Source organism: Salvelinus alpinus, chromosome 18 (assembly GCF_045679555.1).
Source record: "Salvelinus alpinus chromosome 18, SLU_Salpinus.1, whole genome shotgun sequence".
NCBI lineage: Eukaryota > Metazoa > Chordata > Actinopteri > Salmoniformes > Salmonidae > Salvelinus > Salvelinus alpinus.
The window spans coordinates 1,741,939-1,814,027 of record NC_092103.1 but is presented as its reverse complement, the minus strand read 5'-3'; the positions used below and the strand labels follow the sequence as shown (position 1 = coordinate 1,814,027).

The 72,089-nt window shown below is 44.5% G+C and overlaps 2 protein-coding genes and 2 non-coding genes across 7 annotated transcripts; 3 read left to right on the top strand and 1 right to left on the bottom strand.

Moving 5' to 3' along the window:
- Positions 1-13,646: 13,646 nt before the first annotated feature.
- Positions 13,647-51,073, bottom strand: LOC139543490 (TOG array regulator of axonemal microtubules protein 2-like). 4 transcript variants are annotated; one of them, XR_011668723.1, is made up of 8 exons: positions 50,941-51,073; positions 49,490-50,632; positions 47,749-49,249; positions 46,252-47,650; positions 24,167-24,718; positions 23,455-23,716; positions 21,026-21,131; positions 20,740-20,874 (listed from the first exon to the last, which is right to left on the bottom strand). XR_011668723.1 is itself a non-coding variant. In XM_071349597.1 (6 exons), exons 2-6 carry the CDS (start codon positions 21,092-21,094, stop codon positions 18,107-18,109), a joined length of 606 nt encoding a protein of 201 aa, XP_071205698.1. In that variant the 5' UTR covers positions 21,095-21,131; positions 23,455-23,585; the 3' UTR covers positions 13,647-18,106. The 4 variants fall into 4 exon arrangements, 2 of the variants coding, with proteins under 2 accessions (XP_071205698.1, XP_071205699.1); XM_071349597.1 differs by lacking the exons at positions 24,167-24,718; positions 46,252-47,650; positions 47,749-49,249; positions 49,490-50,632; positions 50,941-51,073 and adding exons at positions 13,647-18,116; positions 18,350-18,481; positions 19,544-19,702 and having other exon boundaries at positions 20,639-20,874; positions 23,455-23,585; XM_071349598.1 differs by lacking the exons at positions 24,167-24,718; positions 46,252-47,650; positions 47,749-49,249; positions 49,490-50,632; positions 50,941-51,073 and adding exons at positions 13,647-18,116; positions 19,544-19,702 and having other exon boundaries at positions 20,639-20,874; positions 23,455-23,585.
- On the top strand, positions 36,407-36,476 carry trnag-gcc (transfer RNA glycine (anticodon GCC)). The gene has a single exon. It is a non-coding gene; the product is annotated as a tRNA-Gly (tRNA).
- On the top strand, positions 37,027-37,098 carry trnad-guc (transfer RNA aspartic acid (anticodon GUC)). The gene has a single exon. It is a non-coding gene; the product is annotated as a tRNA-Asp (tRNA).
- A 7,516-nt stretch (positions 51,074-58,589) lies between the features above and the next one.
- LOC139544608 (uncharacterized) lies at positions 58,590-60,953 on the top strand. The gene is made up of 3 exons (XM_071351936.1): positions 58,590-59,062; positions 59,171-60,133; positions 60,266-60,953. The coding sequence occupies exons 1-3, from the start codon at positions 58,765-58,767 to the stop codon at positions 60,427-60,429; spliced, it is 1,425 nt and encodes a 474-aa protein (XP_071208037.1). The 5' UTR covers positions 58,590-58,764; the 3' UTR covers positions 60,430-60,953.
- The last annotated feature ends 11,136 nt before the right edge of the window (positions 60,954-72,089 follow it).

The window sequence follows — 72,089 nt, the reverse complement described above, 5'->3', positions numbered from 1 at the left end:
ATAACACAGAAGGATTACCACACGTTACATTGTTTTTCCTGGGGGAGGGAACTTAATTTAATAAGTATTGCTTTTATTAGATGGTTTACATTGCAAACAGATTGTTGGGCTTAGATTCCATACAGATTGAGTCTGCCTTGATGTCAGCATTGCACATTCTTCTCTCACATCCTTATCTATGTAGTTATTTAGTTGGGATTGTTAGTTTAACCTCAACACTCTCTGCAGATACAGCTGTAACCTGGTAGAGTTAATACAGAGATGTTCAAGTACTGTATTGTAGTTAACCTTTATTTAATGTAGTCATTCATAATGTCATCGATTTTCCAAAGGTGCCAAAGGAACAACCAGGTTTTGGTCGACAATAGAGGTGGATACAGTTGAAGATTCCTTGATGAAGATTTATCCGACTGGGAAAAACGCCTGGAAAACAAGACTGTGAGAAATGCAATGCTGCTTCTCCCCAAGCACCAGCAAACAGGGACTGGAGAGCAGGACAGGTCTATGTAGACAACAGAATAGGACAGTTCTATGTACACAACGGAATAGTACAGGTCTATGTAGACAACAGAATAGTACAGGCCTATGTAGACAACATAATAGGACAGGTCTATGTAGACAACAGAATAGGCCAGTTCTATGTACACAACGGAATAGTACAGGTCTATGTACACAACAGAATAGTACAGGTCTATGTAGACAACAGAATAGTACAGGTCTATGTACACAACAGAATAGTACAGGTCTATGTACACAACAGAATAGTACAGGTCTATGTACACAACAGAATAGTACAGGTCTATGTACACAACAGAATAGTACAGGTCTATGTACACAACAGAATAGTACAGGTCTATGTACACAACGGAATAGTACAGGTCTATGTAGACAACGGAATAGTACAGGTCTATAAACACAACAGAATAGTACAGGTCTATGTACACAACAGAATAGTACAGGTCTATGTAGACAACAGAATAGTACAGGTCTATAAACACAACAGAATAGTACAGGTCTATGTACACAACAGAATAGTACAGGTCTATGTACACAACAGAATAGTACAGGTCTATGTACACAACAGAATAGTACAGGTCTATGTAGACAACAGAATAGTACAGGTCTATGTAGACAACAGAATAGTACAGGTCTATGTAGACAACAGAATAGTACAGGTCTATGTACACAACAGAATAGTACAGGCCTATGTAGACAACATAATAGGACAGGTCTATGTAGACAACAGAATAGGACAGTTCTATGTACACAACGGAATAGTACAGGTCTATGTACACAACATAATAGGACAGGTCTATGTAGACAACAGAATAGTACAGGTCTATGTACACAACAGAATAGTACAGGTCTATGTACACAACAGAATAGTACAGGTCTATGTAGACAACAGAATAGTACAGGTCTATGTAGACAACAGAATAGTACAGGTCTATAAACACAACAGAATAGTACAGGTCTATGTAGACAACAGAATAGTACAGGTCTATGTAGACAACATAATAGGACAGGTCTATGTAGACAACAGAATAGGACAGTTCTATGTACACAACGGAATAGTACAGGTCTATGTAGACAACAGAATAGTACAGGTCTATAAACACAACAGAATAGTACAGGTCTATGTAGACAACAGAATAGTACAGGTCTATGTACACAACAGAATAGTACAGGTCTATGTAGACAACAGAATAGTACAGGTCTATGTAGACAACAGAATAGTACAGGTCTATAAACACAACAGAATAGTACAGGTCTATGTACACAACAGAATAGTACAGGTCTATGTACACAACAGAATAGTACAGGTCTATAAACACAACAGAATAGTACAGGTCTATGTACACAACAGAATAGTACAGGTCTATGTACACAACAGAATAGTACAGGTCTATGTACACAACAGAATAGTACAGGTCTATAAACACAACAGAATAGTACAGGTCTATGTACACAACAGAATAGTACAGGTCTATAAACACAACAGAATAGTACAGGTCTATGTACACAACAGAATAGTACAGTTCTATGTAGACACCAGAATAGTACAGGTCCATGTAGACAACAGAATAGTACAGGTCTATGTACACAACAGAATAGTACAGGTCTATGTAGACAACAGAATAGTACAGGTCTATGTACACAACAGAATAGTACAGGTCTATGTAGACAACAGAATAGTACAGTTCTATGTAGACACCAGAATAGTACAGGTCTATGTAGACAACATAATAGTTGCAGATCAGAGATAATAAGTGTATGAGATGCTTCTATCTTGGTGTACCTCTGAGGACTTAATGGGACACACTTCACTTAAGCTCATAGACAGATGATGAATGTCCTCCATCTCATTCTGTTCGGGGGAAGTTTTTCCAGGTGGTTCACTTTTGGAGTGACTAAGGTCTCAAGAATACATAGCCTGCTGACTTTGAATGTTACAGAAAAATAAAAAAACATTTGTCTAAACTATTCATCTGTTACTTGGATATATTGAATCCATTACTGAAATGGTTGTTCCAGTTTAAATACTTTACAGAAGAACTACACTACAGTAGACCTACACTACAGTAGAACTACACTACAGTAGAACTACACTACAGAACTGCACTACAGAAGAACTACACTACAGTATAACTACACTACAGTATAACTACACTACAGTAGAACTACACTACAGTAGAACTACACTACAGAAGACCTACACTACAGTAGAACTACACTACAGAAGAACTACACTACAGAAGAACTACACTGCAGAAGAACCACACTGCAGAAGAACTACACTACAGAAGAACTACACCACAGAAGAACTACACTACAGAACTACACTACAGTAGAACTACACTACAGTAGAACTACACTACAGTAGAACTACACTACAGTAGAACTACACTACAGAAGAACTACACTACAGAATAACTACACTACAGTAGAACTACACTACAGAATAACTACACTACAGTATAACTACACTACAGTAGAACTACACTACAGAATAACTACACTACAGAACTACACTACAGTAGACCTACACTACAGTAGAACTACGCTACAGAATAACTACACTACAGTAGAACTACACTACAGTAGAACTACACTACAGAACTACACTACAGTAGAACTACACTACAGTAGAACTACACTACAGTAGAACTACGCTACAGAATAACTACACTACAGTAGAACTACACTACAGTAGAACTACACTACAGTAGAACTACACTACAGTAGAACTACACTACAGAACTACACTACAGTAGAACTACACTACAGTAGAACTACACTACAGTAGAACTACACTACAGCAGAACTACAGTACAGAAGAACTACACTACAGTAGAACTACACTACAGTAGAACTACACTACAGTAGAACTACAGTACAGAAGAACTACACTACAGTATAACTACACTACAGTAGAACTACACTACAGTAGAACTACACTACAGTAGAACTACACTACAGAACTGCACTACAGAACTACACTACAGTAGAACTACACTACAGAAGAACTACACTACAGAAGAACTACACTACAGAAGAACTACACTACAGTAGAACTACATTACAGTAGAACTACACTACAGTATACCTACGCTACAGAATAACTACACTACAGTAGAACTGCACTACAGTAGAACTACACTACAGTAGAACTACACTACAGAAGAACTACACTACAGAAGAACTACACTACAGTATAACTACACTACAGAACTGCACTACAGAACTACACTACAGTAGAACTACATTACAGTAGAACTACACTACAGTAGAACTACACTACAGTAGAACTACAGTACAGAACTACACTACAGAAGAACTACACTACAGTAGAACTACACTACAGTAGAACTACAGTACAGAAGAACTACACTACAGTAGAACTACACTACAGTATAACTACACTACAGTATAACTACACTACAGTATAACTACACTACAGAACTACACTACAGTAGAACTACACTACAGTAGAACTACACTACAGAAGAACTACACTACAGAAGAACTACACTACAGAAGAACTACACTACAGTAGAACTACATTACAGTAGAACTACACTACAGTATACCTACGCTACAGAATAACTACACTACAGTAGAACTACACTACAGTAGAACTACACTACAGTATACCTACCTTGCCGATAAAAATGATGGAAATCGCTACATGCTAACGTTTATAGATATTTTCTCTAAAATAGCATTTGTAAGGGTCTTAAAAAATAAGAGCGGGGCAGAGGTGACCCGGGCCTTTGACTCTATCTTGAAGGAAGGAGGAGCCCCCAAGAAAGTGCAGACTGATGGCGGAAAATAATTTTTTAATAATACTTTTCAGAAGCTCATGAAGAAGCATAATATAGTACATTTTGCTACAGGCTCGGATTTGAAAGCTTCAGTTGTTGAACGCTTTAACAGAACTCTGAAGGAGCGAATGTGGAGATATTTTACAGCTCACAACACGCACAGATATATCGATATAGTTCAGGATTTAGTAAAGGGGTACAACAACAGCTACGTATGAAGCCCTCGGAGGTCTCTTCTGAAAACTCTTTTCAAGTCTTTAAAAATCTGTATGGTTTGTTCCCCCTTCGCCGTAAGAAAAAAATTACTTTTAAATTCCTAGTGGGTGACTTGGTGCGTATATCGAAGTTGAGGGGGGTTTTCGACAAAAAATATGAGCAAGGTTACAGCGATGAGTTGTTCACCGTTACCGAGTGTCTACCGCGCATACCCCCGGTCTACAAGTTAAAAGATTATGACGGGGAGCTTATAGAGGGCTCTTTTTATGAGAAGGAATTACAGAAGGTCCAGTTGGGTAAAGACAAAGTCTTTCACATGGAGGAGATTCTAGATCAGAAGAGAGAAAATGGTAAAAAATGGTTGCTGGTCCGCTGGAAAAACTGGCCCCAAAAGTTCAACAGTTGGGTATTGGAGCACGATGTGGTGGAGGCAACGGGGGTTAACTTAAACCCTCATGCATGATAACTAGCGCATCATTCGCGTGTACACAGGAGTGCATCATGGAACACAGCGGCTTCTACCTGACTCTCCCCAGTAATGCGTCTGCACATATATATCGTAATAATCAGAGTTCGAATTATACAACCAATTTTCCAAAGCCTATAGAGTTATCAGAGGCCTGGGAAGTAGGTCTCAGCGAGATTACATACCCCCATAGTTGGTATAATATCAAAGATAAGGACCGTGATTTTTATTGCAAAAAGTTATCGGAACCTGCGAAACGTATTAAGCTTAAAAAAGGGTTCTATAGAACCGTCGACAGGATCGTCTCAGAGTTGAATGAACTCCTAACCCTGAACAATATGGAAATATTCCTATTCTACAACCCTATCCATAAAAGGATACAAATCTCAGGGGATGCTAACGGCGGTATAAAGACCAGCGGTAATTTAGCCTACATGTTGGGGATGGGTCCCAATAAATGGACGTATGTGAAAGATAAATTATTCCCATTCCCTGCGGATCTACATGCAGGATTTTACAACATATTTGTGTATACCGACATCATAACCTATCAAAGGGTCGGAGACACCTGTGTGCCCCTCCTGAGAACAGTTCATATAGACGGAAAGGATGGGGACATCGTCACTGTCAATTATGCCAAGCCACACTACGTACATGTCAGCAAGAAATATATTGAAAACATTCTGGTTGAGCTTAAAACGGATCAGAACGAAAACATTGAATTTACTTATGGTAAAACGATTGTAAAACTCCACTTTAGACCCACCAAAACCTCTCTACAAATATAATATATGTATTATATTTATAAACATAATACAAATAAAGGGTTATGGAGCACCAACATCTCGACCCTAACCGTTATGTCTCATACTATGTGGATCAAGTTGGTAATGGACTACCCGGCTATTATGGATCACCGACCATGTACGGTTCGGGGATAGGAGGTATATTTCGTAACCTCTTTAGGATGGTTTTACCGTTTATGAAGAGAGGCTTCAGCATAGCCAAACCACATTTAAAATCAGCGGCTAAAAATATAGTAAGTGAGGTTGTAGCCAATGCTATGACCCGAAGGGCGTCACCAGATGCCGAGCATCAAGAAGGCTCGGGGCTTATGATGTTGTCTCAAAGACCAAAAAAGAGACCCCCGGGTATAAGGCGCGGAGGTTAACGGTTAAAAGAACCTCGGAGGTTAACGGTTAAAAGAACCTCAGTAAGTCAAAGACGGGGTAAAGTGAGGAGGTCTGGACCAAAAACGGCAAAAAGAATACTCGGAAGTATTTTCTAAAAGAAAAAGTAACATGGCTCTTTTACACCGCATGTCCTCTGAAGCTATAAAGACAGAACTCGATCTTTTCACGGCCCCGTTAACGCAGCATTCAATAGATAGGTCCAGTTATGTGGAGATAGCCCCCCTCTCGGCTATTACCGATAACGGGCCTATCGAATTTTTCATACCAGGCCACGGTGACAACTATCTGGACCTCAACAACACCTTGGTGCATTTGCGTCTAAAAGTGACCAAAAGAGATGGTACTAATATTGCAGGCGATGCCAAAGTGAGTCTCATTAATTACCCCTTGGCCACCATCTTCTCCCAAGTGGACGTGACTTTGGGTGAACGCCTAATCAGTCAAAGCAGCGCCACATACCCTTATAGGGCCATCATGGAGTGTTTACTCAACTACTCCGAAGACACTCTCAAGACACAATTCAGCGCCGGGCTGTTTAGCAAGGATACTGCAGGAGTCTCTATGGAATCGACAGAGCCTTCCACCGGTGCAAACAAAGGACTGGCGGCACGCGCTCGCTACTGCGCCGAATCTCGAGAGTTTCATTTGCTAGGCCCTATACACTCTGACATTTTCTTTCAAGAACGTTTACTCTTAAATTCGGTTGATTTAAGAGTAAAATTAACCAGGGCCAAGGATGAGTTTTGCCTGACGTCTTCCCAAGACGGGGACTTAAGTTTGAAAGTGTTGGGGGCCACACTTTTTATTAAAAAAGTGTCTGTATCTCCGGCAGTACGTCTGGGTCACTCACATGCTTTGATGAAAGGAAATGCCCTTTACCCTCTCCAAAGAATTACCATGAAAACCTTTAGCATACCTGTGGGCAGTAGAATCTGCAGTCAAGAAAACCTATTTCTAGGCCCTTTACCACGCTACGTGGTTATAGGTCTGGTTGATCACGCCTCTAATACGGGCAGCTTAGATAAAAAAAACTTTAATTTTCAACACTTCAATGCAGAGTATGTAGCTCTCTGTCAGGACGGACGTCAGGTCCCTGCTAAGGCTTTCCAACCACAATTTAATAACAACATATCTGTGCGAGAATTTTACAATCTATTCCTGGCTACAGGTCGACATCTAAAAGATCTCTCTTTACCTATTGACAGAAATGATTTTGCAGAGGGTTACACATTGTATGCTTTCAATTTATCACCTGATGATGACACCTCAGGAAATCTGTCTGTGTTGTCCCAAGGTAACCTCAGGCTGGAAATGCGTTTCCGTACACCTTTAGCCTGTACAGTTAGCATGATTGTTTACGCATGCTCTGATTCAATCTTGGAAGTGAATGCCCGAAGACAGGTCTTAGTGGATTATTATTAAGGACCTTTGAGCAAAGACATGATTGGAAAACAATTTTGTGGAGTGTTGGCTTGTGATGAATTACCTATTGAGAAATGGCCTGAGCGGCCTGCCATGTTTATTGTCAATACCCATCCTAAACACATGCCTGGTGAACATTGGCTAGCTATGACATTAGAAGAGGAAGGTGGAAGAAAGATCTCAACTTTTTTTGATTCCTACGGCTTTCCCCCCGGTTTTTCACATTTCCCTAAATCTATTAAAGATTTTTTGACCAAAAACGGTTCAAAGATCTACTACAGCATCAAACAAGTGCAAGATAACCTTTCCACTACATGCGGTCACCACTGTGTATTTTACCTGTGCCAAAGAGCCCGGGGAGTTTCTTTTGAAGATGTTATGTCTCTTTATAAGGATGATTTAAGAAGTAATGATACCCTTGTATCTTCTTTTGTTAGAAAATATCAAAAGTGTTCAAATGTGTGTCCTTTAAGACCGTGTAATCAAGGCGTATGCTCACGTCAAAGGTTTCAAGAATGCCACAAATGTTAAATTGCTTATTTTTCAAATAAAAAATGTATTGAATTTAATCATAGTCATTCAAAAGTCATTTTCAAAAGTCTAACCACCCCGAGAGATCGGGATTAGGAAAAGGTCCTGAGACGTTCAGGGGCGTAAATGAGTTATCAGCATCCCTTTCATAGGGGGGCGGGGTCGTTGGGGCATCTTTAGGGGTGCTGTATCTCGTTGAAGGTTTTTGTTTTAAAGCTTGAATCTGTTGACGAAGCTTATGGTTGGGTACACCCGAGAGGGGAATGTTGAGGATTGCCAGGGCCTTAAGAAACTGACGCCAGCCGGGAGGCCTTCTGTCATCAGCAACCTTGTGGGCAGCCGTGGTACTTTTAAGCAAGTCAAGCATATGTGAACCCCTGACAACAGAGCCCTGAAGGATAAACTCTCCGTAGTCGTTCCAAGCAACTAGCCCCTTTGAGTCTTTTATCTTGTTCATAATGTATTTAACATTCTTCCTATTACGTAACGGAACATGTGTCAGCAGGTCATGCATAACTTTATCTTCAACAGGCATTTGAGCTTCAACAGACATATGATCTTCAATAGGTAAGATCGCAGGTACAGGCCTTACAGGGGCAGGGCTCTCGCTAGGTTCGACATCTTTTAAAGGGTCCGGTAGGGATAGTGTTAAATGGTTAGTCTCTCTCTCCCCTTGTTTTACCAGAGTCAAATACCTTTGCATTAGGTTTGTATATTTTTGGATCTTATCATAGGGGTTCAATCTTTTTCGGTTCAAAATAGCCTTCATGGCCGTATCCAAATCATTTTCCGCTGTTTGTCGGATATTTTCAGGACCCTGCATTTGTTTTTTAAGTCTATCCAACTCTTGTTGAGGCACCAAGTACATTTTATTGGCCATCACACCCTGTGTTCAACCCCCACGTCTGGCAGCAATAAGGCTGGTGATGAAGGGCACGGCTATACTTAGTAAAGGCAGAAGAAAACCCCCAGACTGTTGTATGGTATGGTATGTCTTTTCTTTTGAAGACTGGCCCTTTTATTGGCAAAGAGTTTGATCGCGGTCTTTTGTCTCTTTAATTTTTTCAATTGGGTCAGGGTGAGTGGAATGCGTCCTTTGAGAAGATTCAAAGCAATCTCACATAGGGCTAATATGAGATCTGAAGAACAGCGACCCAAGATGGCCTTCCGTTCTTTAGCTGTAGACCCAACTAGCCTTCTCAAGAGGGGCAGGTTTCTTTTTAAACGCAGAGACATAGCGTTTACTTTTTAGGAATGTATGCAGCAGGCCACTCCCATGGAAACAGACCTGTTCGTAGCCTCAGGTGTTCTGGAGTATTTGCTTTTAAATCCACGATTAAATAAGAAAATGGCTCTTTGGTAGCGACCTCAATAGCTCTCCATAAAGTAGGATTTCCTTCCCGGGTACATCTGCTGAGCTAGAGTGCTAATTTGCAGTTTGTCTCTAGGATTTTTGAACAAAATCATGTAGTTGGCGTTCAAGCTAATGGTACGGCTATTTTTACCCTGGTGAAACACATTCTGGACCAAGTAAAGCACGGACAGGTTTCTATGATGAGTATATTGGGTAAAAGCTCGTGCAATTTCGGGGAGTTCGCTACCCGCAAATAGCATATCGTCCAAAACCAGCAGATTGTTTTTATGTGGTGGGAGAAGTTCATCATCAGACAGAGATTCTGGTATTCCTTCAACAAACCTGATTTTTATTGTCTTCAATAATTCATCATACAGAGGTTGGTAACAGGAATAACACCATACAATATTGTCAGGCTTTTGAGATAACACATGTTCAGAATTCTCTAAAATACTTTTTACAAAAAAAGTTACCACTGTTTGATGGGCCTGCAATTAAGGCCGAAAAAGGCAGTTGTAAACGTGGGTCAAAATCCTTGACAGCAGTCATTATATCTTAAGCTTTAAGACACACTGGGGTTGGGGGGCTTGTAGCATAAGTCAGTAGCCAAAGGGCAATGTGGTACCGTCAGGCAATAGCTGTCTCTTGTCATAGACTACCCTGAATCTTTTAGTGAGTGGGGCGTTTCTTAGATGGAACCCCTTTTTATCCCGCACTATTTTTTTGTAGGAGCTCAAAATCTCCAAGTCACTATTCCTGTCATTTATGAACCCCTCGACCAAGCGCGTGATTGATTCCAAGTTTACGCGCGGGGCATTTTCGTAGTTTTGAGTCACGCCCTTGGCTTTCAACACCACGTGATTGTCTTTAGTCCTAAAAGCATAGCTTTTGGGGCCACATGAGGACCATTCTGTAATATGGTCACCCTCTTCGAGTTCACTCGTTAAACCCCCAAGATAGTTGCTAAGTGGGGGGTTCCAATCCCCCTGTTTGCTTACATAGACCACAGAGTCTGTGTCGTGGTAAAGAACCCGCCTCTGAAGCTGTTCCATGAGGGTGTACAGTTCAAGTCGGCCATAGGCCGTGGTAAATGCTGCAAGAAACACATTTACATTACCAGGGGGTAGAACCCACTTTTTGTGGCGCCGCCATTGCACCAATGCAATGTCTTGACTCAAGAATGAAAAATGTGAAATTTCGTATTGGTCCGAAAAAACAAATTCCAAAAATTCTTCCGGGTCTTTAATGATCGACGTTGTTAGCATATTGCATCTCTGCGATAATTTCCCCCAAAGGGAGTTCAAGTACAATTTCGACACATTTCTTTTGGTTTTGTTGACCTCTATTCTGTCAGGGTCAAGAAGTATGCCTTCTCTGTCATGGTAGTCTTGAATGTACTTGTCTTTACTCTCTTGATCTGTGACCAATGCAGGATAGCCTGAAGCCATCTGCTTGCATCTCAAGAAGGTCTTGATGTACTCTTTAAAAAGTGTGTCTGATTTCCTGGAAAAGTTCCACACTTCAAAGATTTTGGCCACACGATACCCCTTCTCTAAAGCCTTAGAGAATTCAACGGTGACCCATACACCGGTCAGGGCTCTTTCTTGATCTGAGTGATCACAATGGTTTTCCTGGTTGTTGTTTTCACTGCATGTGCGACAAAGGGGAAAGAAAAGTTTTCCTTTAGGTCCCTTGTAAGGCAACACAGGTATAAACAGGCCCCTAGGCGGGTAGACAGTAGCTTTGATTAAACCAAAATAGTTTTGGCGTAAGTCAAAGTCGCGGTGAATAATTTCCGGATGCCCCATAGGATAGCATGAGGAACTCATTACATGAGGATAAAGGGATGTAAAATCTACATATCCTATTGTCTCGTCGGGTTGAGCTACATACCGCAATGTCAAAGCATTGGTACGGCCTCCATACAAGGCCTGTCGCGGTTCCAGGGGCTCTGGAGGGCCATAGTTGGTAAGGAAGGCCTGAACATGAGGATCAGACTTTTTGAGGGCTGTCCATTCGTGCTCCCACAAAACCACAACTTTTAACCCGTAAGTAGCCTGTAAAGAATTCAATTTGTCTTGAAACTCTTGGTACATTTCCACAAAAGTCTTTTGGGTTAGGACACACATGGCCTGGGGCACAAAGCATGATTTATAACCGTGGAAGAAACAACCGTTGTACTCATACACTGTCTCAACCCCGTCAATCTGTGTGTATCCATCTACAAGGTAAGAGCCAAACGCCTTCTCCCCCCGATTCAAAGCATGTTGGATAAAAATATCTTTATCCTGGGCCAAGTACTCCAACCATTGAATGGAACCACTAGAGTATGCCTTGAATTGGCGTCGGTAGTTGTCTGGCGATGGGATAGCTATAGATGCTGGAGTTAGATAGTGTGTACGATAGGTTTTCATGCACGCGGATGCAATAGTTGTACAGCTCCAGAGGTCAGTGCCCGCATCTTTGATTACCTCTTCTCTGAATCTGAGGCATCCTTCACGAAGTATAACCACGTCATTGTCACAGTATGATTCCATCTCTTTATGGAAATCAAAAGTGCCATGTCTTACTGTCTCGTACCACGTCATGAATCTCTCACGCTCTTTGGGAGATATTTGATCACACCCGTACATTTCGGGGCAGGCATAAGATTCTATATAATGTAGATTCTCCTCAGATGTGAAGAAGTGGGGGAAATATCCTTTCACAGAGTTTTCAAAACCCAAGGCCTCTGGCATTTGAGCCAATCTCATGGGTAAGAAGCTTAAGCTGTCAATGTATCTCTGTTTGAAGGCGGGGTCTACAAAACATAAGATTTTACTACCTTGAGCTATAACGCTGGGTGCAACGCCTTGCTGTATCAAGGGGTTCAGAAGAAGGTAGGAGTCATAGGCTCTAGCATTGTGCGCTATAAACGTGAAGTTTCTGTACTGGGGTTTTCTAAAGTGTTTTAGAAAGAGCAGTGCACAATTGGGTCCCTCGGCCGACCACTTTTCACCCTTGAAAGTCATTGTAGATACAAAAATAGGCAAGTGAACCCCTGATTGCTGATTTGTCTCAAAATCATAAAACACATATTTCTCTGTATGTTCATCTTCAGGCACGGGCTGAATGTAACACTCGTGTGGTACTTCTTGAACCACTTCAACGTCTCGGCTTTTCAAAAGCCCTTTACAGATTGGGCAATGTAGGAATCCACACACATGCGGTTTAGGGCTATCTATTTTAAGGTTGTAATTGCAATGGCATTTTGGACATTTCTTGTTAATGTCACAACTGCTTACAGATTTACAGGCCTTGGGGTGCCATGTTTCAGTTTTGTGTTTTTCGTAACAGTAAGCCGATCGACAGGTCCTATGACAATTTTTATCCAGACATACTGAACAGTTATAACGGCACGAGTGCCCCCCCATGCGGGTGTAGCCGGTATGACATGATGGACACACGTATGGTGCGCCTAAAAAAAGCGTTACGATTTGGAGGTGGAGGGTCCGTCATGGTCTGGGGCGGTGTGTCACAGCATCATCGGACTGAGCTTGTTGTCATTGCAGGCAGTCTCAACGCTGTGTATTACAGGGAAGACATTCTCCTCCCTCATATGGTACACTTCCTGCAGGCTCATCCTGACATGACCCTACAGCATGACAATGCCACCAGCCATACTGCTCGTTCTGTGGATGATTTCCTGCAAGACAGGAATATCGGTGTTCTGCCATGGTCAGCGAAGTGTCCGGATCTCAATCCCATTGAGCATGTCTGGGACCTGTTGGATCGGAGGGTGAGAGCTAGCGCCATTCCCCCCAGAAATGTCCGGGAACTTGCAGGTGCCTTGGTGGAAGAGTGGGGTAACATCTCACAGCAAGAACCGGCAAATCTGGTGCAGTCCATGAGGAGGAGATGCACTGCAGTACTTAATGCAGTTGGTGGCCACACCAGATACTGACTGTTACTTTTGATTTTGACCCCCCCTTTGTTCAGGGACACATTATTCCATTTCTGTTAGTCACATTTCTGTGGAACTGGTTCAGTTTATGTCTCAGTTGTTAAATCTGGCTATGTTCATACAAATATTTACACATGTTAAGTTTGCTGAAAATAAACGCAGTTGACAATGAGAGGACGTTTCTTTTTTTGCTGAGTTTATATATATATACACACCGTATACAGTTGAAGTCGGAAGTTTACATACACCTTAGCCAAATACATTTAAACTCAGTTTTTCACAATTCCTGAAATTTAATCCTAGTAAAAATCCCCTGTCTTAGGTCAGTTAGGATCACCACTTTATTTTAAGAATGTGAAATGTCAGAATAATAGTAGAGAGACTGATTTATTTCAGCTTGTATTTCTTTCATCACATTCCCAGTGGGTCAGAAGTTTACATACACTCAATTAGTATTTGGTAGCATTGCCTTTACATTGTTTAACTTGGGTCAAACGTTTCGGGTAGCCTTCCACAAGCTTCCCACAATAAGTTGGGTGAATTTTGGCCCATTCCTCCTGACAGAGCTGGCGTAACTGAGTCAGGTTTGTAGGCCTCGTTGCTCGCACACGCTTTTTCAGTTCTGCCCACAAATGTTCTATAGGATTGAGGTCAGGGCTTTGTGATGGCCACTCCAACACCTTGACTTTGTTGTCCTTAAGCCATTTTGTGTGTGTGTTTTGGAGTGTCAGTGTAGTATGTGTAAGTGTATGGTTAGAGTCCAGTGAGTGTATATCGAGACTGTGCAAGAGAGTCAGTGCAGAAAATAATAACAAATATGAATAAAATAAGGGGGTCAATGCAAATAGTCCGGGTAACCATTTGATTAACTGTTCAGCAGTGCTATGGCTTAGGGGTGGAAGCCGTTAAGGAGCCTTTTGGCTCTCTGGGACCGCTTGCTGTGCAGTAGCAGAGAGAACAGTCTGTGACTTGGGTGGCTGGAGCCTTCAACAATTTTTAGGGCCTTCCTCTGACACTGCCTGGTATAGAGCTTGAAGAATATTGAAAAGAATAATGGGCAAATGTTGCACAATCCAGGTGTGGAAAGCTCTTAGAGACTTACCCAGAAAGACTCACAGCTGTAATCGCTGCCAAAGGTGCTTGTACAAAGTATTGGCTCAAGGGTGTGAATACTTATGTAAATTAGATATTTCTGTATTAAATGTTCAATACATTTGCAAATATTTCTTAATAATTTCTTTTTCATTATGGTGTACTGTGTGTAGCTGGGTGAGAGAAAAACATATATTTAATCCATTTTGAATTTAGGCTGTAACACAACGAAATGTGGGATAAGTCAAGGTGTATGAATACTTTCTGAAGGCACTGTAGACAAGGATGGGGGCTTGGGGATTTGATGGGAAAGGTCTAGACTTTACAGGGAACGACCATGGTTAGCAGGGTTGGCCTTCATTCCATTTCAACTCAATTAACGCTGAAAATGAAGTCAAATGCAGTTCACTCAGTTCAGGAAACAACAATATCATTGAATTTTCTACATTTTCAAATGTCCAATTACTAAATTGGCTGAGCTGAGCCAGACTGGAATGGAATCAGAGTTTTGCAGGCAGATCACCCGTGATACAAGTCAGTATTCGACATCCATGGCTGAGGATGTCAGGATATGACGTGGAAACCGGCCACTAGGGGCAACAGTGAGCGCTGTTACCTTTAAGTAAGTTTTGGTTTTTCTAGGACATTGTGGATGTGGATAAGCATCTGCCTCTGATTCCAAAGGTTTCATGGTTGAATCCAGCGATAACATTAACCTTAACCCTAACCTTAAAATCCGGATTTAATCCCTAAATTTAACCTTAAACAATTTGAGATTTTACGTTTGGAACAACTTTGAAATTTGAGAAACATGGATAAACGTCTAATTCTAATGTGAGACAGACCTTGCAGGAATTTTGACACTTGCTGATAGATTTGTGGATGCAGGATCACATGTTGGGATGTGGCTCCCTCTAGTGGTGCTTGTCCATATAGACTTACCCACACTCCAGGGTTTCGCTAGTGTTTTATGTTAATGTCAGCTCGGAAGACTTATGGCGAGGGCATCAACAATCTCCGCATCATTCAAGTCTGTTGCTTTGTGAGAAGGTGTTAAAGTTCACAGTTAGCCATTGTTATGTAAAAGACAGCTGAAAAGAAAACGAGCATTGCCTTGGCCCCACTTGAATGAGAGCAGGTCTACCAGATCCATGGGTAAAATACTGGGGTAAATCCTGTATGTTAATGCTCCATTAGAAGCTGTATGTAGAAACCAATGGTTTAAACTCTGGGTGGTCGAGTTTGTGAGGCACCATCTTTTACTTGAGCATTATTTAGGTCACTGTAAACAAGGGCAACAAAGCCCAAATCCAGTGATAATCAAACAGAACAGAAAATACAACCACTGTTGTAATGTGTGGTGGAAAGAAGCAAACATTCTTTTTGTCCCCACCAGTGACTACGCTTCTCCACTTGTGCTCTAACCAGCTATCCCCCTTTCCCTTTCTTTACATTTTCTCATGAATGGATTTCACATGAATTCTTGGTTAGTCCCATCTATGCAAATGGTATGTCCGGCATCTAGTGGTGTTTTGCAGTATGACATGACTGGAGTACTGTCTATCTCTGTAACATGCTGACCAGACCAGACATGTCGCGTGCGCGAGCGTTACAAAATAGATGTACACATATGTTATTCAATCATTGCACCCACACTGAGCATCTGCTTAGCCAGGTGCTAATATAGAACTTGGTTCTATTTGTGACACTGGACATGCTGCAAGTCCTGCATCTCCTCATTGGTTTTAAGGAGCATATATCAAATTTCAAATCAAATTTATTTATATAGCCCTTCTTACATCAGCTGATATCTCAAAGTGCTGTACAGAAACCCAGCCTAAAACCCCAAACAGCAAGCAATGCAGGTGGAGAAGCACGGTGGCTGGGAAAAACTCCCTAGAAAGGCCAAAACCTAGTTAGAAACCTAGAGAGGAACCAGGCTATGAGGGGTGGCCAGTCCTCTTCTGGCTGTGCTGGGTGGAGATTATAACAGAACATGGCCAAGATGTTCAAATGTTCATAAATGACCAGCATGGTCAAATAATAATACAGTAGTTGTCGAGGGTGCAGCATGTCAGCACCTCAGGAGTAAATGTCAGTTGGCTTTTCATAGCCGATCATTAAGAGTATCTCTACCGCTCCTGCTGTCTCTAGAGTTGAAAACAGCAGGTCTGGGACAGGTAGCACGTCCGTTGAACAGGTCAGGGTTCCATAGCCGCAGGCAGAACAGTTGAAACTGGAGCAGGAGCACGGCCAAGTGGACTGGGGACAGCAAGGAGTCATCATGCCAGGTAGTCCTGAGGCATGGTCCTACGGCTCAGGTCCTCAGAGAGGGAGAAAGAAAGAGAGAAAGAGAGAATTAGAGAGAGCATACTTAAATTCACACAGGACACCGGATAAGACAGAAGAAGTACTCCAGATATAACAAACGGACCCTAGCCCCCCGACACATAAACTACTGCAGCATAAATACTGGAGGCTGAGACAGGAGGGGTCATTAGACACTGTGGCCTCATCCGACAATACCCCCGGACAGGGCCAAACAGGCAGGATATAACCCTAACCACTTTGCCAAAGCACAGCCCCCACACCACTAGAGGGATACCTTCAACCACCAACTTACCATCCTGAGACAAGGCCAAGTATAGCCCACAAAGATCGCCGCCACTGCACAACCCAAGGGGGGGCGCCAACCCAGACAGGAAGATCACGTCAGTGACTCAACCCACTCAAGTGACGCACCCCTCCTAGGGACGGCATGGAAGAGCACCAGTAAGAAAATTGATATAAAACATCCCCACTACATTTTTTAAAATGCTCTCGAATTTCTACAAAATGAGCACAAATTTATATTAAACATGGCTACAAATTATGAAACGAGCTCGCGAATTGTAAAATGTCCACGTACTGTAATATACATCCACTATACTTTTAGTTTTGGATGTTATGATGATATTCCCTGGAGGTCGGGACCCACAGGGCAGGTGCCCTGCGTGCCCATTCGGTAATCTGGCCCTGATCATCAAGTTAAACCACAGGTATTGTTGTTACACATCCTCACACTGTCTTGTAAGATAAAACTGAGACTGGAGCCAGCTTCCATTTTACCAAATTTTATTGTCCAAAGAATGTTCTCATAGTCCAGAAGTATTGGATGAAAATCCACAATGTTGGTGCCATACAGGAGCACTGACCAATCTGCCTCCAAAAGAGGACTGCTGCTTTTGAGGATGGTGTGGAGGTCAGTTGTTGATGATCTGAGCACCCCCTGAGATGGTGAGTATGGTTTCAGTAGACCACTATTGAGCTGGTAGATCAGATAGGAGCTTCGAGGAAAGGTAATTTAGTGCTTTGCATGTGGTTCATATTGTCTTATAGTGGATTCAGGACTTGGACAAGGAGTCAATGCAGTTTAAAGATGCATTTACATGGGGGTTTGGATGATAGTGTCAAATTTCTTAGAATGAGCAAAAATATTGGAGTTTGGGGACTGGAGGGGATAATAGTCAAGTTGGGAAATGTGCAAATATTTAGATACAAATATATAGTCAAGTTGGGGATTATTCAGATATTCCTGTTGAAAAAGAGAAAAGACAAAGATATAATCTTACAGTGATGACGGTGAATCAACGTGGAAAACACAATTGGATTTTTTTCACCCAACTTTTAACCAACATTTTTGGTTTATTTCCCAAATTTAAAACAAAACTAGACATTGAACTGATGTCTGTGCCCAGTGGGATTGGATTTCTGTAATCATATCAGCTCATTTGTCACACTTCTTCTAATCATCCAGAGAGAATGTACCTTTCTTTGAGGTTAACCTTTGAGATGACCTCCCTCAAGGATTCTCGCTCTTTCCTCGGAGCGAATTTGTCCCACATTTTAGCAAAGTCGCCATTGGTGGCCACGTTTCTCAAGATATTGCGAGCATGATGCCTGTGGACAAAGATATTAATATCATCTTAAACTTGCAACATATCAAATAATTTCTGCTGTCTGTGATTAAAAACAGTACTCAATTGATGGCAACCTGAGAAAACATATCCCATCAAAATAAGACATACATTAGGTAGAATTTGCAAGAGGGTCGGTTTGAGTAATGCACCACATTACCTGATCTACAAATCATCTCAACTATCTAACAACTGGGTATTAACCGTTCGTTATTATGAAAATCTTATTGAATCTGCACAGCGCTTGGCTCAGGCCGACCGTTGTGATCAACTAGGATTGTCTTCATTAGGCACCAAACAGAAGGAAGGAAACTGAATCAGTTACTGACTATTTGGACTCATTTACATTTTTACCCCAATTTCGTGGTATCCAATTGGTAGTTACAATCTTGTCCCATCGCTGCAACTCCCGTAAGGACTCTGGAGAGGCGAAGGTCGAGAGCCGTGCGTCCTCCGAAACACAACCCAGCCAAGTCGCACTGCTTCTTGACACAATGCCCGCTTCACCTGGAAGCCAGCTGCACAAATGTGTCGGAGGAAACACCATACACCTGGCGACCGTGTCAGCGTGCACTGCACCCCGCCCACCACAGGAGGTCGCTCGTTGGCGATGGGAGAAGAACATCCCTGCCGGCCTTTGGATTTGGCTTCGGCTAAGCTTTTGGCTTTTTAACTTTCAAACCCACATGAGTGCCTGGACTTGGATTTTCCTATGCCACGTAGCACTTATTTGTGTTTATAATTTTTCCTTTTTGTTTTCAATTACTATTCCCCTCCAAGAGAACCTGTGGTTGTTTTGGAATACCTAAAATCCGCAATTCAATCCATGTCACCCTTTAGCATAGATGCTGTAGACAGCCGACAATGTGGCTTTTAAAGGCAATTTCAATTTGTATTCGTAGTAAACGCTGCAGATGTTGACTCAAGAGTAAATTACCTTTAAAAGCTGCATTGTCGGCGATCTAGTGCTATAGCGAGCCATGGATTGAATCCCGGCCTTAACTGTTATGTTGAAGCAAGCTACTTTACAGGAGGAACTTCCCACCTGGCTTCCTGTGCAGGGTCCACAGCCAGTTTACTGACGGCAATCAAGAAGCGGTCAGTAAGGTCTTTCTTCCCCGACAGGAGACGAGCCATCCCCATGACCTCAGCCAGTCTCTCCAGGTGCTGAGCAGTGCAGCTCCTCACCGCAGCGTTACGGTGGCTGAGGAAGGAAAAACAGAGCACATCAGTTACATGTCATAGAGATACATGAGTTAGGAGACAAATGATAATGGATTGTATTGATGAAGTCTCATCGATGGATCAAAATGTTCGGTAAGGCTTTATATTAAGGTCCCTTAATATACAATTTATAAACTGTTGTAAAGAGTTTACTTACCATTTATTAATCATTATTCCTACATTTGTAAATGTCAATAAGAAATCTATAAATAGTTATTTACACATTTATAAACGCTATTTTAAATGATTTGTTCATGATTTATCAGATAATGAATAAGGTGTTTGATCATAGTATGTTCACAATTTGTAAATGATTAATAATGTACTACTAATATACTATAAACCAGTTATAAAGGAGTTATTGTCAAGGCATTTGTTAATGGTTGATTAATGGTTTAACTCACCATTTATATACATATTTTTTAAATGTATTTATAAATGTCACGAATGGTGTATTTATTAATCAGTGCATTTATGAATGTGAGTACATGCACTTACTAATAACTCAGTGCCTCACTAATAGCCCCTAATCTAAAGTGTTCACTATATATACTTTATAAATGTTTATAAATTACTTGTTACTCCTCAAAGACTAGCACACATCAGTAGACAGTACCTCTCCACCAATGGCTAAAAATAATCTAAATAACGCAATGGTAAAATAAGAAGTACACAACACAAGGAGGTATAAGACATAACAAAAAAATGTGATTCCATTCAAATGTGGCGTCTAACGTTGGGGTGAGTTGCTGCCGGAAGTGTTGTGGAATAACCTAGCATGCTGATGAAAAAGGCAGTTAATTAAAAACTAGCAGTATTTCAATCTTCTCGATTTCGAAGCTTGGATAATGGGATAATTTGTGTAAGTCCGGATCTACCCCTTAGTGAGTGTTAATTGACCCCTCTCCCTCTTTACCTCAGCCCACCGACCAGCAGGGCATTCATGACACGGGTAGGGGTGCAGCTCTGCACCATGTGACCCAGGGCAAAGTTGGCGCCCTGCCGGATGAAGGTGTTGGCCTCGCTGGCTTTGTGCAGCAGCACGCGTGCCGTCCCCTCCACCTCACTGTCCATGGCCCTCTGGAAGTGGATGTACATGTCACCCAGTGTGGCCATGGCAGCACAGGACACTGCAGAGCGCAGGTTCTTCACCTGAATCATAATAACACGCACAGGACCAGCTATTAATGTTGAGCAGTACAACCCACGAACATCAAAAACATGACACAATAATTTGACTTGTTCTCCAAATGTAGCAGATTTGTGCAGATGAATGAATAGGGCAGTGAATGAATACAGCTACCTCATTTATAATGGCAAGGCAGATATCATGGAGTTTAGGCATCAGTATGTCCATGTGGTTCTGAGCCATCACACGGAGAGAGGTCAAGCCCTCGATCTTCTTCTCCCTGCAATTCAGTCAAAGAAACGTAATAATTTCTACAACATTTTCCAAAAACATTATAATGATGTTCATCAATTAGGACTCTGGTTCATTCATTTCAGAAGTTTCTACGCTCTGTAGCTCAAATCTACATTTCCAAGGACACTACACTGTGCTTCCTTTAGCCTAGCTCCATTTGTCTTGTCTACAGTGAATGCTCACCAGTCATCAGAGGCAGAGTGGAGCAGCTTGAAGGTCTTACATTTACATTTTACATTTTAGTCATTTAGCAGACGCTCTTATCCAGAGCGACTTACAGTAGAGTGCATACATTTTATTACATTTTTACATACTGAGACAAGGACGGTTTGTTGTTTGTTTCCTTTTGTTTTGTAAGTTTCACACAAATAAAGATGTGGAACTCAGAGCACGCTGCGCCTTGGTCCGTCTCTCCACACAGCCGTGACAGTAGCCAAGGGCTTGTCAACACACTAAAAAGCATCTCAGTTTCTTAGTTAATTAAGCCGTCGTAATCCAATGTGTGACCTCGTCGCCAAAACCAATTTCCACCTTGTCAAACCACTGTGGTGGTGTGTGTGTTCAGTAACATATGCTGAAATGTAGGCTAGAACGCAGGTGGTTGGTTCATCCTCTTCTTATGGCAGTGGGGGTCATTATATCAAGTTTGGGAGAAGTAGAATGATGAGAACGATGAGAATACAGCCGACAGCTAGTAGATAAGAGACGCTTTCTTTCCGTCACTGGCTCTCTGGGGTTTGGATTAAACAGATTGCTAATTGTGCTTAACCTAAATACTGTAGAGGGAGGGGGAGTGCCACTGCTGCTCAGGACTAGAGAGAGAGCCTGATAGCCCTGGCGTTTATGGGTGTGGCTTGTCATTGCTCTGCCATAGTAATCCAATTAGGACAGTTTGTTCAGAGACAGAGATGATCCAGACGGAAGGAGGCTGAACAGTTCACACTTAATATACTGTAGAAGGCCTCATAGACTTGATGATGTTATTGTGGGGGAACAGAGAGAGTAGTTTCTCAAAGAAAGAGTGTGAGATAGTCTCTCACAGAAATTATTATTCTTTAAAAATGGAGGGATTCTGCGCTAGACAAAACTCAGCACAAATCCCTGAGCTGGAGGAGATCAAGGCTCCTGTTTCTGGGGACTGCATTTAGAGTTTTTTTAGGGAGAAAATGCCTGAGTCAGTCTCAGCTTGGGCTGTTGCAGTGACCACACCGGCGGTCATGAGTCATGAAGGCAGTCAAATTCCACATGATCGTTCCACATGACCGCTCTGATGCTGCTGTTGGTCATTACTAGCCTACCAAACTTGCTAACTGCCTGGTACTCAGCACTCCATTGTCCATCTAATCACACTGACATCAATGCAAAAGTGATCAAAAATCTAATCAAATACTTCATGAGAGCCCATGAGCTCATGCTGCGCAACATGTCTTTAGGCTATGCGGGAGAAAACGGAGTGATGGCTGCTAATAAAAAGAGGAGGATCCCATAGGCTAAGCCTACTATATTTATTAAATTCCCTAATATTAAGCACATTAGTTATATTTACAACAAGAGTATATCCTACCTAGCTGGCATGAAAATAAACCACGGGGAAAAGCCTCCTCTATTCGCTATTTAAGAGCATAGATGTAATTTCTTCCCGCTGCCCCTGTTTCGATACAGTTGCATGAAAATGGTCCATTCTAAATCGAAACAAATGTCACACATATTATTTAGTATATGTAAAGACAAGACTAAATCAAGAATAGTCTGATGGGTGACAACATTAGCCTCTCACTTGTGAATGATATATTATCAATTGTGAATGAAAATAAATAATGAAGTCTTAGTCAGGGCCTGCTCTGGGTTGGACAGGGGCTGCAATCTGGCCTGGTCCTGACTCGTCTTCATTTGGCCCTTTGGCTCACTGGCTGCCTTCTTGTCTATGGGTTGACAGCAGACATCTCTGTGAACTGTATGTATTTATTTATGTATTTACTAATTTCCATATCTGTTTGTAGCTTTTAACACTAGAACATCTTAGTTCACTATGATATCATATCATTTTAAATTTAGCACACATTTTTTTGGTGCTCACCCTGCTCAGAAGCAGGGTCCAATTAACCTTGAGTAAAGGTTCTCACTGTGAAACAGGCCAGTGTGGAAAAATGTCTTAGCCCTGGGCTAAAGCCATTTGTGTCCCTTCCCTTCCTACTGTCTTTCTATCACTCTACCTAGCTTCATCTCCCTGTCTAATTTGGGGCAGGGAGATGATTTGGGGCAGTGGGCTGTCTAATTTACATTAGTGTGAGTACATGAGAGGGACTGACCTGAGCCGGTGACAGCCTTTGGCAGGCTAAGGAACCTTATGGGCCGAGGCAGTTTGCTCCTGGGCTTGGTAGGAGGGGGAGCAGGCCTGGGTGGGCTGTCACGCGAGTTGACCGGGGTCCCAACATCCAAGTAGTCACGGAGCTCCGCAGGGGTGTTCATATTCATTGAGCTCAGGCTTCCCAGAGAGCTGGTGGCTATTTCCCCCATGGACATGGCCGAGCCCAAACTTCTCCTGCCCATGGCCTTCATCTCATGTACCACCTTTGGCGTAGACCAGAAAAGAATGCTCCCATCATAGAAATACATATAGAACTTGTATATACATAAACTAATACACAGAGAGATCCTGTATTCTAGGATCTATTCTATCATGCTGTCAAAGAGAGTATCCTTTCTAACCTGTACCCCCGCACACTGACTCGGTACTGATACCCCCTGTATATAGCCTCGTTATTGTTATGTCATTGTGTTACTTTAAATATTATTATTTTTTACTTTAGTTTATTTGGTCAATAATTTCTTAACTCTACTTGAACTGCACTGTTGGTTTCACGGTAAGGTCTACACTTGTTGTGTTCGGCGTACGTGACAAATAAAGTTTGATTTGATTTTAAGACATGGAACCACTATCTGTTTTGGCAATTTATCAGTCCAAGTATAATTCTGAACTGCACATTTTTACATTTACTATAAATTCGAAGTCCATCCTACCTTCCAGGCCTCCTCCTTCAGGTGAGTCTCGATGTCCCTCACCTCCTCAATCAGGTCAATGGGTCTGTTGTTGTCAGCACAGCCCTGGTCCGACTGGACTTTCAGGGCTTTGACTCCCCGCCTGCCCTTCTTCTTCTTGCCCCTCTTGGCGGGAGCTCCAGTGGGAGGGACGGGAACAGGCCACACGCTACTGCTGCTGAATGACTTATTTACCTGGATGGACTCCAGAGAGTGAGATCCGGGTCGAACTTGGGCTCCGTCCACCCCCACCACGTTCTTCAGCGGGGCCAGAGCTATGTGTTCAAGCCTTCGTGGCAAAGGCCTTGGTGGAGCTTTCGGCCGTGGAATGCACTGAATAGAGGGGACGAAGTGGTGCGCGAAGGTGCTGCCAACCCCGATGAGAGCAGTCCGGACATAATTCTCATGGATAGCACTTATCTTTCTTTGCTTTACTTCCATGGCCTCTCTCTCAGCTCTCTGCATCTGCAGAAGTCTGGCATCACTGATGAAGCCACGATGGCCCTCTGGGATTGGGTAGCTCTCCTGATAGCCCTGGATCACAATGGGACAGTATGAAATGAATAGCAGAAGTGAAGTAGGCAAAATAGTTTCTACAGTGTCATAAAAAGCTTTTATGCTAAAGATTTTATGGATGTAGGCCTACTGTATGTCTATGAAACCACATAATAAACACAGTGATATTTTTGAAAAACATTTGAAAATCTGATGAGCCTTACAAAACTTGAAAACTTGTCCTGGTCATCCTGTTGGTTTAAAGCCATGTTTTGCTTCCTCAAGTTTTCGATGACATTTACATTTACATTTACATTTAAGTCATTTAGCAGACGCTCTTATCCAGAGCGACTTACAAATTGGTGCATTCACCTTATGATATCCAGTGGAACAACCACTTTACAATAGTGCATCTAACTCTTTTAAGGGGGGGGGGGTTAGAAGGATTACTTTATCCTATCCTAGGTATTCCTTAAAGAGGTGGGGTTTCAGGTGTCTCCGGAAGGTGGTGATTGACTCCGCTGACCTGGCGTTGTGAGGGAGTTTGTTCCACCATTGGGATGCCAGAGCAGCGAACAGTTTTGACTGGGCTGAGCGGGAACTGTACTTCCTCAGAGGTAGGGAGGCGAGCAGGCCAGAGGTGGATGAACGCAGTGCCCTTGTTTGGGTGTAGGGCCTGATCAGAGCCTGAAGGTACGGAGGTGCCGTTCCCCTCACAGCTCCGTAGGCAAGCACCATGGTCTTGTAGCGGATGCGAGCTTCAACTGGAAGCCAGTGGAGAGAGCGGAGGAGCGGGGTGACGTGAGAGAACTTGGGAAAGTTGAACACCAGACGGGCTGCGGCGTTCTGGATGAGTTGTAGGGGTTTAATGGCACAGGCAGGGAGCCCAGCCAACAGCGAGTTGCAGTAATCCAGACGGGAGATGACAAGTGCCTGGATTAGGACCTGCGCCGCTTCCTGCGTGAGGCAGGGTCGTACTCTGCGAATGTTGTAGAGCATGAACCTACAGGAACGGGTCACCGCCTTGATGTTAGTTGAGAACGACAGGGTGTTGTCCAGGATCACGCCAAGGTTCTTAGCACTCTGGGAGGAGGACACAATGGAGTTGTCAACCGCGATGGCGAGATCATGGAACGGGCAGTCCTTCCCCGGGAGGAAGAGCAGCTCCGTCTTGCCGAGGTTCAGCTTGAGGTGGTGATCCGTCATCCACACTGATATGTCTGCCAGACATGCAGAGATGCGATTCACCACCTGGTTATCAGAGGGGGGAAAGGAGAAGATTAATTGTGTGTCGTCTGCATAGCAATGATAGGAGAGACCATGTGAGGATATGACAGAGCCAAGTGACTTGGTGTATAGCGAGAATAGGAGAGGGCCTAGAACAGAGCCCTGGGGGACACCAGTGGTGAGAGCACGTGGTGCGGAGACAGATTCTCGCCACGCCACCTGGTAGGAGCGACCTGTCAGGTAGGACGCAATCCAAGCGTGGGCCGCGCCGGAGATGCCCAGCTCGGAGAGGGTGGAGAGGAGGATCTGATGGTTCACAGTATCAAAGGCAGCCGATAGGTCTAGAAGGATGAGAGCAGAGGAGAGAGAGTTAGCTTTAGCAGTGCGGAGCGCCTCCGTGACACAGAGAAGAGCAGTCTCAGTTGAATGACTAGTCTTGAAACCTGACTGATTTGGATCAAGAAGGTCATTCTGAGAGAGATAGCAGGAGAGCTGGCCAAGGACGGCACGTTCAAGAGTTTTGGAGAGAAAAGAAAGAAGGGATACTGGTCTGTAGTTGTTGACATCGGAGGGATCGAGTGTAGGTTTTTTCAGAAGGGGTGCAACTCTCGCTCTCTTGAAGACGGAAGGGACGTAGCCAGCGGTCAAGGATGAGTTGATGAGCGAGGTGAGGTAAGGGAGAAGGTCTCCGGAAATGGTCTGGAGAAGAGAGGAGGGGATAGGGTCAAGCGGGCAGGTTGTTGGGCGGCCGGCCGTCACAAGACGCGAGATTTCATCTGGAGAGAGAGGGGAGAAAGAGGTCAAAGCACAGGGTAGGGCAGTGTGAGCAGAACCAGCGGTGTCGTTTGACTTAGCAAACGAGGATCGGATGTCGTCGACCTTCTTTTCAAAATGGTTGACGAAGTCATCAGCAGAGAGGGAGGAGGGGGGAGGAGGATTCAGGAGGGAGGAGAAGGTGGCAAAGAGCTTCCTAGGGTTAGAGGCAGATGCTTGGAATTTAGAGTGGTAGAAATTGGCTTTAGCAGCAGAGACAGAAGAGGAGAATGTAGAGAGGAGGGAGTGAAAGGATGCCAGGTCCGCAGGGAGGCGAGTTTTCCTCCATTTCCGCTCGGCTGCCCGGAGCCCTGTTCTGTGAGCTCGCAATGAGTCGTCGAGCCACGGAGCAGGAGGGGAGGACCGAGCCGGCCTGGAGGATAGGGGACATAGAGAGTCAAAGGATGCAGAAAGGGAGGAGAGGAGGGTTGAGGAGGCAGAATCAGGAGATAGGTTGGAGAAGGTTTGAGCAGAGGGAAGAGATGATAGGATGGAAGAGGAGAGAGTAGCGGGGGAGAGAGAGCGAAGGTTGGGACGGCGCGATACCATCCGAGTAGGGGCAGTGTGGGAAGTGTTGGATGAGAGCGAGAGGGAAAAGGATACAAGGTAGTGGTCGGAGACTTGGAGGGGAGTTGCAATGAGATTAGTGGAAGAACAGCATCTAGTAAAGATGAGGTCAAGCGTATTGCCTGCCTTGTGAGTAGGGGGGGAAGGTGAGAGGGTGAGGTCAAAAGAGGAGAGGAGTGGAAAGAAGGAGGCAGAGAGGAATGAGTCAAAGGTAGACGTGGGGAGGTTAAAGTCACCCAGAACTGTGAGAGGTGAGCCATCCTCAGGAAAGGAACTTATCAGGGCGTCAAGCTCATTGATGAACTCTCCAAGGGAACCTGGAGGGCGATAAATGATAAGGATGTTAAGCTTGAAAGGGCTGGTAACTGTGACAGCATGGAATTCAAAGGAGGCGATAGACAGATGGGTCAGGGGAGAAAGAGAGAATGTCCACTTCAATGATGACGCTCTTCATCTGAGAATTCTCCTTCTGGAGTTTGTCAAACTCACTTGATTTTCTTCCTCGATAAGCCATTGATGATAAATATGAACACTATCAAAATAAGAACTTAACCTATCTCTGTGAGAGATCTATCATGAAATGAGTGGAAATGAAATGTTGCTTGTCAGATGGAACCAGCAATGATATCATGGCAAGGCTTCCGTTACATTGTGATGTCATAATGGGGTCTGTTGACAGTGCTCAGCACATGGTGAACATTCATGAAAGCTTTTTGATTCCCATATAAAATCATAAATTATATATATATATATATATATATAAACTCAGCAAAAAAAGAAACGTCCCTTTTTAGGGACCCGGTCTTTCAAAGAGAATTCAAGTAACTTCACAGATCTTCATTGTAAAGGGTTTAAACACTGTTTCCCATGTTTCCCACACACAATCCCTCCATCAGTGCTCAGACTGTCCGCAATAGGCTGAGAGAGGCTGGACTGAGGGCTTGTAGGCCTGTTGTAAGGCAGGTCCTCACCAGACATCACCGGCAACAGCGGGCACAAACCCACCGTCGCTGGACCAGACAGGACTGCCAAAAAGTGCTCTTCACTGACAATTCGCGGTTTTGTCTCACCGGGGGTGATGATCGGATTTACGTTTATCGTCGAAGGAATGAGCGTTACACCGAGGCCTGTACTCTGGAGCGGGATCGATTTGGAGGTGGAGGGTCCGTCATGGTCTGGGGCGGTGTGTCACAGCATCATCGGACTGAGCTTGTTGTCATTGCAGGCAGTCTCAACGCTGTGTATTACAGGGAAGACATCCTCCTCCCTCATATGGTACACTTCCTGCAGGCTCATCCTGACAGGACCCTCCAGCATGACAATGCCGCCAGCCATAATGCTCGTTCTGTGCATGATTTCCTGCAAGACAGGAATATCAGTGTTCTGCCATGGTCAGCAAAGAGCCCGTATCTCAATCCCATTGAGCACATCTGGGACCTGTTGGATCGGAGGGTGAGAGCTAGGGCCATTCCCCCCAGAAATGTCCGGGAACTTGCAGGTGCCTTGGTGGAAAAGTGGGGTAACATCTCACAGCAAGAACTGGCAAATCTGGTGCAGTCCATGAGGAGATGCACTGCAGTACTTAATGCAGTTGGTGGCCACACCAGATACTGACTGTTACTTTTGATTTTCACCCCCCCCCTTTGTTCAGGGACACATTATTCCATTTATGTGGAACTGGTTCAATTTATGTCTCAGTTGTTTAATCTTGCTATGTTCATACAAATATTTACACATGTTAAGTTTGCTGAAAATGAACGCAGTTGACAATGAGGACGTTTCTTTTTTTGCTGAATTTATATATATATACACCGTATACAGTTGAAGTCGGAAGTTTACATACACCATAGCCAAATACATTTAAACTCAGTTTTTCACAATTCCTAAAATGTAATCCTAGTAAAAATCCCCTGTCTTAGGTCAGTTAGGATCACCACTTTATTTTAAGAATAACCTCATGCTAATCACATTGGCCTACGTTAGCTCAACCGTCCCGCGGGGGGGACACTGATTCCGTAGATGTTATCTTCTCTGGTACCGTCCCACCTGGCCAACATCCAGTGAAAATGCAGAGCACCAAATTCAAATAAATTCATGCTTTACCTTTGACGAGCTTCTTCTGTTGGCACTCCAATATGTCCCATAAACATCACAAATGGTCCTTTTGTTCGATTAATTCCGTCGATATATATCCACAATGTCCATTTATTTGGCGCGTTTGATCCAGAAGAACACAGGTTCCAACTCGCGCAACATGACTACAAATTATCTCATAAGTTACCTGTAATCTTTGTCCAAACATTTCAAACAACTTTCCTAATACAACTTTAGGTATTTTTTTACGTAAATAATCAATAAAATTTAAGACGGGATAAACTGTGTTCAATACCGGAGGAAAACAAAGTGTAGCGAGCTTTCAGGTCATGCGCCTCTAACAAAGAGTACACTTCCCTCGAGCCTCATTCTGAACAGTGCTACTTCTTCATTTCTCAAAGGAAAAACCTCAATCAATTTCTAAAGACTGTTGACATCCAGTGGAAGCGATAGGAACTGCAAGCAAGTCCCTTAGAAATCTGGATTCCCAATGAAATCCCATTGAAAAGAGAGTGACCTCAAAAAAAAAGAATCTGAATGGTTTGTCCTCGGGGTTTCGCCTGCCAAATAAGTTCTGTTATACTCACAGACATGATTCAAACAGTTTTTGAAACGTCAGAGTGTTTTCTATCCAAATCTACTAATAGTATGCATATCTTAGCTTCTGGGCCTGAGTAGCAGGCAGTTTACTTTGGACATGCTTTTTATCCGGACGTGAAAATACTGACACCTATCCCGAAGAAGATAAACGTCTTCATTTTAATTAGGGATATGTGTTGGAGCCTATTTCTTCCTATTTAAGAAATAAGAGGTAGGCCTACCCATTAGACAGATGAAAAGAGGCTTTAGGTTGCTATATCCATAGATATGTTAGTCAATTCCTCCACCCGCCATGCACTCTTTAAATAGCCCACCTCTGTGTAAATACACAACAATTGTTGGGATATGAAAACCAGGTGTGTAGGAAAACTAGACAAAACAAATGGAAAATTAAAAGTGGATCGACGATGGCTAGAAGACCGGTGATGCCGACCACCGAACGCTGCCCGAACAAGGAGAGGAATCAACTTCGGTGGAAGTCGTGACAGTAACCCCCCTTGACGAGCGGCTCCAGCAGCGCGCCGACACCGGCCTCGGGGACGACCCGGAGGGCGAGGTGCAGGGCAATCCGGACAGAGACCTTGGAACTCCTGCAGCAGTGACGGGTCCAAAACGTCCTCCACCGGAACCCAGCATCTCTCCTCCGGACCGTACCCCTCCCACTCCACGAGGTACTGAAGGCCCCTCGCCCGACGCCTCGAATCCAGTATGGAGTGAATGGAATACGCCGGGGCCCCCTCGATGTCCAGAGGGGCGGAGGAACCTCCCGCACCTCAGACTCCTGGAGCGGGCCAGCCACCACCGGACTGAGGAGAGACACATGGAACGAGGGGTTAACTTCACTAGGGTAGGGTGCAGCATTCGGAATTTTGGATGAAAAGCGTGCCCAAATTAAACTGCCTGCTACTAAGGCCCAGAAGATAGAATATACATATAATTAGTAGATTTGAATAGAAAACACTCTAAAGTTTCCAAAACGGTTAAAATAATGTCTGTGAGTATAACAGAACTGATATGGCAGGTGAAAACACGAGGAAAATCCAACCAGGAAGTACTATTATTTTGAAAGGCTGTTTTTCCATTGTAAGCCTATCCACCATACAAAGACTTAGGACCCAGTTCATGAGCTCTGTGTCTTCCTCTACATGTGGCCAGTCTTTAGGCATTGTTTCAGGCTTTTACTCTGAAAAATGAGGGAGATACAGCACTTTCAATCAGTGGCCAGTGGAAATGTCCATTCATCAGCCATGCGCCCTGATCGGGAATGCGCCTTTCTTGTTTCTCCTTTCCTATTGACGAAGCTTTTGTCTGGTTGAAATATTATTGATTATTTATGACTGGATTACTGGACAAAACCCGTGTACAAAAAGGAGGAATTTGGTTATAAAGAGGGACATTATCGAACAAAACTAACATTTATTGTCTAACATGGAGACCTGGGAGTGCCACCAGATGAAGATCCATCAAAGGTAAGTGATTCATTTTAATGCTATTTCTGACTTTTGTGACACTCTCCTTGGCTGGAAAATGGCTGTATGTGTTTCTGTGGCTAGGTGCAGACCTAACATAATCGCAAAGTGTGCTTTCGCCGTAAAGCATTTTTGAAATCTGACACAGCGGTTGCATTAAGGAGAAGTTTATCTTTATTTCCATGACTAACACTTGTATCGTTTATCAATGTTTATGATGAGTATTTCTGTAATTTGATGTGGCTCTCTGCACTTTCACCGGATGTTTGTTTGAGACAATGCATTTCTGACCATAACGCGCCAATGTAGACTGAGTTTTGGATATAAATATGAACTTTATCGAACAAAACATACATGTATTGTGTAACATGATGTCCTATGAGTGCCATCTGATGAAGATCATCAAAGGTTAGTGATTCATTTTATCTCTATTTCTGCTTTTTGTGACTCCTCTCTTTGGCTGGAAAAATGGCTGTATGGTTCTGTGACTAGGTGCTGACCTAACATAATCGCATGGTGTGCTTTCGCATTTTAATTATGGGATTTCTGTTGTTTTGAATTTGGCGCCCTGCAATTTCACTGGCTGTTGTCGAGGTGGGATGCTACCGTCCCACTTGTACCAGAGAGGTTAATACGGTAATCGGGGGGAAGCTGTAACCTGTAACTCACCTCGTTCAGTCTCCTGAGGACTTTAAATGGCCCCACAAACCGCGGCTCCAGGTTCCGGCAGGGCAGGCGGAGGGGCAGGTTTCGGGTCGAGAGCCAGACCCGGTCCCCCTGTGCGAACACCGGGGCCTCACTGCGGTGACGGTCTGCGCTGGAGTTCTGGCGCAGCACAGCCCGGTGAAGCTGAACATGGGCGGCGTCCCATGTCTCCTCCGCGCGCCTGAACCAGTCGTCCACCGCAGGAGCCTCGATCTGACTTTGATGCCAAGGCGCTAGAACCGGCTGGTACCCCAATATGCACTGGAAGGGGGAGAGTTTAGTGGAGGAGTGGCGAAGCGAGTTCTGAGCCATCTCGGCCCAGGGCACCAACGCCGCCCACTCCCCCAGCCGGTCCTGGCAATAAGACCGCAGAAACCTACCCACATCCTGGTTCACTCTCTCCACCTGCCCATTACTCTCGGGGTGAAAACCCGAGTTAAGGCTGATCGAGACCCCCAGACGTTCCATGAATGCCCTCCAGACCCTCGACGTGGACTGGGGACCCCGATCAGACACTATATCCTCAGGCACCCCGTAGTGCCGGAAGACGTGTGTAAACAAGGCCTCCGCAGTCTGTAGGGCCGTAGGGAGACCGGGCAGAGGAAGGAGACGGCAGGACATATAAAAACGATCCACAGCGACCAGGATCATACTGTTCCCCTGTGAGGGAGGGAGAATGGTAAGAAAAGGGGGTGTAGCTTACCTCTGGGCAGGTGCTTAGGTGCCTTACACTGGGCGCACACCGAGGAGGAGGAAACATAAACCCTCACGTCCTTAGCCAAGGTGGGCCACCAGTACTTCCCACTCAGACAGCGCACCGTCCGACCGGTGCCTGGAAGGCCAGAGGAGGGTGATGTGTGGGCCCAATAGATCAGCCGGTCACGGACAGCAGACGGAACGTACAGACACCCAGCGGGACACTGGAGGGGAGCGGGCTCTGCACGTAACGCCTGCTCAATGTCCGCGTCCAGCTCCCATATTACAGGCGCCACCAGGCAGGAGGCTGGGAGTATGGAGGTAGTATCCATGGGCCGCTCCTCTGTGTCATACAGCCGGGACAGTGCGTCTGCCTTCACATTCTGGGAACCTGGTCTGTAAGAAAGGGTGAAAACAAAACGTGTGAAAAACATGGCCCACCTTGCCTGACGAGGATTCAGTCTCCTCGCTGCCCGGATGTACTCCAGGTTGCGGTGGTCAGTCCAGATGAGAAAAGGGTGTTTAGCCCCCTCAAGCCACTGCCTCCAAGCCTTCAACACCCTGACAACAGCCAACAACTCCCGGTCCCCCACATCATAGTTTCGCTCCGCCTGGCTGAGCTTCCTCGAGAAGAAGACACAGGGACGGAGCTTTGGTGGCATGCCCGAGCGCTGAGAGAGCACGGCTCCTATCCCAGCCTCGTACGCGTCCACCTCCACTGTGAACGCCAAAGAGGGATCCGGGTGGGCCAGCACGGGAGCCGAGGTAAACAGAGCCCTTAGGTGACCAAAAGCCCTGTCTGCCTCAGCCGACCACTGCAAACGTACCGGGCCCCCCTTCAGCAGTGAGGTAATGGGAGGCGCTACCTGACCAAAACCCCGGATAACCTTCGGTAGTAATTGGCAAACCCTAGAAACCACTGCACCTCCTTTACCATGATGGGAGTCGGCCAATTACGCACGGCTGAAATGAGGTCACTCTCCATCTCCACCCGAGGTGGAAATGCTGTACCCTAGGAAGGTGACGGGCTGCTGGAAGAACAGGCATTTCTCAGCCTTGACGTACAGGTCATGCTCCAACAGTCGACCAAGCACCCTGCGCACCAGGGACACATGCTCGGCGCGTGCAGCGGAGTATATCAGAATGTCATCAATATACACCACTACACCCTGCCTGTGCAGGTCCCTGAAAATCTTGTCGACAAAGGCTTGGGATACTGATGGAGCATTCATCAACCCGTACGGCATGATGAGGTACTCATAATGCCCTGAGGTAGTACTGAACGCCGTCTTCCACTCTTCTCCCTCCCTGATACACACCAGGTTGTAAGCGCTCCTGAGATCTAGTTTGGTGAAGAAGCGCGCCCCGTGCATTGACTCAATCGCTGTGGCTATGAGAGGTAGCGGGTAACTGTACTACACAGTGATCTGGTTTAGGGCTCGATAGACAATACACGGGCACAGACCTCCCTCCTTCTTCTTCACAAAAAATAAACTCGAGGAGGCGGGTGAAGTGGAGGACCCGAATGTACACCTGACGCAGGGTTTCGGAGCTATGTTCCCATAGCCGCCGTCTCCGCCTGTGACAGGGGATACACGTGACTCCTGGGAAGTGCGGCTTCTACCTGGAGGTTTATCGGACAATCCCCCCGACGATGAGGTGGTAATTGAGTTGCCCGCTTCTTAGAGAAGGTGAGAGCTAAATCGGAATATTCGGGAGGAATGTGCACGGTGGAGACATGGTCTGGACTTTCCACCGTAGAAGCACCAACGGAAACCCCTAAACACCTCCCCGAGCACTCTCGCGACCACCTCGTGAGAGCCCTCTGTTGCCATGAAATAGTGGGGTCATGACAAGCTAACCAGGGAAGGCCCAGCACCACGGGAAACGCAGGAGAGTCAATGAGGAAGAGACTGATTCTCTCCTCGTGACCCCCCCTGCGTCACCATGCCCAGGTGAGTAGTGGCCTCCCTAATCAACCCGGACCCTAATGGTCAACTGTCCAGAGCGTGAACTAGGAAGGGCCTAACCACTGGAACAATAGGGATCCCTAAACTATGGGCGAATGCTCTGTCAATAAAGATCCCTGCCACGCCTGAATCGACGAGTGCCTTATGCTGGGAATGTGGGGAAAACTCAGGAATGTTAACATGCAAGAACAGGTGTGCAACAGAAGGCTCTGGATGAGAATGGTGCAGGCTCACCTGGGGTGACGCCAGAGTGCCCTGCCTGCTGCCTCGACCCACAGAGGAACCAACCCGACACCGACCGGCAGTGTGACCTCTGCGGCCACAGTGCACGTGAAGGCCCCTCTGGCCCCCCTGAGCGCAGCACCTCCCAGCTCCATAGGTGGTGCTGGAAGAGAGAACCGACAGAGCCCTCTCTGAATGTCCGCGGGTGGCCAGCAGGTTATCCAGCCGAATGGACAGGTCCATCAGCTGGTCAAAGGTGAGGGTGGTATCCCTGCAGGCCAACTCTCGGCGGAAATCCTCGCACAGGCTGCAGCGATAGTGGTCGATAAGGGCCCTGTCGTTCAATCCCGCTCCGGCGGCCAGGGTTCGAAAGTCCAGGGCAAATTCCTGTGCGTTCCTTGTCCCCTGCCTCAGGTGGCAGAGATGTTCACCCGCCGCTCTACCCTCGGGCGGGTGGTCGAAAGACTGCCCGGAAGCGGCGGGTGAACTCTTTGAAGTGGTCCAGCGCCGCATCTCCTTCTACCCACATGGCGTTAGCCCACTCCAGGGCTTTCCCCGAGGAGGCACGAGACGAGGGCGGACACCCTCTCACGTCCCGAAGGAGCCGGTACAGGTCCAGCTGCAGCAGGAAACCCTGGCAGCGTGCCGCCGTCCCATCATAGTCCCCGGGAAGGGCGAGACGAATCCCATTGGGACCAGGGACTGGAGGGCCGAGTAGTGGCGACCCCTGTTGTGCTGGTGGAGGCGCTGGAGGGACTCCCTGTCTCTCCCAGCGGTCCATCGTCTGAACGACGCGGTCCATAACGGCGCCGAGATGGTGGAGCATCGCCGTGTGCTCTCGGACGCGCTCCTCGACCCCTACAACAGGGGTATCTGCTCCTGCTGACTCCATAAGGCAGGGTGTGGTATTCTGTCAGTGTGCGCACAACTGGTCGAAGGAAGTCAGGTGCAGGAGAGCAGAGATGAGTGAACAGGCACGCTTTATTAGGCAGAGGAAAACAGCCGGACGCAACTGTGTAACAACACTCCGGCCCAAGGAAAAAGCGAGCGCACAAATACACAAAATAGTGCAAAATACAAAAATCACGGGTTAACATAATACCCGGCGCAAAACCAGCCTGTAGCGTCACACACGAAACGAACTAACAATACCACACAAAGACACGAGGGGAACAGAGGATAATATACACGTAGTGTAATGAGGGGATGTAAACCAGGTGTGTGGAAAAACAAGACAAAACAAATGGAAAATGAAAGGTGGAGCGGCGATGGCTAGAAGACCGATGACGTCGACCGCCGCCCGAACAAGAAGAGGGACCGACTTCGGCAGGAGTCGTGACACCATGGGAAATAAAGAAATATAGGCATTGGTTGTTCAGTGGTAGAATTCTCGCCTGCCACGCGGGAGGCCGGGTTCGATTCCCGGCCAATGCAGGAAATTTTGAACATGTAATTTCGACAAGTATGCAAACCCCTGAGGAAGAAATCTCTGTTAGATTGCCAGGCTAACAGAAATCTCTGGTCATGGTAGAATTCTCAACTGACTCTTGAAAAATCTGATTTTGCTTTCATTTACAGTTTGGACATTTACTCATTCTCAGTAGACTTTGGTGAATCCATTGTAGATTTCCAGTGTGTGAGGTGATTTACTTTGTGCAAGGCTTTAGTTGTTAAATGGGAAACAAATATCCAACTAGTCAGTGACAACTGTCTTGAGTTTGGCATTTGTGACAATGTCCTGGGATTTCCCACAAACGCCTCACCTTCTAACTACTATTGTGTGGCTTGTGAGCAGTATAGAGCAAAATCGATTACATGTACGTGTTCGTGAGAGTCTCAGCCTTCCAAAGACGGGTCATACTAGTTTCTAGCTCTAACTATTCAGTCTCTACAGATGTTTTTGATAGAAGGATTAACGCCCAACACTCCACATTTAGGGTTAGTACCAATGCTCCACTTTTTTTCAAAAGGCCAACCCTCCTGCTCCTCGTTAGTATAGTGGTGAGTATCCCCGCCTGTCACGCGGGAGACCGGGGTTCAATTCCCCGACGGGGAGGAAGGACTGCTTTTTTTTAGGGTGTACAATGTCGCTGAGCCCACAAAGCAGAAAATATGCTTGGAATTAAAGCTTTATGATACGATTTCCAGCCTTTGGGGTGGAAAGAGTAAGAATGAAAAACTAAAGAAAGACTGTAAACAGCTGTTACCTGTGCTGACATGATTAAAAGTGGAGTAAACCGTACTTTTCGCATTGTAGTTTATATGATAAGCTCATTGGAAGGGTAACAAATTTGGAGGCACCGCTGAGATTTATTTTAATGTGAGCACCAGCCCATATTCCTGGAACGGACAACGAGTGAGAGACATTGGGAGAGTAGCTAGCTAGCTAACGTTAGCAGGCTAACCACCTAACGGAGTGTCGCTATCTTGCCATTGCCTGCATTGTCGTTGTTGCCACGTGAGTAGGACAATATGAGTCGAGAGAGGGAAACGTTGTTGGATGAAATCGAACAGAGTTTATGGACTTTAACTGAGGACAATTTACGACACTTGTGTGTACGTTGTGGAATAGGAGGTGTATATGACTGAAGTAAAAGGAAAGAGCCATCGCGCTTTTGATGGAAATGGATGGAAGATTACGGTGAGAAGGAGGATTTAATGGAATCAGAGGATGAGGGAATGTCTTGGCTGCTTCAACTGAAAGACGAAATCAAAGGAATATCGGACTCTGAGGATACTGTGAAAAGTCTTCCTACAAGTCCCAGCCAGTCGGCGCCAACGAGGCAAGTGGACAGTGAACCCAGCGGAGAGACGGGAGCTGCGGCAGAACGAAAAGAAGAGGAAGGGGCTCCTCAGCCCAGCAGAGAAGTGGTCTCAGCTCCAGAAAGGCACCCCCCACAGAGAGAGAATGGAGTGAGTATGTCCAGTTATAAAGACTTTAAAATTCATGGACAGATCGGAGATCAGAATCAAAAAGATAAGCTCAGCTTCAGCAGCCTAGAACATCAGATTGAAAATGGACAGAGAAAAGGGTACCATGAATTAGAAATCATAGAAGCAGTAATCAGAGCTGTGAGCCCAGGGCTTAAGATGAGGAGTTATCTGGAGGGAAAAACAGACGTGACACTCTGCACACTAAGGCAAATCTTGAAGACACATTATGCAGAGAAGGATGCTACTGAACTCTATCACAAGTTGACTAAAGCAACACAAGAGCCGGGAGAGTCTGCCTTGGACTTCCTAGTCCGAGTCTTTGACCTGACACAGAAAGTGTTATCAGCCTCAGCTCGTGCCGATCAGGACTGAAATATGGCACAGTTAGTCAAGAGTCAAGGCCTGCAGGCCATTGTTACAGGATTAACAAATGATAATGTCAGGAAAAAAAAAAATGCAAAGGCCAGGATTTCCCATAAGTTCACACCCACACGAGTGAACGCAGTACAGAGTGAGGATAACGGGGATAACGGAGAGGAATGTGCACAGGCAGAGCCCTCACAGACCACAGTCCGAAAACAAGAGAAATGTAATCCTCTCCTGAGTAAAATTGATGCGAGCAATGAAGCAATCAAAGAACTGACCTGTCAGGTTGCCTCATTAGTACAGTCAGTGCAGGGCCAGGGTGACAGTTCAGTTAGGAATCGCTCCAACAGAAAACCAAGTCCAACCAACAGGGAGAAGAAAATGCAAGAGTTGTTATGAGACTGGTCAACAGACTTGCCATCATTGCTACAAATGTGGCAGTGATAGCCATTGGGCAGTAGGATGTAGGATCAGGGGCAACGCACATCCATCAGGAAACGCCTGGGGGTCACAACCATGGAATGGGGAGTGACCTCAGATACATCTAGTTACATCCAGTGTTGCAGTGGCTGCAGTGCAAAGGTAGAGAGAATCTCAGAGTTGAAGTTGTGTTCATTGTGTCATAAAGCTGTCTATTGTTCCAAAGTGTGCCAACAGGATCATTGGAAACAGCACCAACCAACATGTAAGACTGCTCGCAAGACTGACCACAACTCCCCTTGTCCCATGACACAGAGAGAGTGGGGGCCAACTACCCCAACTATCACAGGACATTGTAATATAGCACAGCTCATTGGTAAAAAATGTCAAGTGTGGTGTTATATGGAGGGTGTAAAGACACAGGGGCTCAGGTATCCATCATAAGTCAGGAATGGAGAAAACTTAAATTATTTGAACCGGATGTGAGAGTGATCTGGGGCCTGGGCCGACAAAGTCAGGTCGTGAAAGAATCAAAACGGCCATCAAAACGGCCAACTTTTCTCAAAAAGTTGACATTGCAGTAGTGAATACTACCAAACATGACATTACCTTACCAAGACAAACAGCGATAGGGACATTACAGAGAGTAGTAGCGTGTCACCTGGTTCTTGTGCCCAGTGGAGAAAAGGTTACTGTAGCACAGGTTCAGGACAGATCCCCACCGGAGCCTGGCCCTGACAACGGTCAAATAGAGTGGTGGGACCCACCTGTAGAGGTTCAGCACTTGAGCCAAGAACAACAAGAATTAGTCAAACGGATGCTCAGAGAGGAATCAGCTGTTTTCGCCAAAGATGACATGGACATAGGGTGTATTGAAAATCTCAGAATGGAGATAACATTGACTGATAACATACCAGTGGCAAAGAGATACAACGGTGTGCCACGCCCCTTGTATGCTGAGGTGAAAAGCCACCTTCAGGGGCTCCTGAACAAAAACTTCATCAGGAAGTCACCTTCATCATACGCATCACCTTTAGTCTGCGTACGGAAAAAGAATGGGAGTTTAAGACTTTGTGTTGATTACAGGGGATTGAACAAGAAGACTGTTCTGGACAGGCATCCCATTCCCCGTATACAGGAAATACTTGATGGTTTGGGAGGAAATTCATGGTTTACAGTTTTAGATCAAGGAAAGGCATACCACCAAGGCTTTGTGGGAGAGGAGTCCAGAAAATACACTGCCTTCAGCACCCCTTGGGCCTTATATGAATGGAATATAATTCCCTTTGGCCTATCAAACAGTCCCTCTGCCTTCCAACGAAGCATGGAGGAAAGTTTAGAGGGGATAAGAGATAGAATCTGTATACCATATTTGGATGACGTTCTTATTTTTAGTCAGTCATTTGAACAACATGTGGAAGATGTCCGTCAGGTACTCAGGCAGCAAAATAATGTTCAGACAACAACAGAATGACTGTGTAACGTGGATATCCATGGTCACACTAAGGTCATCAGTGCAAGATGAGCTGTCATGGTGGGGGGGAACAGTTACAAACCGACTGTCTCCACACGATATCATGCAGGCTCATTTAAAGGATGCGGCTGTATCGACAATCTTGGAACTGAAAAGTCAAAGGACTAAGCCTAAACCAACAGAATGTCAACAAGAGTCATACAAAGTCAAACAGTTACTGCAAGAGTGGAACAGGCTCCATGTCTCACCAGATGGATTATTACAAAGGAAAACAACAAAAAGGACACAAGTTGTGGTACCAAGTCAGTATAGAACACTGATTTACAAGTACTTACACACTGAAATGGCCCATCTCGGAACAGAAAGAGTGTTGAACTTAGCACGAGAACACTTTTATTGGCCGCGCATGCAACATGACATTGAACACTTTATCACCAAAGTGTGTAAGTGTATCAAACAAAAGAAACCCAGTGTAATAACTAGGGCCCCAATGCAACATGTACGAGCTACAGCTCCATTCCAGATGATTTCAATTGACTATGTGCATTTGGAGAAAAGCAGAGGGGGCTACGAGTACATTTGAGTTATTTCAGATAACTTTACAAAACTTGCACAAGCCTACCCCACCAGAAATAAGTCAGGGAAAACTGCAGCAAAAAAGCTTTTTGATGATTTTTTCCGCAAAGTTTGGCTTTGTGTCAAAAATCCACCATGATCAGGGAAGAGAGTTTGAAAATCAGTTATTCAGAGCCTTGCAGAACTGTACGGGAATAGCCTATTCCAGAACCTCTCCATATCATCCACAGGGGAATCCGAGATTTAACCATACACTGTTGTCAATGTTGCGCACACTAGATGAAGAGAAAAAGGCTAACTGGGGTGATTATCTGAACAAGGTCATTCATGCATATAATTGTACCACCAGTGATGCTATTGGGTTCTCACCGTATTTCCTGCTATTTGGAAGGGCTCCACTGCTACCTGTTGACCTTGTCTTTGGGTTACAGATAAAGGAACAGGAGAAATCATACCAGGATTATGCTAAGAAGTGGCAGCAACAGATGGCTGAAGCCTATGACATCGCCAGTAGAAACATGGAGAAATCAACAGCAAAGGGAAAAGCCTACTACGATCGGAAGAAAATGAGTTCGGTTCTGGTCTCAGGGGATCGTGAACTGGTGAGGAACATGTCAGAACGTGGGGGGCCGGGAAAGATAAGATCACACTGGGAGGACCAAATACATGTGGTGGTAACCAGGAAAGGTGATGACAGCCTTGTCTATGAGGTCAAACCCGAGAGGGGTACAGGCAGGGCCCGGGTTCTGCATCGCAATATGCTCATGTCATGTAATTCCCTACCATTTGAGGAACTTGTTGAAACACCCAGTAGAGGTCTGTGGAGAAGGGAACCACCCCAGCAAAAACAGCAAAATGGGGAGAGAGCTGAGTCAGAGCTCAGATGATGATTCTTATCCAGTATTCATCAATAGGCCATGTAGGGATGAAGAGAGCAGACAGAGTAGCACACAACTAGTATCAGATAATAGTGAGGAACGGGGTCAGACTGATAGAAACTTCACTGTGAAGGACTGCCAGCCAGTCCTCAGAGAGAGCCCGGAGAGGACAGGGGTAAATATGGAAAAGGCTGAGGGCTCAGAGACTCAATCATCTCATGATGAAGTGGACACTGATTCATTGGGGTCACCCATGACCTTGCCCCCAGTTCAGCCCGGCAGAGGAGGCCCAGAGACATTCTAACCTATAACACTTTAGGGCTGCCAAGCTCTTATCAGGATACCAACTAGAGATGTTCTGATGTGTATATATTTTCTCGTTTACCTTTACTAATCACAGTGTGATAATGTTTAGTGGGGGTTGCGTCGTTGCCCATAAAGGCAGACTGGACATGTCTAGATAGTTATATGGCTGTTAGGCCAGTTTTTTCCATTGTTCTCATGACTAGTACATAAATCTTCTGTTTGTTTTGAGGCCAGTGAAATGTTTGGGGGTGTTGTAAGGGGCTTAATACACGTGTAATCCAGCCACTAGGGGGTACTTTGGTGAAGCCCATGGGAAATAAAGAAATATAGTTTAAGTGAATTGGGAAGAGTAAGAATGAAAAACTAAAGAAAGACTGTAAATGGCTGTTACCTGTGCTGACATGATTAAAAGTGAAGTAAACCGTACTTTTCGCGTTGTAGTTTATATGATAAGCTCATTGGAAGGGTCGAAAACTATAAACTTTGTGAGACAACCCAAAAATTGTTCCTCAGCTAGAAATGTTACACCCTCTCATGTCGCCATCTTGACCATGTCACTGATTTCATGGAGCTCTCCTGCGCATCATTTACTTCACAAAATCGCGCAAATGTGAAAGCGCCAGAAATAAAAATCGCGAGATTGTAAATATGTGTGAGAGTCAGAGATTTGAAAGCAGACGCTTTCATGCAAAACGATGTACAGTAATGCGTACATACATTTTAGGGTGGCCCAGGGAAATTAGACTTTTTCGAAGCAATTTTTAAATATTTTTCTTTGTAATACTGTATGTATTCAATCATTTCGAATTGATCACTTCCCAACGGGTACATACATCAATTCAACTTTTATTCCACGTTGGTTCAACGTATTTTCATTGAAATGAAATGAAACAACATTGATGCCCAGTGCGTTTATTGTGTCACAGTGAATTTTATAATCTGCAGTCAATTTCATTATGTTTTCATGTGCCATGATTCTGACATTTCACATATGATCCTCATAGGATTAGGCTACATAATTACAGTGGTGCAGTAAATGTAATCTCAATTCAATACGATGTGCATATACTGTACATATAGCCAATATAGCTATTAAACCCATGTTCAGTGACTGTAATCTGTGACGCAAGTGGCCTAATATGTTTGTGACGTTCCATGGAACCCACGGTATTGTTTAAAACTAGATTCTGATTGGCTTGCAGGTCATTCTACAGTGTAAATTATAAATGAAAACGTGCTTTTATATCAGTGTTACAGATTCACATTACCGAGCGTGTCTCAACCCGTACCGCGCTTTTATCTGCCTAAAGGTATCTTCACGCACGACTGGATAGGCCTGTTGGATACGCTTGTCCAAGGTAAGGATATGCGTCAAGCTATAGCCTACTTTTAATGTTTTAGGTCCGAACTCAAGTTACTCCAGTCAAGTGATTAATCGTAAAAGTTAGTTGTTTTGACTGAGCAGTCCTATGGCCAATGCTGTTTTTGGACTATGAGACCCTCTGCTATATACTATGATGAGCCAATAACATGCGTAGATTATGCATTAGGCATTGCACAAGTCAGTGTCTAGGTCAGAATATAAATCTGCTATTTCCGTCAACTCAAGTTACTCAAGTCAAGTGATTAATCGTGAGAGTTAGTTGTTTTGACTGTCAAAACAAATAACTTTGATGGAATATTCCAAATTACAATGGCAATTATGCATCACAAATTCACAATATTACTTGTATTTCAATGATTCATCCAGGCCCAAGACAGAAATTTGCCTGAAAGCTGTGTAGCAATCATTCCATTGCTGACCCATAGGATGGTAATCACATACATGATTGGCTTAATCTAGAATCATGGATACCTTTCATGTGAGTACTCCCAAACCAGATTTTTTTTTACATACCTCAGAAGGAAGATACCTCAATACCTGGAAGCACTGTCTCATGTACAATTGTTAATGCTATCTCTGAAATGTCTAACAAAATGTTGACCTGATGATTTCATCAAGACCTTCTCATCACAAGTTGGAACTAGTGGTCAACATTGGGACAATGCAGCCCAAAAAAACAGGGGCCAATATTTTCATGGAGGTAAGCACTACACTTCTGATGGGTTTAAAGATTGTATTACATTATATAAAAGTGAGAAAGTAAACCCCAGCTGTTGTTATTCTTTTCACAGGGAAGGACAATCCCCATTATGCCATGAATGTTTCATTGCTGAACAACCATAGATATTTTTCCTCTAATTTGGCTCCCGTTCCTCCAACAGTGAGCAAGACCTGGAGCAGGGAGACACTGGAGCAGGGAGACATCCCGTCATAATTTTGGCGCCTGACAAAGTACACCTTTTTTCTTCTAAATAACACTATAGTAACATCTTCTGCACAAAATTACATTCCTAATACGATTGGTGTTAAGTGAGAAAGAATCCTAAAGATGGTCCAATGGGCATGGTCTGAAGCCTCTGTAACAGTATAACTCTAAACCGTCCCCTCGCCCCGACACGGGCGTGAACCAAGGACCCTCTGCACACATCAACAACGGTCACCCACGAAGCGTCGTTACCCATCGCTCCACAAAGGCCGCGGCCCTTGCAGAGCAAGGGGCAACACTACTTCTAGGTTTCAGAGCAAGTGACGTAACTGATTGAAACGCTATTAGCGCGTACCCGCTAACTAGCTAGCCATTTCACATCCGTTACACTTCTCGTCATCTCAGTATGTTGAACCACCTGATTTCTTGCAGGCTTGAGATTCAGATCCTGCTGAACGATGTTAAGCAGTCGATTAACCACATGCAGGGGACACTGAACAGCATGCAGGGGCAGTGTATTGAGTTGCAGACTGCCATATCTAAGGTAGTGTCAGATGAGTCTCAGATACAGAAGAATCAGTCTATGATGGTATGGTGATAATGATTGAGATGGTGATTATAATGATGATGACTAGCGGTACCCCACCCTACGGGCGGTAAATCATTGGATCTGATTAATTCAGTTCAATGCAATTCAATCTTTGAGGACTGCAACCATAGAAATACAATGTATTTACACTAATAATAAGCTATAGTCAACTTCCCGTCTATGCTTATCTTGCTCATTGCTCACTGTCAATTGCTCACTGTTACCCTATGTGTGCAATTCTGTGATTTCTCACAGAAAAATAATTTGGTTGCAAATGTAACTGGGGCCATGTAAATAATTGTTAGGCTACTCATTTTGAATCCACCGGCGGCAACTTGTGTGACCATAAAAGTCTATGTGCGACTGGGCACAGTAAAATTATTTGGTTACTGACCTGCCCTACATCATAGAAGGCCCTTCAAGTCGGAACTAGGAAATTCTGACATTTCTGACTCGCTAACTCGTTATGGGATGATGATTTCAAGTTTCCCACTTGTGAAGTATCAGAATCAACCAGAAGGATGCTCTACACTAATAATTTACATTCAACTTACATTCATTTTAACTCTGAGGTTCCAAGTTTCCGATGGCATGTGAATGCGTCAATAATTGCCATGGTAATTTTGAATGTTCAGTCAGTGAGCATTATGGGTAATTGTCCTACATACTTACATCAAATGCTGTAGTAACAGTGCCATTCCAAACACAATAAATGTGAAATTTAACAAAGATACAAAATATTGCTAAAGTGAAGAAAATCAGCTCAAAATTGTAGGAGGAAATGCCCCTGCAGCAGGGAGGCTTACGGAATTATAATATATTGTAGATAACATAAATATAATTTGTATTTACAGTATCAGTACACATACAAATGAAAGTATATGCTAGGGATTGATCTACACTGAGTGAATAAAACATTAAGAACACCTTCCTATTGAGTTGCCCCCCTTGGTGGTGAACCATTGTTGATACTCAGGGAAAACTGTTGAGCGTGAAAAACCCAACAGCATGGCAGTTCTTGACACAAACTGGTACGCCTAGCACCTACTACCATACTCTGTTCAAAGGGACTTAAATCTTTGGTCTTGCTCATTCACCCTCTGAATGACACACATACACAATCCATGTCTCAATTGTCTAAAATTCTATCTTTAACCTGTCTCCTCCCCTTCATCTACACTGAGAAGAAGATTTAACAATTAACATCAATAAGGGATTATAGCTTTCACCTGATTAGTCTATGTCACGGAAAGAGAAGGTGTTCTTAATATTTAACACACTCAGTGTATGTGTCAATGATGTTACAGATTCCAAGTGGTTGATTTTTTAGGGAATGACTATATGCTCTATATTATACCTGCAGATCATCACAGCAGCCGAAGTTGCTTTGCAGAGGGAGGAGATCGTCCGAGCATCAGGCCTCATCCCGTCACAGAGGGAGGGTATCCTCCAAAAAGCCAGTGTCCCTGCACAGACGGAGGGGATCCTCCAAATATCCAGTGTCCCTGCACAGAGGGAGGGGATCCTCCAAACAGCCAGTGTCGCTGTACAGAGGGAGGGGATCCTCCGAGCATCAGGCCTCATCCCTGCACAGAGGGAGGGGGTTCTCCAAACAGCCAATGTCCCTGCACAGAGGGAGGGGATTCTCCCAGCAGCTAGCATCACTGCACAGAAGAAGGAGATGCTCCGAGCATCAGGCCTCATCCCTGCGCAGAGGGAGGAGATCCTCCAAGCATCAGGCCTCATCCCATCACAGAGGGAGGCGATTCTTCCAGTATCTTCTATCACTGCGCAGAAGAAGAAGATCCTCAGAGCATCAGGCCTCATCCCTGCACAAAAGGAGTTGATCCTCCTGATGGCCAGTGTCCCTGCACAGAGGGAGGGGATCCTCCAAACAGCCAGTGTCCCTGTACAGAGGAAGGGGGTTCTCCCAGCAGCTAGAATCATTGCGCAGAAGAAGGAGATCCTCTGAGCATCAGGCCTCATCCCTGCACAGAAGGAGGGGATCCTCCGAGCATCAAGGCCTCATCCCGTCGCAGAGGGAGGGGATCCTCCGAGCATCAGGCCTCATCCCGTCACAGAGGGAGGGGATTCTTCCAGCATCTTCTATCACTGCGCAGAAGAAGAAGATCCTCCGAGCATCAGGCCTCATCCCTGCACAGAGGGAGGGGGTCCTCCGAGCATCAGGCCTAATCCCGTCACAGAGGGAGGGGATTCTCTCAGCAGCTAGCATCACTGCGCAGAGGAAGGAGATCCTCCGAGCATCAGGCCTCATCCCGTCACAGAGGGAGGGGATTCTCTCAGCAGCTAGCATCACTGCGCAGAGGAAGGAGATCCTCCGAGCATCAGGCCTCATCCCTGCACAGAGGGAGGGGATCCTCCAAACAGCCAGTGTCCCTGCACAGAGGGAGGGGATTCTCCCAGCAGCAAGCATCAATGCGCAGACGGAGGAGATCCTCCGAGCATCAGGCCTCATCCCTGAAGAGAGGGAGGACATCCTCCTCACAGCCAGTGTCCCTGCACAGAGTGAGGGGATTCTTCCAGCAGCTACTGTCACTGTGCGAAAGGAGATCCTCCGAGCATCAGGCCTCATCCCTGCACAGAGGGAGTTGATCCTCCTGATGGACGAGGCCAACCCTCAGTTCCAGACTGGCAGCCGGCCGGTGGCGGAGCCCGAGACCCCTGCTGTTCACAATAACAGTGGAGGCTGGCTCAGCTGGGTCTTTGGGAGTGGAAGAGTTAATAAGGAGGTTCATCTACCTGAGGACAAAGACAGATCTGTAAGGAACTGGTTATTAACACTATATTCTATGTAGAGACAATTGAGTGGATTAAAAATAATAATAATTGTGACTTGCTTGACATTGCTAATATCTTCTTCCTCAAATTGTCTGGGATCCAACTCTGCACAGATGGGTTAACAAAACTGAGCCCAAGGCTGAGGTACACACTTACATTCAATGAAATTAAAAACAGTGAACAACCATTGTATTTCAACTGTGATAATATTACTAACAATTTGGGAAATGTGTTGATGTGTTTTACAGAACAAGTGTGTACCACCACCTCCACCGATGGGGACATATGGATATGGTGTGTTGAGGGGTTCAGTGGTTTTGGAGGGAGTCTGAAGTTCTATCTGGGCTGTCCCTTGGTGGTGTCCCCCTCCCTCCTAAGGAGGAGCCACTGAGACATGTGATGAGGCCAAGCAAGATCACTCTGCAAGGACGGGATAGGACACATCACAACACTGCTGCTCATTCATATTCAAACACACCTCAGAGTACGGACACAAACATGGATGCCAACCGCCCCACACACACAATGAACTTACCTGTACATATCAGAATCATACATTCGACAGCCACCTCTTCCCCCACATGTATTGATCCCCCACCTCAAACATGTTGAGTCAATTCCAGATGCTGGAATGGTGCTGGAGTGCAGGTGCAGTAGGGCCTAGTATGTAATGATGTGATACCATGTGTACCCCATATCCTGTGTTTGTGTTGATGTTTTTTAAATTTTATTTAACTTTTATTTAAACAAGGGGTCACATTGAGATTAAACATCTATTTTACAAGTCATATTGAACAACTACCAGAGAAACTTCTCTACATAGAAATTGCATACCATATTTTTTTCCATACATCAAAATAATACTTTGTCAATCAGCAATTACTTACTTAGATAAGGCCTCAACAAGGCCCCAGTTAATGGTTGAAAATAACTTATTTCAGTGCCAATGAGTTACACTGAGTGTATAAAATATTAAGAACACCTGCTCTTTCCATGACACGCTGACCAGGTGAATCCAGATTAACGCTATAATCCCTTATGGATGTCACTAGTTAAATCCACTTAAATCAGTGTAGATAAAGAGGAGGAGACAGGGTTTTTTTAAGGCTTGAGACAATTGAGAATGTGTATGAGTATGTGTGCCATATAGAGGGTGAATGGGCAAGACAAAATATTTACGTGCCTTTCAACGAGGCATGGTAGTAGGTGCCAGGGGTACCAGTTTGTGTCAAGAACTGCAACGCCGCTGTTTTTTTTTACACTCAACAGTTTCCCGTGTGTATCAAGAATGGTCCACCACTCAAAAGACATACAGCCAAATTTACACAACTGTGGGAAGCATTGGAGTCAACATGGGCCAGCATCCCTGTGAATGTGTTGTACACTCAGTACATTAATAGTATTGGTACCGTGTTCTTGCCGTAACCTGTAAAGCTGGAGCAGCCTGCGAGGCAGGGGGAGGTGTAGGTGATGCCGTTGTCTGAACACACAGGGTCCCACTCCCCAGCCAAGCAGGAGCAGTCTCTGTTACAGGCTGCCATTGTACACCAGGGGACCTGGGGGACAGAGAAAATGGCTGGTAATAATTATGTTTAAATAATTGTTGCTGAACTATCATTGACATAGGCACAGTGACAAAACAGCCAGGAAACCTGGCTCAGTAACAACCATACTGTATATTCCCACAAGAGGGAGCCCTGGCACAAGCCCATGTGTGTTTTGGTCTAACTCTCCCTCATATTCCACTGATCAAAACTTTTGTTTTTATCAACCAACCAATCAGATGTCATATTTACCCGTTGTAGGACATGTTCAGACCAGCCACCTGAACGTTGTCACACTTAGTGCCAGACTGCAGAGGGAGGAGGAGCTAGGCCATGAAGGAGGTGACGAAAGACAGCTGGGCTCCAGACACAACGCCAAGCTTATACCTCTTCATCAGTAGACCTCCCAGGAATATCCCCACCGCACCCACAGGCAGGTTCAACTCACCTGGAAAAGTTATACTCACACATCTATAGTGCAACCAGTGTGCACTATAGATTCATGTTCAACAAACCTACAGGGGATGGGAGAGAACAAAAAAAATTGTATTTAATGCCATTCAACATCAGTACTGACAGGATGGAACATTTCAGTTGGAGCATGTCCAGGTTTCTATGGCTTCGTTGAAACAGGCAGCCCAATTCAGGATTTTTGACCAATTTTGACCAATCAGATATGCTCTGAAAAAGAGCTGATGCAAAAATATCTAATGTGATTGGTCAAAAGACCAATTGGTGGAAAAAATATCATAATTAGGCTGCCTGTCTAAACGTATCCCTTGTCTCTCTGTCTCTGACCCAAACCTCAGTCCTTGCATCGATTACAGAGGGCTGAAAAGGATTACGATCAGGAGGACAAGAAACTGCACCCATGCGCCTTTCTCTCCAAGCGGTTCTCGACCAGCGGAAGGCAACTACGATGTAGGCAACCGGGAGCGCTTGGCAGTTAATTGGGCCCTTGAGGGATGGAGACACTGGTTGGAACCACTGCTTCATCTTCTGGTCTCTTCTTTGCACCTGGGTCCAACCTTACCACGTCAGTTATAGCATCTCTTAATCCCTTCTCTTAACATGTATGGCCCCAAAACATAATCAAGCAGCTGACCAATTACTCAAGACTTTAGTTCTAAATTAACTGAGATTAATCAACAACTGGATACATTTCTTTATTTCTAAAGTGAAACTATCCTCTGCATTGGAGTATCTCTACTCCAATGCAGTTTAATGCAGTACAAGTTTAACCAGTATTTCAGTTGTTTTACCGTCCCATGAAGAAGTGTGGCAGGCCTGTGAGGAAGGATCCTACAGCCATGTGGAAACAGCCCATAGCAATGAGCCTGGGCTGGTGCAGCTTCGCCCCAAAATGGCTGACCACAGCCAGGAACAGCAGGTTACCTGCAAGAAACCACAACACTACAGTAGTCAGGAATCGCAAATTATAAACACTGTTTTTAAAAAAAACTAAAAATGCCATATCAGTTTGGATGCTAGGCTGCAACAACATAGCATCAAATAAAACAATGTTAGGGGTTTGACAGTAGAGTCATGGACAAACGCCAGTCAATCAATTAATAGGAACAACTATAAAACTGGACAGTATTGAGAGCAGACTCTGATTGAACCACAAAAAAAAATTGATCATGTAGTCTGTTTCTGGTTTTTACTACATGAATTCTCAAGCAACTCAATGTTATTGTTGATACCTATCTCAAAGCTGCCGTCTATGAGTCCGATGAGAGAGCTGGACAGGTCAAAGTGTCTCTCTGAGTGATGGCACTCTTCATGTAGGTCATTGACAGAGCTTTGATGAAGGAGGTGAATGACAGGGCCACGGTGAACTGCTGACAAACACAAGAGAGAGAACATTAGTGTGTATTTGTCCGTGTGTATGTGCATGCGTGGATGCGGCCTGCAATAGTAAAAAGAACGGACACAAGTTTACGTCTGCAAAGTTCTGGCGCTTTCTTTATTCTGAAGAATGTTTTTTTTCTCTTGTTCAATTGTCTATTTTCTTGTTAGTACTTTGAAAATATTCACATCAAACAAGTGCACACTTTAAATTACACTTTACCTAAAGCAAAATTCAAAAATGTTCCACAAAATAACCCTGTCTTAGTGTATGGTTTCACATGAAAACCACAATGTATTTCACATTCATACAATAGAAACACCTATATATGAAAACATAAATAACTGAATGTTTTTCTATATACCCGCTACCTCTATAGAAAACTGACAACAATACATTCAGCTTTAAGATAGTGGCACCTCCAGAAAATCGTCTCTCTCACTGTATGCACTAAAAGTCCACCAGACTGAGCGTGCTCGGCCAGTTTACCAGCTAGTGAGCACAATTTTACACAAAACCAATAACATGGAAAACGAACTCAGAAATCCCTAACAAATGGATTCTTTATAAAAAAAAATCTCCTAGACAAAATTCAGTACAAGTAAGCTACTCAGTAAACATAGTCTCTGTGACGCTAAATCGTTTTTTACCTCAGCTAGCATCAAGCTAACATATACTCTCACTCAATGTAAATCACGTTCTTCGCTCACTCAGTTCGACACAAAGCCAAAACAAAACCTTTCCTAACGTGATAACATCTTGACAAAGTTGTTAAATAGCATGTTATTACATATTGTGTATATATTTGAACGTTTGGAAGTTCTGTTACATACCTGTAATAGTAAAAAATAACAGACACAGTTTACCTCTGTAAAGTTCTGATCCTTATTCTGCAGAATGGTGAGCGCTTGGCCAGAACTTGCTGTTTCTCCTGCCTCAACAGTGCAACACCGCCATCTATTGGCCTGATGGACTGCTAACACTAAAGTATGTAGAAATTACAATTTAGATTAATTAAGACACATTAGGGGGGGGGGGGGGGGGGGATAAATAATAAATGGGTGTCTGTTTTTAGTGACTTTGTTTTCAACCCATTACACATGCACAATCGTACATGTGCATTTTAAAGCATTATTAAGAACCTTGAGTGTGGAACTGCAGGGCGTTTACGCAAAAACCACATGAATTTCACATGTAAACAACACGGGAAGTGTTCCAAAAACATGTTTTCATGTAATCTTATGTGAAGATAATCTGATAACATGTAAAGCAACATGTGATTACATTAAACTACACATGTGAAAATGTGATCACGTTGTGTTCCAAAACATGTTTTCACATGATTTCAAATCAAATGTAAGTTGAAATCATGTGGTTTTTCTGTAAGGGAAGGAATATAAGATGCATTTTAATGTTATGTTTGATGTTACATGATCTTGAAAATGCAATGTTCTTTGAGGTTCTTCCATGTTCCTTTCCATGTATTATCCATTTTGCTTTCCCTCAGTCCTTTTCACTTCCCTTGGCAAAACAAGCTCTGTCTCCGTCAAGACTTATTCAGAGCCACCATGAATTGAAAGCAGCTTCTGACGGATTTTAGACCATTCAACAAATAGTTTTATAATGAAGCGTAGACCCAACTAAACACCCTGGATTCTTTACACACACATTGAAAGCCAAAAATCTCAAATTTGGACTCATCAGACCAAAGGACACATTTCCACCAGTCTAACGGTCCATTGCACGTGTTTCTTGGCCCAAGCAAGTCTCTTCTTATTATTGGTGTCCGTCCTTTAGTAGTGGCTTCAATGGAGCAATTCAACCACGAAGGCCTGATTCACGCAGTCTCCTCTGAACAGTGCATGTTGAGATGTGTGTGTTTCTTGAACTCTGTGAAGCATTTATTTGGGCTCCAATCTGAGGTGCAGTTAACTCTACTGAACTTATCCTCTGCAGCAGAGGTAACTCTGGGTCTTCCTCATGAGAGCCAGTTTCATCATAGCGCTTCATGGTTTTTGCGACTGCACTAGAAGAAACTTTCAAAGTTCTTGACATTTTCTGTATTGACTGACCTTCATGTCTTAAGTAACGATGGACTGTTGTTTCTCTTTGCTTATTTGAGCTGTTCTTGGCATAATATGGACTTGGTCTTTTACCAAATAGGGATATCTTATGTAAACCATCCCTACCTTGTCACAACACAACCTATTTACTCAAACGCTTTAAGAAGGAAAGAAATTCCACAAATTAACTTTTATGAAGGTACACCTGTTAATTATAAAAGCATTCCAGGTGACTACCTCATGAAAAGGTTTGAGAGAATGCAAAGCGGTCATCAAGGAAAAGGATGGCTACTTCGAAGAATCTCAAATATAAAATATATTTTGATTTGTTTAACACTTTTTTGCTTACTACATGATTCCAATTGTGCTATTTCGTAGTTTTGATGTGTTCACTATTATTCTAAAATGTAAAACATTGTAAAAAAAAAAAAAAAAAGAAAGAAAAACTCTTAAATGAGTAGGTGTGTCCAGACTTTTGACTGGTACTGTATATATTGTGATATTGCAAATATGGTACAATCCAGGGGTGCAAAGTTCTTGGAGACTTACCCAGAAAGTCTCACAGCTTTAATCACTGCCAAAGGTGATTCTAACATGTATTGTGAATACTTACAGTGGGGAGAACAAGTATTTGATACACTGCCGATTTTGCAGGTTTTCCTACTTACAAAGCATGTAGAGGTCTGTAATTTTTTATCATAGGTACACTTCAACTGTGAGAGACGGAATCTAAAACAAAAATCCAGAAAATCACATTGTATGATTTTTAAGTAATTAATTTGCATTTTATTGCATGACATAAGTATTTGATCACCTACCAACCAGTAAGAATTCCGGCTCTCACAGACCTGTTAGTTTTTCTTTAAGAAGCCCTCCTGTTCTCCACTCATTACCTGTATTAACTGCACCTGTTTGAACTCATTACCTGTATAAAAGACACCTGTCCACACACTCAATCAAACAGACTCCAACCTCTCCACAATGGCCAAGACCAGAAAGCTGTGTAAGGACATCAGGGATAAAATTGTAGACCTGCACAAGGCTGGGATGGGCTACAGGACAATAGGCAAGCAGCTTGGTGAGAAGGCAACAACTGTTGGCGCAATTATTAGAAAATGGAAGAAGTTCAAGATGACGGTCAATCACCCTCGGTCTGGGGCTCCATGCAAGATCTCACCTCGTGGGGCATCAATGATCATGAGGAAGGTGAGGGATCAGCCCAGAACTACACGGCAGGACCTGGTCAATGACCTGAAGAGAGCTGGGACCACAGTCTCAAAGAAAACCATTAGTAACACATTACGCCGTCATGGATTAAAATACTGCAGCGCACGCAAGGTCCCCCTGCTCAAGCCAGCGCATGTCCAGGCCCGTCTGAAGTTTGCCAATGACCATCTGGATGATCCAGAGGAGGAATGGGAGAAGGTCATGTGGTCTGATGAGACAAAAATATAACTTTTTGGTCTAAACTCCACTCGCTGTGTTTGGAGGAAGAAGAAGGATGAGTACAACCCCAAGAACCCATCCCAAACGTGAAGCATGGAGGTGGAAACATCATTCTTTGGGGCTGCTTTTCTGCAAAGGGGACAGGACGACTGCACCGTATTGAGGGGAGGATGGATGGGGCCATGTATCGCGAGATCTTGGCCAACAACCTCCTTCCCTCAGTAAGAGCATTGAAGATGGGTTGTGGCTGGGTCTTCCAGCATGACAACGACCCGAAACACACAGCCAGGGCAACTAAGGAGTGGCTCCGTAAGAAGCATCTCAAGGTCCTGGAGTGGTCTAGCCAGTCTCCAGACCTGAATCCAATAGAAAATCTTTGGAGGGAGCTGAAATTCCGTATTGCCCAGCGACAGCCCCGAAACCTGAAGGATCTGGAGAAGGTCTGTATGGAGGAGTGGGCCAAAATCCCTGCTGCAGTGTGTGCAAACCTGGTCAAGAACTACAGGAAACGTATGATCTCTGTAATTGCAAACAAAGGTTTCTGTACCAAATATTAAAAGTTCTGCTTTTCTGATGTATCAAATACTTATGTCATGCAATAAAATGCAAAGGAATTAGTTAAAAATCATACAATGTGATTTTCTGGATTTTTGTTTTAGATTCCGTCTCTCACAGTTGAAGTGTACCTATGATAAAAATTACAGACCTCTACATGCTTTGTAAGTAGGAAAACCTGCAAAATCGGCAGTGTATCAAATACTTGTTCTCCCCACTGTATGTAAATGAGATATTTCTGTATTTCATTTAAGACATTTGAAAAAATTAAATAAAACATGTTTTCACTTTGTCATTATGGGGTATTGTCTGTAGCCGGGTGAGATGATAAAAAAACGATAATTTAATCCATTTGGAATTCAGGCTGTAAGAAAACAAAATGAGGAATAAGTTAAGGGGTATGAACACTTTCTGAAGGCACTGTATATCTGCAAGAAAGTGATAAAGGCGCTACTCTTTGAAAGGGGGTCATATATACATTGCCTTATTTAAATAAAAAAAATAGCTATCATGCAATAATCGGCATAGTTTCTCAGACCAAATCTTCATTCTAGTTCAAACAAAGCAATCTGATCATACTCCAGTAAAATACAAGCTACAGGGAATGCAAAAAAATGGCTTCTGCAAAGCACATATACATTGTCCAATCAACATCCACACATTGATTTCATTCTTCGGGTCTTTATTCAAACACACTTGGAATAAAATGCTCTTTCAGTGTCTTGTTTCAGGTTGTGCAATGTTAAAAAGTGTGTGAGAGATTAGCATTAATGTGTGTGTATGTGTGTGGGGTCGAATTTGTACGGTCGTACATATGCAAATAGCCGAGATTGTATATTTCAGGACCATGGACAGCAGCGATATCTGTCATCCAGCCCCACATGACAGTAGACAGCGGCCATCTCATGTGAAGTTGGCACTGGGGAAATCCCATGTAATGAGAAACGAGGCCTAGGAGGCAAAAAGATTGAAGGAGAAGACTCCCACAGGAACTCTATGCTAAACTGTTCTGCCACATTCATTTCAAATGTTACATCTTTCGATTTGTAAATAATAGGGAATACATCTGCAAATAATTGAAACTGACTATTCAAACTACACTGTACAGCTTTAGTGTGTCTGTGCGTCATAGGTACAACTGTAAGCAATTCCGTTCTCAAATGTCTGTTTAATGTGAGAAACAAAATGAAAAACACCTGTTAGACCATTACAATGCGGACTGTCATGCATTTTTACTATTACCAACAAGACAACGAAGTGATACGTGCCATGGAGACTTATAACGGATACTTTCCAAAAGTTCCCACGCTGAGCGATATTGTTTACTACACTATTATGCATACAATCCAAGTCATACGTTTATTGTCATTGATACTCTTATTTTTAACCGAATATCTTTGCAAAAGTGTTCATTGTGTCAATTCACAGCTCGGAAATATTGGAATAATGTGCTTAAGGGGACTGACACTCAAGGCGCACAACAGGATAACACAACAACCACATTTTCAATTGACAATCATTGCTTTAAATGGAAGTGGTCGATTGTTTATACATGCCTATACAAATCTATGTATTTAACTTGTAAACCAAGGTTGGATTAGTAGGTCTAAGCAACATGCACCTGGATAATCGCGCCATGAATCGGAACGGGCTCCTACGTCCTCATATACACATGACAAAATAAAGAGTTTAATCTTTCATGAAATAAAGACATAGAAGCATACCCATTTATACAGGTTCTACACATTCAATTTCTCCATGGCAATAGAATATAAACATTCTATTTTGCGCCAAACATCGCCTACACCTTAATTCTAAGTGCAGCATATTGGACGACTCCACAGTCATTGATCATTCGCGACTTTAAGTAATTCCTGTTATCTCTAGAGCATCCCTGTCACGATCGTCATATTGTGGAAGAGAGGAGGACCAAGGCGCAGCGTGATAACAATACATCTTCTTTTATTAACGAAGACGAACACGAAACGAACACTGACAAACTATACAAAAACAACAAACGACCGTGAAGCTATAAAACGAAAGTGCAGACACAAGCAACTAACGTAAAGACATAGACAATCACCCACAAACTACCTAATGACTATGGCTGCCTAAATATGGCTCCCAATCAGAGACAACGATAGACAGCTGTCTCTGAGAACCAATCTAGGCAACCATAGACATACAAACACCTAGACTGAACACTGCCCCATAAACATACAAAAAACCCTAGACAATTCAAAACACACACATCCCCCATGTCACACCCTGACCTAACTAAAATAATAAAGAAAACAAAGATAACTAAGGCCAGGGTGTGACAATCCCGTATATCTATAGCACTGCATTTCTTCCCCATCTTACCATGGATAGGGTTTGGTGCATTCCGGAGTTCACTTATGGTCCCACAAAGGTAATCTTAAGAGAAATTCATTTTAGCATACTGTAAATGCCTGTGCATAATGTGCATAACAAAGCATCATTATTTTCATTATCTTCAAAGGAATTCTGTAGAAGCAGCCTTTATTTTCAGACTCTGCAGGCCTGCTGGGAGGAAACATATTACAATAAACAGGTAAGATTCATCCCACAAAAACATAAACAACAGAAAGAGAGTTGTATTTCAAGACAGTTTAGAGAAGTTGGTCATAAGAGTTCTTAATATCACTTGCAAATTGTCAGGCATGAGCAGTTGTGAAATGTTGCGAGAGGCCCTTCTGAAAGCACATGATGTGGCACGGTCTCACACCTTACCTCATCTTGCAGAAGAAGCTCATGGTCCACTATCTGCTGCTCCAGAATCAAGGCCAGGTCCCGCCCCATGTCACCACGGAGCACATGAGCAACTGGCTGGTGTCTCAGGCCAAAAAATCCCTTAGGGAGAGGTGAGTCCCACGTCAACACTCACCTTCACTGCAATTCCCTGCCACCAGCAGCACTCCAGGAGGTGTGGGTAAAATAAACAACAGAAAAATCAGAAGCCAGGAAAGTTGAATTGCTCTGTGTTTTATTTGAAGGGTGTGGAAGGAAACCCTGGAGGAGGGAAACGACCTCGCTCGGCTGGTAAGAGAATGAGAGTTAGAGACATACTACAAGTCAGTGAGCTCTTTTACTGGCCTTTCAACAACGAGATAGCACAGCAGAATAGATCTGTTGTGAAATTACACTAATGGGACTTCATGTTTCATACTGCAGGCCTGGGAAGTAAACACTTGCCTAAAAATGATGGACATAGAGCACAAGGCTTTCTGCAAGCTCCGCCGCTCCATGCACTCCACCTCGCCAGCTGACATGTGAGTTCCATGTACTGCCCTGCATATGACTTGATCCATTTATCTGGAACTACGCAGAAACAGACTAAGACAGTGTTCTCTGTGAGCACATTGCACATCATTTAGCTTTGTCTTCTCCTTTTTGTTGATTTCAGTGATCCTAAAGTCCACAGCATCGTGGAGAGAGCTGTGAGGAGCATTCTGGGCGAGCAGTCCAATGAGACCCTTAGCAACCTGCTCAGCCCATCTCAGGTGGTGGTGGAGGTGGTGCCCAGGCTCCTCCTGGCCCTGTGGCTTCAGCCAGAGGAAGGCCATTCAGAGCACCCAATCCTAATAAGCGGGATGGCCGTGGGCATGGTGGCGGCCGTAGTGGAGAAGCTCTCCTGCATGTTAAAGGACCCTTCCCCTCACATACCTTTCTCCCGGGCTGCTGCTTTTGACTCTGTGCGGTCGATCCTCGGGAGAATCAGTCATTCCTTCTCCACGGATGACCTCCAGAGCCCTTTTTATATGAGCTCTGTCTGTGCCTTTGTGGCGGACGAGGTGCAGAGCTGCTTCCAGCCCCCTGCAGCCACCCTACCAGTCCCCCCTGTCCTCGCGGTGGCCGTTTCCACCACACTACCAGCTGACATCCAAGCAGGTGAGTAGCAATGATAGAGAGCACTCTGACAGATGCCTGTTGTGATGACATCTTGGTGCCTTGTAGTAGTAGAGCTCATCAGGATTGTTGTTGTCACCCATAACACAGACCAGGCTTCTTCCCACCTGGAGGTTGTGAACATCACCCCTAACACAGAGGCAGACCCAGCTTCTTCCCACCTGGAGGTTGTGGACATCACCACTAACACAGAGGCAGATCCGGCTTCTTCCCACCTGAATGTTGTGAACATCACCACTAACACAGAGGCAGATCCGGCTTCTTCCCACCTGAATGTTGTGGACATAACCACTAACACAGAGGCAGACCCAGCTTCTTCCCACCTGGAGGTTGTGGACATCACCACTAACACAGAGGCAGATCCGGCTTCTTCCCACCTGAATGTTGTGAACATCACCACTAACACAGAGGCAGATCCGGCTTCTTCCCACCTGAATGTTGTGGACATAACCACTAATACAGAGGCAGATCCGGCTTCTTCCCACCTGAATGTTGTGAACATCACCACTAACACAGAGGCAGATCCGGCTTCTTCTCACCTGAATGTTGTGGACATCACCCCTAATACAGAGGCAGACCCAGGTTCTTCCCACCTGAATGTTGTGGACATCACCCCTAATACAGAGGCAGATCCGGCTTCTTCCCACCTGAATGTGGTGGACATCACCCCTAATACAGAGGCAGATCCGGCTTCTTCCCACCTGAATGTGGTGGACATCACCCCTAATACAGAGGCAGATCCGGCTTCTTCCCACCTGAATGTTGTGGACATCACCCCTAATACAGAGGCAGACCCAGGTTCTTCCCACCTGAATGTTGTGTTCATCACCCCTAATACAGAGGCAGATCCGGCTTCTTCCCACCTGAATGTTGTGGACATCACCCCTAATACAGAGGCAGATCCGGCTTCTTCCCACCTGAATGTGGTGGACATCACCCCTAATACAGAGGCAGAGCCCATCTCTTCCCTCTTGGAGGTTGTGGACGTCACACCTGAAGAAAGGACTCTCACGATGGCCGTCTTCGCCACTCTGCCAGCTGACATCCAAGCAGGTGAGTAACACTTAGAGAGCACTCTGACAGGTGCCGTTTGTCATGGCATCTTAGCAGAACCTTTCAACTGGCCAGTGTTTAGAAACTACGGTTTGCATGTTTACATTCTGTTCCTATTTTTTCCCTTTCCAGAGGATGTTGCTGTGGTCATCCCGGATGTCACCCCACACGTCACCAAGGACGTGACACTGGATGTTCCATGCAGAGCTAGGAAAGGGGCAGTCCGGCGATTATTTTGCAGGCTTTGGAGGGCAATGTGCTGCTGCGCCTGCCACAAGGAAGAGGAACAATATTAATTATTCATCAGACCTTCAAAAATGGGATTGAACCATAGACCATTAAACTATTCGCATTATAATTGGACTCAATTCTGCTTTTCTTCTGTTTACTACTTAATTTCAGAACTTTTCTATAAACTTTCACTTTGCAAGTGTGGAGTAGGTTGTGTACATAAGTGGGAAACATCCCAATTTTAATGCTTTTAATAATTTACTTTGTACATTTAAAAAAAAAAAAAATCATTTGACAACAAAAAAACAGAGGGCGCTCAACCAACATTGAGTTGGGGTGCAACCAAAAATTTGAAACATCATAGAAAAGGAAAAAGCGCAACTCTTGCTCACTATAAAAAAATGCATTGTTTTATTCAGGCAAGGTTAAAAGATTAACGTTTCGGCCTAGTCTATGACGATATGCAAGTTGTGTTTGCCCAGTATAAGGGTGACCCAGACTCACCCTGGTTCTTGAGGGTTGAAGACAGTGAAAAATGATCATTAAGTAAATGGGACTTTTCAATTCTTGAATAAAAATCTTTAATGAACATGAATTTAAATACAATCAACTTGAGGATCAGAGCAGGCAGGCTGACTGGCTAGCCCTGAAGGCCCTCTGCCTCTGTGTGGTTCATCTCAACCAAGAGGTTGTGTGGGTTGTCTTTCTCTCTGTGGGTGTGAATCACTATGACCTCTCCCTCTGCCTGCCATTTGGCTGATCAGAAGCCTTCTGCTCTTTCTTGCTCACATGAACAGGAGGAATGGCCTCTGGGGTAGCCTCCTCCTCTATCTAACGCCTCTTCCACCTCCTCTTTCTGACTGTGTTCGACTGAGGTCACTCGTTCTCTCTCCCTGGGTGTTGGATAGTTCCTCCTCCTCTGTGTCTTTGTGAGTGCGGAGGGAGTTATCCTGTTCCGGCTCCCTCTAAGGGTGTGCACCGTAATCTCTTTCGGTGTGTTGAGGGGTTCAGTGGTTTTGGAGGGAGTCTGAAGTTCGATCTCTAGCGATGAGTGTGGGGTCTGTCCCGTGGTGGTGTCCCCCTCCCTCCTAAGGATGAGCCACTGAGACATGTGTTGAGGCCAAGGAAGATCACTCTGCAAGGACAGGATAGGACACATCACAACACTGCTGCTCATTCATATTCAAACACACCTCAGAGTAGACACAAACATGGACGCCAACCGCCCCACACACACAATGAACTTACCTGTACATATCAGAATCATACATTCGACAGCCACCTCTTCCCCCACATGTATTGATCCCCCACCTCAAACATGTTGAGTCAATTCCAGATGCTGGAATGGTGCTGGAATGCAGGTGCAGTAGGGCCTAGTATGTAATGATGTGATACCATGTGTACCCCATATCCTGTGTTTGTGTTGATGTTTTTTAAATTTTATTTAACTTTTATTTAAACAGGGAGTCACACTGAGATTAAACATCTATTTTACAAGAGTGCCCTATAAAAGTTGAAGTCATATTGAACAACTACCAGAGAGAACCTTCTCTACATAGGAATTGCATACCATATTTTTTCCATACATCAAAATAATACTTTATTGTCAATCAGCAATTACTTACTTAGATAAGGCCTCAACAAGGCCCCAGTTAATGGTTGAAAATAACTTATTTCAGTGCCAATGAGTTACACTGCGTGTATAAAATATTAAGAACACCTGCTCTTTCCATGACATATGCTGACCAGGTGTATCCAGGTTAACACTACAATCCCTTATGGATGTCACTAGTTATATCCACTTAAATAATTGTTGCTGAACTATCATTGACATAGGCACAGTGTCAGATCTCCCCAAGGAGATGTAGGCGCAGGAGAAACAAGTTCCAAAGAAAAGGGTGTTTTATTCAACTAGCTCAAAAAAGACTACAGCAATAGCCACGAAAACCCCACTCAGACACAGTCTAGGGAAAAACACCTGTAAAACATAAGCTAATAAAAACGAAAACAATCCCGCGCAAAACCCCAAAGGAAATGTCGAATTATTAACCAAAATGAAACCAGGTGAAACACAAAACAGACATAACCAAAAGAAAAGGAAAAAGGATCGGTGGCAGGTAGTAGACAGGCGACGACGACCGCCGAGCGCCGCCCGAACAGGGAGAGGAGCCACCTTCGGTGGAAGTCGTGACACAGTGACAAACAGCCAGGAATCCTGGCTCAGTAACAACCATACTGTATATTCCCACAAGAGGGAGCCCCGGCACAAGCCCACGTGTGTTTTGGTCTAACTCTCCCTCATATTCCACTGATCAAAACTTTTGTTTTTATCAACCCACCCACCAACCCACACACCAATCAGATGTCACATTTACTCGTTGTAGGACACGGTCAGACCAGCCACCTGATCGTTTTCACACTTAGTGCCAGACTGCAGAGGGAGGAGGAGCTAGGCCATGAAGAAGGTGACGAAAGACAGCTGGGCTCCAGACACAACGCCAAGCTTATACCTCTTCATCAGTAGACCTCCCAGGAATATCCCCACCGCACCCACAGGCAGGTTCAACTCACCTGGAAAAGTTATACTCACATATTTATAGTGCTACCAGTGTGCTGGAGTTTCATTTCCACTCATGTTCAACAAACCTACAGGGGATGGGAGAGAACAAAAAAATTGTATTTAATGCCATTCAACATCAGTACTGACAGGATGGAACATTTCAGTTGGAGCATGTCCAGGTTTCTATGACTTCGTTGAGACAGGCAGCCCAACTCAGTAATTTTTTTGATGTGTTCACTATTATTCTAAAATGTAAAACATTGTAAAAATAAAGAAAGAAAAACTCTTAAATGAGTAGGTGTGTCCAGACTTTTGACTGGTACTGTATATATTGTGATATTACAAATATGGTACAATCCAGGGGTGCAAAGCTGAATGTTTTCGTTCGTCAATACGTTTAACCCTCGGGTGATGTTGACCTGCCACTGTGATCAACCCTCCCGCTGTCCTTGGGTTAAAATGACCCGCCCTGGTGTTTAAAACCCCCCCGCTGTCCTTGGGCCATGTTGACCCGCCCTTGTGTTTAACCCTCCCGCTGTCCTTGGGCCTTGTTGACCCGCCCTTGTGTTTAACCCTCCCGCTGTCCTTGGGTCATGTTGACTCGCCACTGGGATCAATCCTCCCGCTGTCCCCAGGTCATTGGTACACGTCCGTACATGTCCAGACACGTGAATCAGTGAAACCAATTATGTTATTATTCAACTTGTAATGTGATGACCTGTCAAATGGTCCTCAGTAGCATATCACAAACAGGGAAGGACGGCAGAGCATAAGGTCATGGAGATGACCCCAGGGCCCACAACATATGCCGTTTCCCATGCCCATGACATCGCCTCAACATTCTACCTGTTCATCACACCAGCAATAGAGACAATCATCCTGGACATGACAAATCTGTAGGGGTTTCGAAAATATGAAGACAGCTGGAAAGGGATGGATGAGACTGACCTGCATGCCTACATAGGGCTGCAAATCTTAGCAGGTGTATACAGGTCCCGAGGTTAGGCTGCAGCTAGTCTATGGGATGCAGAGAGTGCGAGAATGCTACGATTTAATGACCGTGAGTCGAGACCCGCAAGACGTGCGACGGACAAACTGGCAGCCATAAGAGAGGTCTGGGACAAGTGGGTCGAGCGGGTGCAACTGCTTCTGCCGACATCGATACTAATAATTACCGATGATGCTAATCTCTTCTTGCCAAAGGTCATTGTCCTTTCCGGCAGTACATGCCAAGCAAGCCAGCAAAATATGGGATCAAGTCATGGGTGGCCTGCGACGCCAAATCCAGCTACGCTTGGAAGATGCAAGTCTACACCGGGAAGCCGAACAGTGGAGGCCCAGAGAAGAACCAGGGGAGGCGGGTTGTGCTTGATGTGACCGAGGGACTGATGGGTCACATGTAACAATTTCTTCACCTCTTATGAACTCGGACGGCAGCTCCTGAAGAGGAACGTCACCATGGTTGGCACGGTTCGAAAGAACAAGTCTGAGCTCCCACCTGCACTGCTTGTGTCAAAGGAAAGAGAGGTCTTCTCATCAAGGTTTGTCTTCACGCCCACCACCACTCTAGTTTCCTACCTCCCAAAGAAAAACAAGAATGTGTTACTTCTGAGCACACTGCACACAGAGGCTGAAATTAGCGATCGTCAGGCCAGGAAGCTAGCCATCATCCTAGACTACAATTGCACAAAGGAGGTGTGGACAACCTAGATAAGGTGATTGGAACATACAGCTGTAGAAGGATGACGAGCAGGGGCCAGCGGGCAATCTTCCACAACATCATTGATGTTTCCTCCTACAATTCCTTAGTCATATGGAGAGAGATCAACCCTAGCTGGATGCCTCATAAGCAGAACAAGAGGAGGGTGTTCCTGGAGCAGCTGGGAAAGGCACTTGTAACTCCATTCATCGAAAGAGAAGCATCTGCAGCTCTTGTGATCAACCTGAGGAGCCAGCTGTCCTAGCCACTGCACCACCTGGGGCAAGTAAGAGGAAGAGGTGTCAGATTTTCCAAACCAAAGAAGGACTGTAAAACACATACTGTGTGCTGCAGGTGTAAGAAATATATCTGCAAAGGCTGTGCACACGCATACTGACCCATATGTGCTCATTGGGGGTTTAGTGAAGGCGGGACAGTTTGACACGGAGGACACAGGGTGTATACAGAATATGAGGACAACAGGAGGGTTAAGAGACAGGGACCTGTGCAGGAGTTCACTGTCGAATATTACAGGATGACGATCCTCATGGTTCTACTGAGCCCGCAGGGATCAGTGAGATCTCTCAGAGAGCTGTTCCAGAGCTTAGCGACGTTCAGCGTGACAGACTACTAAATGCACACCGTATGATGTTCAGTTTTACACCTCATCCCCTTGTACACTTACTGATTTACAAAACCAGTCCTTACCATCATACTCGTTGACATCGTTCTACCGAGCCTGCTGGCTGCACTGCTCGAGATCTCTGTCCACCTTCTGTCCACCTTCAACCATGCGTGGCTTGATCCATTACGGTACCTATTGCAGCATCAACAGCGTTGTCCAAGTGCTGTACAAGACACACGAGCTACGGGATCTCATTTGGCCAGGCGACGAGCAGGATTGCCGGGCTCCTAATTCAGTGGCCAGGACGCTCAAACGTCTCATCTACGAGATGACCGAAGACAACCGTTACCATGCGACCCGAGCTTTCTCGTAGACTCGATGAGCACGTACAGCGGAGTGTCTTTCGACGATCAGGAGGACTCAGACCTCGTCTTCAAGTGCATCATCAATGCTCTAGCAGACGGCTGTGGGCCCTCTAAAAAGATAGGGAAATTGTGGGACATTGAGAAGGAGGAACGTATGAGATGCCTGAGTTGTAACACAGTCCAGTCTATACACATTAAGTCCCTGTGCTGATCGAAGAAAATCTCCCCAACGAGCTGCAGGAATACATCAAACAGTACTCTGACAACACGCTGATGACCTGTGACTACCATTGCACAGATCGAAATCACGAGCAAGGTATTGTCATTATCCCCGGTTGTGTGTATGAGGATCGGACGGGTTAAAAACATTGGCAGAGATACCGCACACATAGTCAAGATAGAGAAGCGCTTTGCTTTCCTTGAGACTCTTGATCTGAAATACATCATGAAAGAACCCGAAGCGACCGTTGACGCTCTATACGAGCTGTACGCCGTTGTAGCCCACCGTGGTACTCACTACTGTGGACATGACACAGCTTGTGTGCGGGACGATGACAGTTGGTATCTTGCAGACGACACTCACGTCAGGTAGTGCTCTTGGGAGGATGTCAAGACAACCTACGAAGCAAGATCTAACTTATATGATGGGGTAGCTTACATGCTTATGTACCACAGGAAAAACAGTTGACATTAAACCTCTTGTGACAAGCGAGCTCTGTACAAATGTGATACTACTGTTGGTGTACCATCATGTGTATCATATTTCTGTCTGAAGTAATAAAGGCGTGATACATGTACCATTGTTTAGTCTCATTATTAGCTCATATAAGGATGATGAGTACATGCAGGTATAGAAGAAAGAGACAGAGACAAGCAAAGACATCTTGATACATGTACCAGCGTTTAATTAAATTGTATTATCTCATACAAGGATGTGTACAAGGCTGGGTAGCAATCAGTCACACAGGTATAAAACATTTCGCTAAGTTAGATATCAAACTAAACTATCAATTCTTAACAAAATAACTATCCAGAGTATTAAATTCTTTGGGACAGGGGGGCAGTATTGATTAGCTTGGATAAAAAGGTGCCCAGAGTAAACTGCCTGCTACTCTGTCCCAGATGCTAATATATGCATATTATTAGTTGTATTGGATAAAAAAACACACTGACGTTTCTAAAACAGTTTGAATGATGTCTGTGAGTATAACAGAACTCACATAGCAGGCGAAAACCTGAGAAAAATCCAACCAGGAAGTGGGATATCTGAGGTTTGTAGTTTTTCAAAGCTTGGCCAACCGAATACACAGTGTCTATGGGGTTAAGTTGCACTTCCTAAGGCTTCCACTAGATGTCAACCGTCTTTAGAAACTTGTTTCAGGCTTCTGCTATAAAGGAGGGGCTCATGAGACCTGTTTGAGTCAGTGGTCTGGCAGAGTGTCTCAGGCTCGTGACGCACGCTCCCGACAGAGTTAGCTCTCGTTCCAGTCCTTTGCTACAGACAATGGAATTCTCCGGTTTTAAAATTATTGGAACAAATCAGTAATTTGTCGAACTGGGATTCCTGGGAGTGCATTCTGGTGAAGATCATCAAAGGTAAATTAATATACACTGCTCAAAAAAATAAAGGGAACACTTAAACAACACAATGTAACTCCAAGTCAATCACACTTCTGTGAAATCAAACTGTCCACTTAGGAAGCAACACTGATTGACAATAAATTTCACATGCTGTTGTGCAAATGGAATAGACAAAAGGTGGAAATTATAGGCAATTAGCAAGACACCCCCAATAAAGGAGTGGTTCTGCAGGTGGTGACCACAGACCACTTCTCAGTTCCTATGCTTCCTGGCTGATGTTTTGGTCACTTTTGAATGCTGGCGGTGCTTTCATTCTAGTGGTAGCATGAGACGGAGTCTACAACCCACACAAGTGGCTCAGGTAGTGCAGCTCATCCAGGATGGCACATCAATGCGAGCTGTGGCAAGAAGGTTTGCTGTGTCTGTCAGCGTAGTGTCCAGAGCATGGAGGCGCTACCAGGAGACAGGCCAGTACATCAGGAGACGTGGAGGAGGCCGTAGGAGGGCAACAACCCAGCAGCAGGACCGCTACCTCCGCCTTTGTGCAATGAGGAGCAGGTGGAGCACTGCCAGAGCCCTGCAAAATGACCTCCAGCAGGCCACAAATGTGCATGTGTCTGCTCAAACGGTCAGAAACAGACTCCATGAGGGTGGTATGAGGGCCCGACGTCCACAGGTGGGGGTTGTGCTTACAGCCCAACACCGTGCAGGACGTTTGGCATTTGCCAGAGAACACCAAGATTGGCAAATTCGCCACTGGCGCCCTGTGCTCTTCACAGATGAAAGCAGGTTCACACGCACATGTGACAGACGCCGTGGAGAACGTTCTGCTGCCTGCAACATCCTCCAGCATGACCGGTTTGGCGGTGGGTCAGTCATGGTGTGGGGTGGCATTTCTTTGGGGGGCCGCACAGCCCTCCATGTGCTCGCCAGAGGTAGCCTGACTGCCATTAGGTACCGAGATGAGATCCTCAGACCCCTTGTGAGACCATATGCTGCTGCGGATGGCCCTGGGTTCTTTCTAATGCAAGACAATGCTAGACCTCATGTGGCTGGAGTGTGTCAGCAGTTCCTGCAAGAGGAAGGCATTGATGCTATGGACTGGCCCGCCCGTTCCCCAGACCTGAATCCAATTGAGCACATCTGGGACATCATGTCTCGCTCCATCCACCAACGCCACGTTGCACCACAGACTGTCCAGGAGTTGGCGGATGCTTTAGTCCAGGTCTGGGAGGAGATCCCTCAGGAGACCATCCGCCACCTCATCAGGAGTATGCCCAGGCGTTGTAGGGAGGTCATACAGGCACGTGGAGGCCACACACACTACTGAGCCTCATTTTGACTTGTTTTAAGGACATTACATCAAAGTTGGATCAGCCTGTAGTGTGGTTTTCCACTTTAATTTTGAGTGTGACTCCAAATCCAGACCTCCATGGGTTGATAAATTTGATTTCCATTGATCATTTTTGTGTGATTTTGTAGTCAGCACATTCAACTATGTAAAGAAAAAAGTATTTAATAAGAATGTTTCATTCATTCAGATCTTGGAAGTGTTATTTTAGTGTTCCCTTTATTTTTTTGAGCAGTGTATATCATGTTATTTCTAACTTCTGTTGACTCCAACATGGCGGAAATTTCTTTGGCTGGATTTGGCTCTGAGCGCCCTCCTCAGATTATGCTTTTTCCATAAAGCTTTTTTGAATTCTGACACAGCGGTTGCATTAAGGAGAAGTCTATCAATGATGTTGCTCTTGCTGCGGGCGATTCCCTGATCCACCTCTACGCAGACGACACCATTCTGTATACTTCTGGCCCTTCCTTGGACACTGTGCTATCTAACCTCCAAACGAGCTTCAATGCCATACAACACTCCTTCCGTGGCCTCCAACTGCTCTTAAACGCTAGTAAAACCAAATGCATGCTTTTCAACCGTTCGCTGCCTGCACCCGCACGCCCGACTAGCATCACCACCCTGGACGGTTCCGACCTAGAATATGTGGACATCTATAAGTACCTAGGTGTCTGGCTAGACTGCAAACTCTCCTTCCAGACTCATATCAAACATCTCCAATCCAAAATCAAATCTAGAGTCGGCTTTCTATTTCGCAACAAAGCCTCCTTCACTCACGCCGCCAAACTTACCCTAGTAAAACTGACCATCCTACCGATCCTCGACTTCGGCGATGTCATCTACAAAATAGCTTCCAATACTCTACTCAGCAAACTGGATGCAGTTTATCACAGTGCCATCCGTTTTGTTACTAAAGCACCTTATACGACCCACCACTGCGACCTGTATGCCCTAGTCGGCTGGCCCTCGCTACATGTTCGTCGTCAGACCCACTGGCTCCAGGTCATCTACAAGGCTATGCTCGGTAAAGTGCCGCCTTATCTCAGTTCACTGGTCACGATGGCTACACCCACCCGTAGCACGCGCTCCAGCAGGTGTATCTCACTGATCATCCCTAAAGCCAAAACCTCATTTGGACGCCTTTCCTTCCAGTTCTCTGCTGCCTGCGACTGGAACGAATTGCAAAAATCTCTGAAGTTGGAGACTTTTATCTCCCTCAACAACTTTAAACATCTGCTATCCGAGCAGCTAACCGATCGCTGCAGCTGTACATAGTCCATCGGTATATAGCCCACCCAATTTACCTACCTCACCCCCCATACTGCTTTTATTTATTTACCTTTCTGCTCTTTTGCACACCAGTATCTCTACTTGCACATGATCATCTGATGATTTATCACTCCAGTGTTAATCTGCTAAATTGTAATTATTCGATTTATTGCCTACCTCCTCATGCCTTTTGCACACATTGTAAATAGATTCTCTTTTTTTTCTACCATGTTATTGACTTGTTTATTGTTTACTCCATGTGTAACTCTGTGTTGTTGTCTGTTCACACTGCTATGCTTTATCTTGGCCAGGTCGCAGTTGCAAATGAGAACTTGTTCTCAACTAGCCTACCTGGTTAAATAAAGGTGAAAAAAAGAAAAATAATAATAAAATAAAAAAAATCTGTGAATAACACTTGTATCTTTTATCGATGTTTATTATGAGTATTTCTGGAATTTCTGTGGCTATCTGCAAGATCACCGGATGTTTTGGAATCAAAACATTACTGCACGTAACGCGCCAAAGTAAACTGAGATTTTTGGATATAAATATGCACATTATCGAACAAAACATACATGTATTGTGTAACATGATGTTCTATGAGTGTCATCTGATGAAGATCATCAAAGGTTAGTGATTCATTTTTATCTATATTTCTGCTTTTTGTGACTCCTATCTTTGGCTGGAAAAATGGCTGTGTTTTCTTGACTTGGCTCTTAACTAACATAATCATATGTTGTGCTTTCGCTGTAAAGCCATTTTTGAAATCGGACACGATGGGTAGATTAACAATATGTTTATCTTTAATTTGCTGTATTGGACTTGTTAATGTGTGAAAGTTACATATTTCAAAAAAATATATAATAATTTCCCGCGCTGCCTTTTCAGCGGAATGTTGCCTAGGGGTTCCGCTAGCGGAACGCCTGCACTAGAAAGGTTAAACATCGTTTGGCATGTTTCTACTAACTTTTATTGTACTGGAATTAGTGCACGCACCTTTTATTACTGGATTACTGGACAAAACACGTGAACAAAAAGGAGGTAGTTGGTCATAAAGAGGGACATTATCGCACAAAACGAACATTTATTGTCTAACATGGAAACCTCCACTCCACAGGCGTCTACCATAACCCTGAGCCGTTCTGTAGGTACACAGATAGATTGTGAATGACTATTTCGATCACGTTTCATGCACTGTTATACCATGTCTATGTAATATTTCTTAATATTTCACCGTCACCGAACACACTACTCCGGGCGTGTCACCAAAGTGTGCTGCGATGACAATATCTCCAGCGTGAATCTTAGGTGTATCCATGAAAGAGCTAATCTGCTCTCTCTTCACAGATGTACAGTGTTCCCTCCAACTCCGATGCTGCACTGTGCCCCCTGCCCGTTACTCCATGTTGTTCTAATTTTATCCAATTATTCTCCCCCACAAAACCCCATACTACTGCACTACTAAATAGACCGAGCCGAGCCCCACCAGCGCTCACCCAGCCATTCTAAAAATGAAAGCCATGATCTGTTCAACAGTGACCAATTAAGCTTACGTTGCATCTGCTATTTTTGTCTTGCATCTTCCTCAGCACCAACCGTGTCGTCAACCTCGTCGTTGTCGTAAACCTCGCCGTTGTCGTAAACCTTGTCATCGTCCAGAAGGTTGTTGTTGGAATTGTATTGGTGACGAGTTTCGGCTTCGTGGTCCCTGGTATCCTCCAAGTCATCACCCGGAGTTTCGTGGTCATGCTCATCGTCCTCTTGCCAGTATCCGGGATCATCCTCACATATTCAATCATTGTTTTCACTGGACCTTGTTGCTCGCCAAGCTCTCTCAGAATCGGGCGAGTTGGAGGCTGAAGACTTGAATGTTTGTGGTGTAACACTGTTCCCACTTGCAGCTACTTTGCAGTAACCATAACAAGACTGCATCTGAGGCCTCTTGACACAAACAACTGTCTCATAATGGTTCCCACGATTCTCCAAATAAATCCCCTTGTTAGACACCTGTAAACCGTTACAACTGTATTCAAGCCAACAGTTGGTGTAGTATGTATATATGCTTACACCCAAACAATCTGCTGCTGCTTGAATCTCCACTTCGGTCGACCAACTACCTAGAGAGCTCATTTTGGATTTACTAATATATTCTGACACTGAACGATAACCCTTTCTCAAAATGCTCCTATATGTACCATCGTTGCTTTCTAGCTGCTTCACCATGACATTTCGAATTGTTCCATGATACTCATCTGTACCACACATCGCTTCACTG

Bases quoted from the DNA above. Each gene is read 5' to 3' on its own strand.
- LOC139544608 (XM_071351936.1), top strand. From the start codon at position 58,765: ATGGCCGTGGGCATGGTGGCGGCCGTAGTGGAGAAGCTCTCCTGCATG. The intron at 59,063-59,170 runs GTGAGTAGCAAT...CCCATAACACAG, and splicing joins ACCAGCTGACATCCAAGCAG to ACCAGGCTTCTTCCCACCTG. The intron at 60,134-60,265 runs GTGAGTAACACT...TTCCCTTTCCAG, and splicing joins GCCAGCTGACATCCAAGCAG to AGGATGTTGCTGTGGTCATC.
- LOC139543490 (XM_071349597.1), bottom strand. From the start codon at position 21,094: ATGGCTCAGAACCACATGGACATACTGATGCCTAAACTCCATGATATC. The intron at 20,875-21,025 runs GTAGCTGTATTC...ATTATGATTCAG, and splicing joins GCCTTGCCATTATAAATGAG to GTGAAGAACCTGCGCTCTGC. The intron at 19,703-20,638 runs GTAAAGAGGGAG...TTCCTTCCTCAG, and splicing joins CTGCTGGTCGGTGGGCTGAG to CCACCGTAACGCTGCGGTGA.